This window comes from Amborella trichopoda, chromosome 1, assembly GCF_054954075.1.
Source record: "Amborella trichopoda isolate Santa Cruz 75 chromosome 1, AtrichopodaSantaCruz75HAP2 v2.0, whole genome shotgun sequence".
Classification (NCBI taxonomy): Eukaryota; Viridiplantae; Streptophyta; class Magnoliopsida; order Amborellales; family Amborellaceae; genus Amborella; species Amborella trichopoda.
In genome coordinates this window covers 41,561,147-41,625,470 of record NC_142336.1, presented here as the reverse complement: position 1 = coordinate 41,625,470, position 64,324 = coordinate 41,561,147, and the positions used below count along the sequence as shown (strand labels likewise).

General features: G+C 39.7%; 2 protein-coding genes across 2 annotated transcripts; both read left to right on the top strand.

Moving 5' to 3' along the window:
* The first annotated feature begins 3,717 nt into the window (after positions 1-3,717).
* On the top strand, positions 3,718-36,567 carry LOC18425615 (ras-related protein RIC2). The gene is made up of 2 exons (XM_006830159.4): positions 3,718-4,419; positions 35,851-36,567. The coding sequence occupies exons 1-2, from the start codon at positions 4,199-4,201 to the stop codon at positions 36,290-36,292; spliced, it is 663 nt and encodes a 220-aa protein (XP_006830222.2). The 5' UTR covers positions 3,718-4,198; the 3' UTR covers positions 36,293-36,567.
* A 10,536-nt stretch (positions 36,568-47,103) lies between these two features.
* On the top strand, positions 47,104-50,533 carry LOC18425614 (putative WRKY transcription factor 65). The gene is made up of 3 exons (XM_006830158.4): positions 47,104-47,619; positions 48,313-48,459; positions 49,708-50,533. Exons 1-3 carry the CDS (start codon positions 47,444-47,446, stop codon positions 50,228-50,230), a joined length of 846 nt encoding a protein of 281 aa, XP_006830221.2. The 5' UTR covers positions 47,104-47,443; the 3' UTR covers positions 50,231-50,533.
* Positions 50,534-64,324: the final 13,791 nt, after the last annotated feature.

The window sequence follows — 64,324 nt, the reverse complement described above, 5'->3', positions numbered from 1 at the left end:
TGTTTTCTTACTAGAATTATTACTTCCAGTTTTTAGAAGTTCTGTTTTTTTGGTTTTCATATTCATGATCTGAATGTTTGATATTACATATCCTTAAAAATGAAGTCCAAAAATCCATCTCAAAAATAGATTTATTAAGAGTAGAAATGCGGGTTTAGCAGCATAAAAACCGGATCCTTCAGATAAAACATAAAGGAAAAAGTTTATGTAGAGCCGAGACTCTAAACAATCAAATTAGAGCACACCTCATAAAAGTTCACGAGAAGAAGTTGTTTTGATGCCCAAATATCCTCAAATTGATCATCTCGCCATCAAGATGCTTGGACTCGAGAAAAAAATAGATTTCAAGTTTTGAAAATATTGCATCTTGTAACGCATTTTTGGATTGTCAATTTTTGCGATTTTCAAAATTAATAGATCTTCTTAATGTACACTAATTTTGAAGCTTTAAAATTTTTAATTAAAGATAAAAATATATATAGTTAAGGCTATAACGAAAATTTCTAGTATTGAAATCACATTGGGCTTTACTTTGATTGTTTAGAGCCTCGGCTCTATACAAACCGTACCTAGACGTGGTGCAGTTTGTATAGATCCTAGGCTCTAAACAATCAAATTAGAGCCTACCTTCAAATTGTGTCTCGAAATGTTTTTTCAATATTGGAAATCTTTGTGATAGCCTTAAAATATATTTTCATCTTTATTTACAAAAATAGGTTAGATCGACAGATCTATAAAACTTGAAAATCTTGAAAGTTGACAATCCAAAAATGCCTTACAAAATATACTATTTTCAAAACTTGAAATCCATTTTTTTCTCATGTCCATGCATGTTGATGTCGAGATGATCAATTTGAGGATATTTAGGCATCAAAACAACATCTTCTAGTGAAATTGTTGAGCTAGGCTCTAATTTGGTTGTTTAGAGCCTCCGCTTTATATAAACTTTTCCCTTTTAAGTAAGGATGTAGTTTGTACAGAGCTGATGCTCTAAACAATTAAATTAGAGCTCACCTTCAAACAGCGACGAGAAATGTGGTTTCAATGTTGGAAAGCTTTGTGATAGCCTTAAAATATATTTTCATCTTTAATTATAAAATTTAAAGCTTAAAAAATAGTGTAGATCATGCAAATATATGAAAACTTGAAAATCTTGAAAATTGACGGTCCAAAAATGCGTTATAACATGTACTATTTCCAAAACTTGAAATCCATTTTTTTCTCACATGCATGCATCTTGATGTCAAGATGATCAATTTGAAGATATTTGGGCATCAAAACAACCTCTTCCAGTAAAAATTTTGAGGTGGGCTTTAATGTGATACTTTAGAGCCTCAACTCTATATGAACTTTTCCCTTGAAAATAGTTTTGAGGTGAGAGTTTTCGATGGAGGTAGAAAATAAGAGATTTTTAAGAAATTTCCAGAGAAACCTAAAAGTAACAACCCTAGTTATTCTCCCTTATATATATATATTGACTACCTAATGGTATGTGCGTTTTATGATGGTGCATTAGAGATCAAAATTATTTTTGATGCATCCAAATTTAACTAAAATTAATATTTTAAGTCCATCAACACCTTTTTTATGGGAAAATTTTAATAAGTTATTATATCTAGCTAATTTTTACTTTATTTCCTATAACTAATTTTATTTCATAAAGTTTTTAACTTATTTGTGATTTTCTAACAATTGTTTTGATGATCAATGCGGATTTGTGCTATGCAGGAGTTCCTATAATATTTGGATTGATTTTAAAATTTGTATAGGGAGAAAGATCTAAGTAAATTAAATGAAGGCCACAGTTTTTATGGAGCCAACCTGCATATTGTAGAAATGGAGGCTTGGCAATAAATATATTTTTTAAATATAACTTAATCTTAATTTTTAGAGAATATATACTTTCTAACATGGAGATAATGAATATGACAAATAAATAAATTGAAAACTAAAAATAATAAATATATTAAAAAAAACCTTTGGACCGTTTTTAGATAGACTGTATGGATGATTTATACCTCTAGACCTCATATTGTAGAAATGTAGTCCAGCCCGCATGAAACAATTTTCCTTAAAGGAATGGAAAAAATTTGATTTGATTTCCCTTCAAAACAAAAAAAATGGAAAAAAGTTGATTTGATTGGAGGTCCCCTCGTGATTGACTTATTGTTGGAATAGTGATGAGAAAATTGTCTTAGAAAGCAAATTAAAAACGGTAAGTTAACCCCAATTAAATTATTATTATTATTATTATTATTTTTTTTTAGAATATACAAATACCCCCCAAGTAAAAGAGGTACATTTTTTTGACATAAATACCCTTTTTCGTATATAAAAATTTAATTTTGGCTGGACATTCACGTGAGTTTACATGGGCTACCAGACCGCTCTTTAATATTGCTGGACCACACTTTGGCCCTATTGCCAGACGGCATGGGCCTGTTGTTGGACCGCATAGGCATACTGTTTGACCACTCTTTAGCAATGCCGGACAGTTCTTTGTCAGTGTTGGACCGCCCCTTGTACCGCTGGACAACTATTGTTGTTTACTAGATTGACATTACACTGTCGGACCATCTTAAGAGTACACCGTACCACCTTTTTGTGGGAGAGAGGAGAGAGAGACATAGGTAAAAGTATGGGAGGATATTTTAGATTTTTTATTTTTTTATAGGTTGGAGAGTATTTGTTAAGAAAGTATATTTTGGAATAAAAAAAAAAAAACTATTTGATTGGGGGTAACTTGTATAAAAAGTCTAGCCTTCGAAATTATTTGTAATTTTCCCAATTAAAAACTCCGAACTCTTATTTATTCTCCCCATAGTGAAAATTTCTGCTCTCTTTGATGTGTCATACAAAGCTTTATCTTACCTTTATGGACAGAACTGAAAATGACTGCCCAAGAATGGTTATAAGCAGTCGCATGCGGACCACCCTTTTGGGGTAAAATAGATTTTAGTCTATTTTACCTTTTTCTTTCAACAGCTAACCCTAGACCTCTCTATTGATACTCTAGGACTGTTTACAAAGAGCTAGCTTAGGTACAGACTCACCGGATTAGTTGGAAGCTAAGGTACTAGGAAGTTCCAAAGGAAAACCTCATAATCAACTCTTAGTTTATTTTGGTAAATTTAAAGGGATTCATCATAAAGGTAAGTAGTACTACTGCCAAATCGTCGACCCATTATTAAGATTTTTATCTATTTTTGGTAGTTAAGTAGTAGGAATTGAATTTGAGAGGTAGTATTGCAACTATCAATTGATATCCAATCGAGGTTAAGCCCAATTCTTTATCAACTCTTCGTCTTCTCCTCAATTCTAATTCTATATTAAAAAATAATCAATTTCGCACCTTTAGTCTTCTCCTCAATTCTAATTTTATATTAAAAATAATCAGTTTCACTTTAGACTTGCGATGGATATACTCATGCTCATAAGTATTATTTTAAAATCAGGCAATTTCTAATTTGGTTCGTTAATATGGATGGGAATCGGCAGGGACCGAATTGGTTATAGGATGGACCGAATTGGTTATAGGATGGTATGGGTCTTAATGCGGTTCTTCTTAAACCTCACTTTATATAAATTTTTTTTAAAAGTTTATTCAATATTTTTAGGCCTTTTCTAAATCTCCACCCTATAAACCATTTATTTTCATTTTTATTTATTTATAAATATTTTTTAGATTACTTATTCGAACTAATTTCAATATGGAGCACCGATTCAGCCCTACGACACATATACGAGCAATCCGCCCTCGAGTTTTGAAACACTTTCCAAAAACTAAAGATACATTTTACCATTCACTATAATAGGGCCCTTCATGGGGAATATCCCCATAAATAGCTCACTTAAATTTGGACTTCTATAGCTCCTTTTACTAGAAAAAGACTGGACTCGCGTCTCTCATTTGTTCAACAACTGCAGCTTCTAACGCGTGCACCTCATTTTGCCCAATAATAAAAGACATGCCTCAATTTGAGCTTTCCCTTGGATTCCTACTTTAAACCTGAAAAATCTCAGACAAAACCCCTCTCTCTCTCTCTAAAAGTGTGAAAGTCGGTTTCTCTCACTGGAAAGTAAAAGAGACCCATTTGTTCAGTCATTTGCATATATGGTCTCAAATCCTCAGCCAAGGAGAGGGCTTCTGTAAGGAAACAAAGTGGGTTTCTCTCAGTAGAATCTGCAGAGGTTGGCAATGGCGGGTTACAGGGCTGAGGATGACTATGACTATCTATTCAAGGTGGTTTTGATTGGGGACTCCGGTGTGGGTAAATCCAACTTGCTCTCTAGGTTTACCAGGAATGAGTTCAGTTTGGAGTCTAAGTCCACCATCGGGGTTGAGTTCGCTACAAGAAGTTTGAATGTTGATGGAAAGGTAATCAAGGCTCAGATTTGGGACACTGCAGGACAGGAAAGGTATTTCTAGGGCACCCCATTTGTTGTTTCCTGTTCTCTTTTATTTATTTTTGCTTTTGATTTGTACTCTCGGCTTTGCGTTCGCGGTGTGGGTTTCGGATGGTTTCGTTTTTATTTTTTGTGTCATGGGGTTGGAATGTTTCTGCTAATGATGTAGCATGCTAGGGTTTCCAGGATGGGTCCTTTCTTTTAATCTTTCTTTCCCTTTTAGAATTGATGCTATGAAATACGGTTTGGGGTTTTAGGGGTTGTGATATGTAGGTACATTTGCCTTTACTGTTGTAGTCTATTTGCATTCATTTGCATGAACGTTTTTCATTTGTGCTTCTGTTTGTCTGGTTGGATTATTAGTTTTTGTTTTGCTAGTAATGAAATGTGATATTAGATCTATGTTTCTTAAGTGTTGTTCTTGCTTCTTAGTGGGTAATGTGGTTAGATTTGGTTGTTTGTTGTTCTTCATTTTTACAATGTATATTTTACATATTCATGGCTAGTAATCTTCACTGGAAAACCTTAGATCTGTGTTTATGATGTTCTTTACTCAAAGGTTTGAGTTTGGAGGATGTAGCTGACCACCTAAATTCACACACAAAAAGTGGCGTGCTAAGAGTGGGCTCTTAGGTGGGGGTCATGACAATGGAAAATAGGGTTAAACCCTGGGTCATCATTAGTCTGTTTGTTACTTCTTAATTTTTTGTAGCAAGGGCTAGTTTCCTAAATATATAAACGAATTTAGATCTTTACATTGTTAACTTTTTCCTTAAAAAATAAATAAATTTGATATTTACATTTGGGAAATGAAGATTTAGTGAATGATCCAGTTTTGGTGCATCATGGGATGCACCTCTTCTGTTTTGTCCTGTGTATTCTTCTCCATCCATATATGGATGATGCAGATCACATCCAAGAACAAGGGAGGGGGAATGGGGAACTGGAAGCCATAACTGCCCTCTTTTTACCCAATTCTGCCCTCTTTCATTTTTCTTTTATTTTTAACTCTTATTTCTGTTTGCCATAGGTTAATCCTTCTCTCCAATGGTTTCTTTTGCAATGGCTTCTCTCTCTCTCTTTCATCTTTGAATCTTTTCTTTATGCAATGAACGCCATTGTATATTTGATGTCTCCCTCCCATGCGCTCATCTCTCTCTCTCTCTCTCTCTCTTTCTCTCTCCTCTGGTTTATCTTTCTACACCAAACATGAAATGGTGTCCCTCTGTTCACAAAGGGCACAAGTTCTATTGTCCCAAAAACCCGTTTCAGTTTCTACAACCCAAAAACCAGCTACCACTCAATCACTCATATCTAACAATCAAAGTAAGCTAGAAAGGATGCATAAGAAATAGAAAACCCTAAACATTAGCAAGACAATCACTATTTTGTTGGATTCAGATTGGGTGGTGTTTTCTGGCCAAAAAGCTAGATTTCGGCTAGTTACTTGGCTGTCTGTGTCGATCTAGAGAGGCATTTCACCAAACTATCAACAATTCTTAAGGAACTGATTTCCACTATTGCCATCTCCACAATCTCTCTCTCTCTGTCCCCTTGGCGCCCGCCCGTTTTTTATTTTGAAGAGAGCAATTTCTCCCCACTTCAATTCTAGAGGGAGATGAGAAGAGAAAACTTCTACTTTGATTTTATAGAGACACATGTAGAGAGACCGGGAGACATCAACCGCTTCGATTTAATAGGGAACATGTATCAATTGAAGCATTCAAAATCTAGTTATATACATACTTTGAACAAATAAGCTAACCGCCTCTTCACTCCGGATTACAAAAAACCCATTTCCATTCCCTCTACCATGCCTCTACGTCCATGTGGTGGCCTTAAGATGCTTGCCCCATTGTCTCTGTAAACTGGAAAGTTACTGGATTCTTGAAAATTTTGACCGAATTTTCATTGGAAAAGAAGCTAGTCATTAGTGCTATTCCTGCGATATACACCACTGTATCTATTCTGACCACTGGAAATCTTAAACTCTTTGTTTTCACATTGTCGAGAATCAAAAGCTGTCTCTGAAAATTCCCTTCTAGTAGTCTCGTAAAAAACCCATGAGCAAATGCCTTGGAAGAGAGAGAAGAGAGAGGGAAACTGGGGTTCCCGGTTGGTCTCTTGGAATGTGCATGAGATTTGCATTGTCTGTTCATATGGATAGTGCAAATCTCAAGGGGTGTGCAACCCTCGACAACCAAATACTTTTCCTATAGTGAATAGTTGGGAAGATATATTACTTGGGGTTCAAGTTAGGAAAAAATAAAGTCATGCACATTCTTTAGAAGAACTTTCAGCAAGCGCCTATGCGACCAAAGGGCACTAGGCTGCACGTCTAGGCATGGGGGCCCTCTCTAGGTGCTAGTTCATGTGCAATCGCATAGGCAGCCCAAGCAAGCACCTAGGTGGCTGCCTAGCAGCTAGTCCTAGGCAGGTGGACAGGCGCCTTTTGTGCAATAAAAAGGCTGTTAAGGCCATTTTGGGTCTTTTTTTGATATTTTTGATAGAAAATATGGGTTACGTACTGGGGAATTTTTTTTTTTTTTTTATATTTCAGAATAACTCTTAAGAGTTTTAATTTTTAGAGGGATACTATTAGTTGATAACCTTTAATAATTAATAAAAATTATGTTCATCAAAATTGTATAATACATATACTAAATTTCATCATCATCCAAGCCTTATCCCAATTATTTGGGGTTGGTTACATGAATCCTGTTCCTCCATTCTTCTCTTTCAAGGGCCATACTCTCAATAAGACCAAAAGTCACTATATGTTTTTCTCATTACTTCCATCTATTTCCTTTTAGGCCTTCCCCTTAACCTTTTAGAGCCCTCCACTAGAACCAAATCATGCCTCATAACCGGTGCAGTATTAGTCTATATTGCACATGGCCTGCCCACCTAAGTCTACTTTCCCTCATCTTATCACCTATTGAAGTCACACCTAAGTTCTCTTCCATACCTAAGTTCCCTCGTATGTATTCATCCCGAATTCTATCATTTCTTGTCTTGCACTTATCCATCTCATCTCAGCTATGCTCATCCTATGGATATGTTGTTTTTTGATTGCCTAATATTCTATCCCATAAAGCATGGCTGGTCTTACAACCATCTTATAGAACTTCCACTTTAGTCTCAATGATATCCGGCGATCACATAAACTCTGGATGCACATCTCGACTTTGCCCATCCAGCTCTAATTCTATGTGCGACATCTTCTTCAATCTCTCCATTCTCCTAGATTATCGAACCTAGATATCAGAAACTATTTCTTTTAGGTATTTCTTGACCATGAATCTTCACTACTTCCTCGTTTCTACACCTATTATTACTAAACTTGCAGTTCATATATTTTGTCTTAGTCTGTCTAATAAATTCTTGTGTTGTGCATTTGTTCGTCATCATCATGGGATCGTAGCCTTTTGTTTGAATAGTCTCTAGATACAACCATTTTATAACATATGGTAGATGCTCCCATAGTGTATGTTACCATATTTGATGGCCTTTAATAATTTGTCAATAGTAGAGGGAATGAATGTTGTTCCATTGTTGATAATTTGTTCCCTCGATTTCTACTACTTAGTACAAAGTTGTAAAAATGCCATGGAGATATAAATTTGTAAAATTATTTCCAGTAAGAAAAGGCTATACAAAAGAAATCAAATTTGTTATATTTTTGAAGGGCAGTTTCTAAGGACTTCACAACCTTCATATACAGCCACACCATACCCTTGAAGAAACAAAGATCTCCTCTCGTTTCTATTTCATTGTCTTTTATATTACAACCTCTTGTATTGGACATATGGATTAAGGTTTTATACTTTTATTAGAGACTTGGAGTTTACATGACTATGTCTATGTGCATGTAATTGTGTATCATGCCCATGTGTCACTATGGAGTATGGATTGGAGAGTTGGAGACTAATACGCAATGGACTTGTTTATGTTTTTTTCACTATATTATCAATGATTTGAAGTTTTGAACATGTTTCAACATTCATGCGTATTTTTTTGCATGGAAAAAGTTAGGTGAAATACATATAGATATGCCAAAAAACAAAAACGAAACTAGCATAAATATCTGCATATATGTCCGTTTGGACAACACTTATATGCATGTTTCTAAAAAATTTTCACCTCAGGGCGCCTGCCTAGGGGCTGGGCGCTAGGCTGGCCGTCTACGCCTAGTGTTTCTTGAAACGGTGGTTGTGCAACATGTGTAGATATCATTTTACGTGCTAGGCCAGATTCATTGTGGGGAATAAAATAAATGTTCATATTTTGTCCGTAATTAGTTATTATTCCAGTATGAAGTGCTCATTCCTCTCTCTTGTGGTGTTGAAGCTATTATTCTTTTTTAGGTGTTGTTCTTTGCAAGGGTAAGATCCTCTTATTCCATAGACCTCATCTGCTTCTCCATCTTCTACTGTTCTCTTTCTTCATCCCTTGCCACTCTATGTTCCTCTCTATAATCCGTTTTCATTTCTTCACATGCATCCAACAACTCGAGTCCTAGTTCACCCATAAAACCAGGACCCAATCATCTCTATTCTTCGGCTGGTTTTTAATCATCTTATTCTCCCAATACCTTAGTTTATATAGTTCCTGAGTGGGATTGTTGGTGGTTGGGTTGATAAACTATGGTTTTGTTGGATCCCTTAAAGACCATGGTTTGGACAATTTTACTTGATTGCTTACTGCAAAATTTTTCCTTACAAGTTTTTTATTCTCTTATCGGAATTGTTTCTTGAACTTTATTTTCTCAAAAAAAAAAAAAAGAAAAGCGTTTTTTGAACTTTACTGTTTCGGCATTCTCTTTGATCCCTCGGATACCACATTGTCTTATGCGTTCAAATTCTTCTTGCACATTGCTACATGTTTTTGGCTTTAATGGAAACCAGTGGTGATCATAGATGTCCCATGAACATAATAATTTTAATCACACAAATATTTCCCACATTGCAAAAAACTATCGTGGTACGATTATTTGCCCCTTTGATGTGGTGCTACTGCTAAGTACTGTTTGAAAACTCTGCCAGTTGACTTAGGACTCATCTGAGTCAACTTAGGTGGGGCACTTGCTGAGTTTCTATTACTCGGTTGATTCATATAGATTTTTAAAAATTTCCACTTGTCTTGTGTAACTCAGCCATATCTCACCAAATCATCTTTATTGAGTCTTGCTGACTTGATGGCTTTTGATTAGTACCTATCCTATGCCTATTTGAGTTTTGAACATGGGTAGAAAGAATAGTAGAAGCTGAGGAGGCAACCATCTGATATATCAGAATGTAGGATTTGTGAGGAAGAGGAAAAGCCTTGCAATGGATTGTATTTTTCTCTGCCTTTTTTCCTTTAGGAACAAAAAATTGACGTACAGGTATCTGGGTGTTCTTTTATAAGAAGAAGATAACAATGTAGACTTATGAACATATAGTCGACAATATTATCTGTGTACTTTTTTATATGTAGAAAATTAACAAAGAATGGAGAGAGAGAGAGAGAGAGAGAGAGAGAGAGAGAGAGTGATGGGCAAGGTTCATGAGGGAATGGCTAGTTGTGGTTGAAGAGGCTGAAATATTGTTTCTTTGTGTACTGAGTCCTTAGAAGGAGATGATGGGGTTAGGTGTTGTGGATTGGATGGTGGAAGTTGTGGATTGATGTACTGAAATTGTTTCATTTATTTGCCTTTTAATTTGAACTCATTGATATAAGAAAAAATACATTGAAGTTAGAGTTGAAGGCTATAAGCATGGAAGAGTAACCGAGGCACTTATTCATCAACAATGTTGAAAAACCAGAGGACGGCCGCCTAGGTAGCACCGAAACAACTTGGGGTTGGGGGTGGCTGGAAGGGAGGGGGGGGGAGTTGGGTGGCATATATGTGAGTGTGTGGGTCCATGTGTGTATGAGAGAGAGGTCTCACATTGACCACTTGGAGGACATGTGCTCACATCAAACACATAGAGGTTACTTTCTTCATTCTCTTCTTGTCATATGTAGAGTGAGAGCATATGGGTCGATATGAGTGTCTATGTATGTGTGTGACTGACTGTGTGAGAGAGAGAGGCCTCACATCGAACAATTGGAGGGCATCTTGTATTTCCTCTTCTTCAATTGTTATATGTAAAGAGAGAGAGAGCACATCAGCTTGTGAGTGAGACATAAGGGGTTTGGGGGGGGTGGATTTACCCTCCAAACCCCTTTTCCCTCCTTACAAGGTGGAGAATTACTTTTTTTGCCCTTGGTCGAGGGCTTTTTCCTGCCCTCGGCCAAGTTGCTGCAAGGCATTGTCCCGGCGGCCGCCTTTGCTTAGGAGCAAGTACGCCCAGGGCACCTGCCTAGGCGTTTTGGCCTAGGTGGCTGGTAGATCGAATTTTTGAACAATGTTCATCAAGCAATAACCAATTAGAAAATGATTTGAATGGAATTGATGACGTGAATTACTAAAGCAATAAAGTGAATTACATCATAATGGTCCTATCCAATTATCCATCATCATCATCCGAGCCTTATCCCAACTATTTGGGGTCAGCTACACGAATCTTGTTATGCAAGTCTACTCTATTAAGTGCCATACCTACAGGAAGTATAAGTCATCATATCTCTTCTCACTTCTTCCATCTATGTCCTTTTAGACCTTCCCGTTGCCTTTTTAGAGCCTTCTACTTGAACCAAATTGCTCGTCCTAACTGGTGCTATATTTAAGTGTACGCTGCACATGGCCAACCAACATATGTCTACTTTCTCTCATATTATCGCATATTGGAGCCACCCGTAAGTTCCCTCAAATGTGTTCACTCTGAAAGCTATCTTTTTTTGTCTTGCTACTCTCCATTAAAACATCCTCATCTCAGCTACACTCACTTTATGAAAATGCTGTTCCTTAACCGCGCACCATTCTGTCCCATAAAAAATGGTTGATCTTACAACAACCCTATAGAACTTCCCTTTCAGTTTCATTGGAATGCAGTGATCACATGAAACTCTGGATGCACATCTTCACTTTGCACACCCAGCTCAAATTTTATGCACGACATCTTCTTCAATCTCTCTGTTCTCCTTGATTGTCGACCCAATATATTGAAAATGATCTCTTTAGGTATTTTTTGACCATCTATCTCAACTACTTCCTCGTATATTGTGAAAGTGGACCACCCAATCCCATTGCTTTTGGTTGTGGGCGTTCTTTGATGGTGGGGAGGAGGGCTGCCGTTGCTCCTGTACAACTAGGGGGAGCTAATGAAATGGATTTTGTGGTCAGTTTGGGGATGGTGAGTTAGTCGTTGAAAATGGGGAAGTTCATGGTGATATGGCGATAGATCATGCTATTGGTGGTGTTGAAGATGGTGATGGCGAGGGGATCCATGGGGCTTAGCAAGTTGCAGAGGAAGAGCAGAGTGTAGGTGTTGTTGATGGGTTGGTGGGTCAACTGGCTGAAAATGGTGAAGGTGTAGGTCAGGTTGTAGGGGGTATAGTTAACTGAATCGCTTATGAGGGTAGCGATTCCGTTTTGAAATCTCGATTTAGCGTTTTCCCGGGCGAAAGTTGATTCTAAAAGAAAGGAATTACGTTTCCATTTTTTGAGGAACGCGATTCCACCTAGTTTAGGAATCTCGATTCCTGGATTGCCGGAATCAAGATTCCATAGTGAGGTCATTATGATTCTTATTAGCTACATAGGAATGGGATTCTGTTGGTGAAAAACATTGATTCCAATTTTTTGGAAAATCGAATCCATGTTGTTTGGAATCAAGTTTCTATATCGCAGACATCGTGATTCCTTGTTACACAACAATGCGATTCTACTCATGCTAAACGTTGATTCAAAGCATTAAGGTATTGCGAATCCATGTTGTCAGGAAGCAATGTGCGCATAAGGAGAGCAAAAACCTTGTGATGTGTGCAGAATCATAAGTGAGCACGACATGTATGAGAGCGTGAGAGAATTTGAAGTTGTTGTACACGGCAATAAAATCAAAATTTAAAATTTGAGTAATATGTGAGCATAGGGAGAGCATAAACCTTTCGATGTGTGCTCAATCATGAGTGAGCGCGAGATGTATGAGAGCGTGAGAATTTGCAGTTGTTGCACACTACAATAAAATCAAAATTTAATATATAAGTAAGGGTTCAATTTGTATAGAGCTTAGGCTCTAAACAATCGAACTAGAGCCTACCTTCAAATAGTGTCGAGAAATATGGTTTCAATATTGGAAATCTCAGTGATAGCCGTAATATATATTTTCATCTTTATTTATAAAGTTCAAAGCTTCAAATATAGTATAGATTATCTATGAAAACTTGAAAATATTGAAATTGACGGTCCAAAAATACGTTATAAAATGCGCTATTTGCAAAACTTGAAATCCATTTTTGTCTCATGTCCTTACATCTTGATGTCGAGATGATCAATTTGAGGATATTTGGGCATCAAAACAACTTCTTCTAGTGAAAATTTTGAGGTAGGCTCAAATTTGATTGTTTAGAGCTTCGGCTCTATATAAACTTTTTCCTATAAGTAATATGTTAAATTTTTTATTTTCTTATTTACTAATTTCTGGCCTTCATTCCATGTTACTTTTTAAGAACTCTTACCAAGAATAAAGAATACTAAAAAAATATGTTACTTCAAATTTAATAATGTTTGGTAAATGGTGTGGGTACTAAACTACTAATGTAATAATGTTTAATATATGATCGGCACCGTTATTTCTTCAAGTTGAATAAGAGGATAAAAATGCTTTTCTTTAAGTAAAATAAGAAGATAATAAGGATATGAGCAAAGTGCCCTGTGTAGTGTTTTAGGATAAATTAATCATTAAATATGAGAGAAATTGACTACAAATTGAATAACTCAATTTTCAAAAGTCAAAAGAGTCAAAATTACATTTAACAAAGAAGAATTACTATGTCATGTGCTTATTTTATAATTCAAGGAAAGGAGATAAAGGGAGCTTGCTCTTGTTCTCACTCCTTCTATGCCGTAGACTAACTCCAGACCTGGTAGGCGTAATAGGGTTATCGGTAGACCGAGTCCATTTTATAGGATTGTCCACAAATATATCATAAAGGTTGACATTAGTATTTGGAGTCTTGGCTTCGAAACAAGTGGGGTTATGTGTGATTCCATATAGGTATGAAACGTGATTCCAACATGAAGGGACATCGGTTCTTGCAAATAGGAAACAAGATTCCTAATTTTTTGAATCGTGATTCTGAAATAGTGAGAATCATTTTTCTCAAATCCGAATCGTAAAGACAACGATTCCTAGATTTTGAAACTTTTGATACATGCGATTGCGCGATTCCGATTCCAAAAACGATTCGAAATCACAGACGTTTCCAACAACTATAGTAGGGGGTGAGGACCCAGTAGATAAATCAGAGGATATTGCTGCTATGTGCGATGATATTGGTATGGGTTTTGATGTGTCAATTGCCAATGTATTGGAGGTTATTACAGAAAGAGTCAAGTCTTCTAAGAAAAAAAAAGAATAGGAAGGTCCAGGGCAGAAAATGGCTGGTGGAGCAGTAGGTTATGAAGTGGTGGGAGTTAGCTGTGAGGTGGCGACCTCAACCAGATCATCGTTGAGGCTAGCGGCTCATCGAGCCAATCAGTCCAGGAATGTCATTAATACTCCTTCTGATAGGAGGAAGAATACCATCACAATTGAGGTCTCTAGTTCGACTTCTTCATCTGAATCTGATGGTGTTCCTATTCATGCCAGTTATGGCTCTTCATCTTGTTTTAATGAAAGTCATTAGCTGGAATATCCGAGGCCTTTACGAGGTATGAAGGAGGCATGAAGTTTTGATGATGGCAAGAAACTAAGAACCCAAAAGCCTGAAGTTTTGCTTCTGCAGGAGACAAAGTTGCCAAGTCCGACAGCAGTGTTTCAAAAAGCGCCAGGCGGCTGGGGGGGTCCAGGCTGCCGTAGTGCCTAGGCGGGGACCTAGAACCTGAGTGGCCCAATAGAAAGAAAAATCTCTAAGTGTTTAAATCTAACAATATAACTATAAGATATATAATCCATAATACATATTTTCATGAATGAGGAGAATTTAGATAGTCCATAATCCATATTTTGATACAATGCTAGAACCATAGAAGCATGCACACAAGAGTTAGATAGTAGAAACTGGAAACTAAAAAATAAGAAAAAAAAATACCGAAAATATACAGTATAATACTCAATAGTCAACACCAAGAGTCAAGCATCTTCATTATTCAGTCATCATCATTATCAGAAATAGGGTAAGCCTCATCATATGCATCAGATTCGAGGCCATCATCATCAGAGTCATCTCCCTCTTCAACATAATGCTCATCCTCATCTGTTTCTTCTGAATTTGCATCATCCTCCTCTTCTTCTACCTCCCTTTTACTCTATGCAGATGAGGTCATAGGAGTTTTGGCTGCTCTACCTGGTGCGTCTTCCCCATTTTCTTTCTTTTTGTGCTTCGTTATACTCAAATATTGTATATTCTCCTCCCTGGTAGCCTCAAGAACATTTTTACATAGGGCAACATCCCATTTAATACCGGCAAGGTGTTCCTTTAACCGGTAAATACCTCCATTAGTATCCTTCCACAATAATTACACCTAATACGATTTTTGTCATTCAGATTTGGGTTATGACCATACTTCCAACCCGCATCACCACTTCTAAAAGAACCTGGAGATATATTTCCATAGAACAAGGCTCATTTTCTTCCTTTTTTGGTTGTATTAAATTCAAATATTGTCTAATCTCATCCCGAATAGCTTCAATAACCTTTTTACAAGAAGCAACATTATTTTTAATACCGACGAGTTATTTCTTGAATCGGTAAATACCCCCATTGGTATCTTCTTCATAAAAATTACACCTTATGTAATTTTTATCATTTGGTTTCGAGTTACTACCATACTTCCAACCCGGATTACCTCTTCTAGCGGTACCAGAAATAGACCTATCCAAATGACAAGGATTTGTTCCTGTTTGTGTTTTACTGAACTCATATATTGGTTAATCTTCTCTCCGATAGCTTCAGGAGCATTTTTACAAGGGCAACATTCCCCCTAATACCGGCAAGATGTATGTTAAACTGATTTATGCCCCCTTTTGTATATTTTTTCACAATAATTGCATGTTATGCAATTTTTTTATAGGTTATTTCCATATTTCCGGAAGAAGACATCTCAAAATAATACAAAGCAATTTAAAAAATAAAATTTTAAACTTACTTTGATTGCTCAATCTCCGAACTTCCACCTCTGAGATATTTTCTGATGCTACAATCTTCAAAAGCACCTTCTAATAGGCTTAAAAAAACTCCAAAACTAAATCTAATCTTAATAGGTAATGCTTGGATCCATTTCTCGTAACTTTGTGAAACACTTCGATCCAATGAAAATTGCGAAATCTAATTTTTTTAGGTTTTTCTCTCTCTAAAATGGGCTCTAGTGGTTTTAGGTTTCTAATGAACCTAAAACTCACCTTTAAAAACAATGTTTTTACAAAAAAACCCAAAAAAACACCCTCAACAAAGGGCATTTCCGCTCTTGGGGGTGGTGCAGGCTCTAGACGGCTGCCCAGGGCTGGGCGGGTTTTTGAGCGCCTAGACAGAAGCCTAGGAAAATCTCACCTAATTTGGCCGCCTAGTTCTTGGCGATGCGCCCAGGCCTTCTGGACCGCATAGGTGCTTGGTGGTCCGCTTTTTAAAATAACTGTCCGACAATTAATTTGGTTAGGGAAGTTTGGGGTGTGGGTCCTGTGGCTTTTGTGGGTATTGATTCTGTGGGTGCTTGTGGTGGTTTGTGGTTGTTGTAGGACCCTACTTGTTTCCGTTGGTTTGGTGATAGCCAAATCACCATTACCCATATTTATTTATAAAAGATTAAGGGTATTATCATAAAAAGGAAAATGACTATCTTGGGAAGCAAAAAAGTGATATCTATATAAGAAACTCAATGAAGCATAATACCCATCCTTTTGAGGGTCACCACTTTGGGGGTTATGGGAATGGATCTCTAATATGGGGATGGATCTCTAGGAGAGAGAGACATGACCTCGGAGAGAGGCGGTATTCCCATGAGTTTTGGGTTGGTAAGGCTTCCACTTTTAGAGAGAGAACTCTCTCGGTTGCTCTCGAGGTTATCTTTCCAGTAGCGGTTTGCGGTGGGAAAGAAGAGAGAAATCTTCCGTGTTGCTCGGTCTGGAGAGTGGGTTTATAAGGGAAGATCGGTGATGTTCTTTGATCGATGTTTAGAGAAGTATTATCTCTTGTAACCCAAAACTGTACTCTTCATTGTGATAGTGGATTTCGACTTGCCGGGGTCGTGGATGTAGCCTTATGGGGTGAACCACGTTAATCATGTTTTGTGGTGGTGTGCCTTTTATGTTTGCTCTATTTCTTGCGATTTATAGTTGTATATATCTACTTCGCATTTAGCCAATCATGTATACGATCTTGGGTGGGATCCCGGCATTTGGGATTCTTGTTTCTGCAAGCTAGGGGTTCTTGAGAACCCTATAGTTTTTAGGTGTGTAGAAACGTTTTTGGTGGAAAGAGTTTGTATGGTAGTTTTGGAAAGTATAATGGAAGGTTTTAAATGGATGTGTTGCAATGTTTATGGTCCTAATTCTAACTCTTTGAAGGAGGAATTTTTGAATGGTTTATCTAATCTACTTTCTAATGTTAAATTACCTTTCTGAATTGGGGGTGATTTTAATATGATTAGATGGCCGGCTGAAATTTCGTCTAATACCTCCCTTCAGCAGTCAATGAGGATTTTAATAGTTTTATTTTGCGATATCAAATTATGGATCTACCTATCAATGGAGTACATTTTACATGGTCCAATAATATCGTTGATAATATTATCCAAAGCAAGATTGATCGGTTTTTGGTTTCGAATGAGTGGGAGCAGCAATTTCCATTCGTGTGTGTGGTAGTCCTTACAAAGTTATCCTCGGATCATATCCCCTTGTGCTTACATACGGATAATTGTCATAATGGACCTAAACCTTTTTGTCTTGATCTAGTTTGGCTGGAAGATGGTAATGTGGTTGAGATTATTACACATAAATTACAGAACATTGTAAAAAAATAATAATTCATATTTGATAATATTGTAATACACATCTTTATAACTACATTACCTATACGCCCTTCCACACATTGTTTCATGAGCGATGGCTAGAGAGAGAGTTTGAATTATGGGAGGTTATCTGGTCGTTTTGGTGGCCCTTTGAACGACTTGGAGCCTTTGCGCTATTGTTGCCACAGTAGACTTGCCTTGATTGGGTGGACGTACTTCTTAGGTTTGATGGTTCGTTGAGAGGGTGTCACTTGCCAAATCTTCAGGCTCATGAAGAGTAGTTGGGGGAGGGGGGCATAGGACAAGATGGCGGTAGAATAGGAGGCACACTATCAGTGTCTACATCAAAACGTGAGTCCATTTCTTTTAAAGCATCAATATCATCCTTGAGATGGTCATCTTCAGGATGAGCACCCCAATTCTTGTACTTCATCTCATAATGCGATCGTAACCTACTTAACAACCTGTCATTGTAATGGACATATATCGATGACTTTGACCGATTGTTATTGAGGCAGTTGCGTTCTGCACTATGAATGTAGCTATATGTACTTCAACATCTCCCTGTGCATGAGGAGTTGGCACTTGGGACAAAGCCTAGGCAAGTGAATATAGCTCAAGAGCTCTGCCTCCATACATGTCCCACCATGAAACAGCTGCCGTAGTACCTCTATCAGTTATGGAGGCTGGCAAAGAAAGAACCCCTATATTGCCCGCAAATCACTTAGTTGTTGTCGTATCCTCCCCCTATCGCCATGGTCATGGACCAACATGTCAAAGGCAGCATGGTAGACGAGACTTCTTTATTGCGGTGGGGTTTCACCCTTTCTCACCCCCAGGGGTAGGGGTAGACAACCAGTCTCGAGAGTAGTACTTGGGAGAAAGAAGAAATGCAAGGCAATGCAAGGGAAGAATGGAGCAGTCCCAACTATTAATGACCAAGTCACTAATTCGCTAGAACAACAGAGGGTTGTTGTATAGGGCCACTGTTATCTCGCTCAACATAGTTTCCATGTGTTCGTAAGCTTCGTCCACAATGTCTTTGTCACTCTCCGCAAATTTTATCATTTTCCTTATGGATCTAGTGAAATGCAGCATCTTCTCGTTTGTTGTCCAGAAATTATCATCCATAATCACCCTTTGAACATCACCATACTTATTGTCCGATGATCCCCATTTAAGGCCAACCCAATGTTCCCCAATACAAGAGATGTTAGGGTTACTCTAACCTCCATAAGCCTCCGCAACGTTATATAGTGATAACCAAATATTTTTCTCTTAGCTTTAAGGAGTTTGAGATCTGAAATACTCCTAAATATGAACAAACACCTAGTATGGTTCCGGATGTACTTCACCACCGTCTTCGCTTCCTTGCAAAGATTTCTAACAAATGAGAATGATGGATTTTTCCTTTTATCGACAATGTCCTTCATAAGAAGGTTCAAGGTGTGAGCCAGACAACCCGTCCAAAAAATGTGAGGATGACATTGTTGAATTATAGTACATGCACCTCTGCAATTCCTAGCATTGTCTGTAACAACTTGGACAACATTGTAGGGCCCTATATTGTCTAGTCTTCTCGACTCTTGAGCATTCTAAGCCATTTACAAAGATAGCCTTGCCACCAGACATTGCCATGATATTGATCAAGGATTCAGTTTTTGATGTTACTCTACCCATTAGAAAAAACGGAAACACCATAAATTGGCCACTCATTCTTTAATGCACTCAACTCAACATCAATCTTACTTCGCTCTTTATCCAATAAAGACGTCCTAAGCCTTTCATGTTTGGGCACTTCATAGCCCATGGGGGCGTGGTTTGTTGCATAAACCATTTCATGGTACCTAGGGCCTTCGGCAGCATGGAATGGGACACCATGAGAATAAAAAAATAGTGCAACGACACCATCAACTTCATCTCTTGCATGCGCCTCAAAAATTTGTGGGAGCTTTCCTTTACCTTTTTTTCAGTATTAGATGATTGTGACACTAGAGGGAACAATGATATATCCATTTATGCTGTTTTCCCACTCTATGAGCGTTTTTTAAATCCATGTAGTGTATAGGCTACTGATTCCTCACGTGATAGGGCCTCACGCTCATCCCTCGAGATTTTATGATGCAATAATATCCCCTTGGACCTCTCCCCACAACTAAGACCTAACAAATGGGCCCACACACGAGCATATGAGCCCGCATATGGCCCCTCGCTATAGTTGAAATTACATTTCCACTTTCTACCACCACCACCGCCTTTTGCATTTCCACCCACAATTGTCTTATATTTCCATGATGGAGTAGATGAGGACTCCTCGACCTCCTCTATCTCCCATCCTAGTTCTAGAAGAGTTGTCTAACGCAAACCTGTCACCAAGTCCATCGTTGTCCTTGGACACCATTGTTTGCTACAAATGAGATCAAACCCAAATATAAGAGAGTTAAAGTATAGAATAAAATTACCAAAAAAATAAGAAAAACATGCAATATTGAATACGACTACAAGACTGCTACATCGTTACAATTAATTACACTACCATGGTCCTCTGCCTCCACCTAAATCTATATGGATATTAGGGCCCCTCCAGGCCGGGGAATTGCCTGCCACTCCCTCACTGCTTTTAGGTACCTAGCACTTCTTGATATGGTGTTAAGTGAAGCTACTTAAGAAACATGCACAACTATCTCCCCAAATATTTATTGAATTTCTTGCTCATTTATATCTCTCGACTATATATATGTATAGAGAGATAGAGAGAGAGAGCGCGAGTGAGACAAAGAGAGGGAGTGGTTGAGAGGGATAGAGGGACATACACAGGGAGAGTCACCAAACCACCATAGACAAATATTAACAGAAAAATAGCATTCAAACTATATAGAGCATGAGTCATGAAAAAAAAATCAATAAATTTTTTTACTGAATTTCTTGCTCATCTATTTCTCTCGACCTCTCTATATATAGAAAACTAGAGAGAGTGACAGTGTGCACTAGTAAGAGAGAGTGAGGGAGTGGTTGAGAGGGAAAGAGGGGCATAGATCGAGAGCACCAATGACCAAACCACCATAGACAAATATTTACAAAAAACAAGAAACTTCAATAAAAAGGGATTAATAACAAGCAACCATATCTACTAAATTTGTGTTTATATATATATATGCACCAAAGTGAGATATTTATAAGCAAGTAGTACAAACTTTCCCATGTTACCGGCCTTTGGATTTTAGGGAAAAGTGAAAGAAAAAAGAAAAAAGAAGAGGTTAAAGAGGTGAAGAGAGCAGTCCAAAATAATGTCAAAAGAGAGTGAAGTCATGTAGCCACCCATATCAAAAAAACGATAGGCTTAGGCAACAATCACCAAAAAAAACCTAGACTAGGACCCATCAACCCAAAAAATATGCCAAGGAAAGGGAACAACATACTATTGGTTGACATTATCGCCCAAGATCTTGTTGCCGGTAGGAACAAGATCAATGATAGGGAGGTGCTCAACAAAATCAGCAGAAAAATCATGATGCACAAGGTGAAGCTGTTGCAACTCAGCTTCGTGCCGGTTCACTTGGTCCTTGACTGTCCTTCACTCATCCTCCAAGACCTCGTTGACCCACTTTGAGCTCGCAAGTTCCTCTTGCAAATCCGAATTATGAGTCAACAAGAACTCATTGAATAGAAGGCAATAGAAGGGCCTCACGTAACCTTTCCTTGGTCGATACCCCTAGTCCTACATTAGAAATGAATGAAAAGGCTTCATGCGTTGCAGATTGCTATGCTTCTCTCCGGCTAATGAGATACCACCCGTGTAGGAGTGGTTCCCAATATGTACTGTAGCCTTGTACATTCTAACATTTGGAAAGTCATAATCATTTAAAACATAATAGGGAGCTGGGCCATTATTTTTCTTGGACTCAATTTCGAGAAGTTGCTTATATGACCCAAGGCTTGGGTCTGCTCCATGATTGCATTGGACAGGTTGAGGAGGGCCCCGTACGTTTACTGAGCACTCACTGGATGCCATGCTAATGACTCTACAACCACTTAACTTTGGATCTCTGAAACCAATATATCTCTTCTTTAAGAAGAGTGGAGTGGTAATTGAACTTAGCCTCAGCTTTAAGCACAATTTCGTGGGGCATCAGGGGCCTGGAATCCTCTAGAGCATCCAAAGCATTGATGGAGAGTAGCGACGACGCCTTTTGGTCGCTAAAATTGCTAGGCTATTGGGCTTTCCAAGTTTTGAGGATCCCTTTCAAAAATTGCAGTTTCCTTTGGACCCTGAACCTAGCCCATCCGTGTACGAGGGGTTGGAAAGAATTCCATAAATTCGAAACCAACTGAAGGAAATAAGTTTCCTCTATCCACCAAGCTTCGAACCTAAAGGGCTTTGGACCTCGATGGATGGTTTCAATATCCAAGATTATGGGATGGTGATATAAGTCGATATAGGTAACATTGAGGAGTGAGTACTTGGGAAGATGAGATCCCAGTCTACCAATGTCAAGAACCGGTCAAGTTTGGAGAGAGTGGGATTAAGGGAGTGGTTGGACCAGGTGTATGGTATCCCCTTCCAAAGGGATATCGATCAATTGGTGCTGAAAGACAAAGTCAGAGAACTGCACCATAGCTGGAGAAATGGTCTGATTGGAGTTGCGATCATGGGACCACCTAGTGATGTTGAAGTCCCCCCAAAGGCACCAGATGGCAGGGGTAACAGCCGCGATGGAGTTCAATTCAACCCAAAAGGATGGTCTCAGGCCATCGGCATTAGGAACGTAGACCGTGGTACACCTCCATTGCAGGCCATCGGAGAGTCTCAAGAGTGAGACAATAATTGAGATCTGGCCTATAGAAGAGTCCAGCAAATTGTGTAGAGTAGGGTTTCAGAGAAGTTAGATGCCTCCAGAGGCACTTGCCGCTTCTAAAGCGAACCACCTACAAGGTCTAAACCCCCAGATGTTCCTAATGGCAGGGAGGTCAGGCGCAGGTTGTTTTGTTTCGATGAGGGCTAAAAGGGAGGGAGAGAGCTTAGCACATAAATCCCGGATCGCCCTGCGTTTTTGGGCTTGGCCTAGGTCATGAATATTCCACATAAACTATCTTCATTGGTCACTAGGGGGGAGGTTGATATGCCATGAACGAGGAAGATTTATAGACCTAGTCGAGGAGGCTAGTGCTAAAACCGAAGAGAGGAATTAACATGGCATATAGTGTAGAGTCATTAACGTTGCATCCAATGGGTGCACAATAAACGTATGGGGCCCTCTTCAACCTGTTCAATGCAATCATAGAGCAGACCCAAGCCTTGTGTCATATCAGCAAGTTCTCGAAATTGAGTCTGAGAAAAATAATGGCCCACCTCCCTGTTGTGTTTTAAATGAATATAACTTTCTAAATGTTAGAATGTATAAGGCTACAGTAAATATTGGTAACCACTCTTACACGGGCGGTATCTCGTTTAGCTAGAGAGCAGTAGAGCAATATGCAGTGCGTGAAGCCTTTTTATTCATTTCTAATAGAGGACTAGGGATATCGGCCGAGGAAATGAAGCCCTTTTATTCAATGAATCCCTGTTGACTTATAATTCAGATTTGCAAGAGGAACTTGCAAGCTCAAAGTGGGTCAATGGGGTCTTGGAGGATGAGCGACAGACACTCGGAGACCAGGTGAACTGGCTCGAAGCTTAGTTGCTGCAGCTTCACCATGTGCATCATGATTTTTCTGCTGATTTTGTCGAGCACCGCCCTGTCATTGATGCCATCGTTCCTACTGTCGACATGATCTTGGGCGATAATGTTGACCCATAGTATGTTGTTCCCTTTCCTTGGCACGATTTTTGGGTTGATGGGTCCTGGTCTAGGTTTTTTTGGTGATTGTTGCCTAAGCCCATCGTTGATATGGGTGGCTACATGACTTCACTCTCTTGAACACTATTTTGTATTGCTCTCTTCTCCTCTTTAACCTCTCTGTTTTTGTTTTTCCTTTTTTTTTGTTTTTTTTGTTTTTTTTCATGTTTCCTTTAAATCCAAAGGTCGCTAACCTTTCCATTGGCAAGTTTGTGTTATTGGCTTATAAATACTTCACTTTGGTGCATATATATATCAACACAAATTTAGTATATATGGTTGCTTGTTATTTACCTCTTTTTATTGGAGTTTCTTGATTATTTTTTCATGACTCATGCTCTATATAGTTTGAATGGAATTTTTTCGTAAATATTTGTCTGTGGTGACCAAACCACCATAGAAACGCAGTAAATTTTTTTTCTTAGTGACACTCTATATCTGTCCCTCTTTCCCTCTCAAGAAACGCAGTAAATTTTTTTTCTTGATTTTGTATTCATGGCTCATGCTTTATATAGTTTGAATGCTATTTTTTTTTTAATATTTGTCTATGGTGGTTTGGTGACTCTTTGTGTATGTCCCTCTTTCTCTCTCAACCACTGCCTCTCTCTCTCTATATCCCTCGTGCCATCTCGCTCTATCTCTCTATACATGTATAGAGGTTGAGAGATATAGATGAGCAAGAAATTCGATAAATATTTGTGGAGATAGCTGTGCATGTTTCTTGAGTAGCTTCGCTTAGAACTATATCGAGTTCAACATTGTTGCAATCTTTTGTAAATAGTTCGAATCCTATCCAATTAACTGTTGATGACACTCTATTTCTCTTTCTGTATCTCTCTATTTCTATCTTACTACAACTCTCTCTCTCCCACTTCCTCTCTCAATCGCTTTCGCTGACTCTTTTTCTCGTTCATTCTCTCCTCTTTCTATATATATTTAGAGGGTGAGGAGCATGAAAATTTTGGGAATTAGTTGTTTACGGTGGTTTTATGACTCTCTTATTGTCGTTCTCTCTCTCACTTTCACTCTCCATTTATGTCAGTTACTGTCTCTTGCTCACTCACTCTCACCCTCTCTCTATCTCTGTATATCTCTATCTCTATGTATATATAGACAGAGAAGCATAAAATTTTCAGTAAATATTTACCCATGGTGATTTTATGACTCTCTCCCGCTTTCTCTCTCAATTTCTGATTGTGTATAAAAATTATATAGTGATAATAATGCATATATATAGAGAGAGAAAGGAGAGATAAGCGTGGAATTTGCTAAAATGGTATATCGTGTCGTTTTGTGGTAGATTCTCGTAATATTTTTTGCGGATAATATATTGTAGGAATATTGGGAGAGGGGTAGACCGATAGAGAACCAAACGTGAGGCAGAGTGTGTGTGAGAGAGAGAGGGATAGGGAGAGGGACAGATAACCAGACTTAGGGCAGGGTGAGAGAGAGGTGCGGAAACTGTCCATTTCCTCACACTGAAAATGTGCCAATCGGCTAAAGGTTTGTCACCCATGTCATTTGTAATGTAACGGGCCACCAACCTAGTATTCTTTTCGTTAAGATGCATCAATCATTAATGGGAAATAAGAGGGTAGTGACCAAAGATAAGGCTGCATGTTAATGACCTAATAGACGGTTACCTTAAGTGGACATTTGGGTCTGCGAAAAGAGGGGTGTGAGTGGGTTGGAGAGCAAGGCGCCTCAAAAGTGTAGTGGCAAGGTTCACTCTGTATCATGTGTTCTCTCTCTCACTCTCTCTCTCTCTCTCTCTCTCTCCTTATGAGTGGAGTTGCATAGCTCTCTCCCTCTCTCCCTCTCTCTCTCTCTCTAATTCTCTCTCTCTTTCTCGAACGACTGATTTCTTAAGCTGTGAGGTATGAGTGACACCAGTACACAAGTGTGAGGCGCCCCAACAGTGCAGTAACAATGCTCTCTCTCTCACTCAATCAATTGAATGACTAAACGATCGATATCTAGAAGTGATAAGTACCTAAAAGTGGTGCGAGAGGGGTGGGCAATTCCTCGGCGTTGATGGGCCCTCAAATCCATCTAGATTTAGGTAGAGGCTGAGGACCCCGGTAGTGTAATTAATTGTAGAGGTGTAGTGGTCTTGTAGTCGTATTCAATATTGCATGTTTTTTTTATTTTTTTGGGTAATTTTATTTTATACTTGAACTCTCTTATTTTTGGGTTTTATCTCATTGGTAGTGAACAATGGTGTTCGAGGAAAATGATGAACTTGGTGACATGTTTGAGTCAGACAATGCTACTGAAGTAGAGGGGGAGAGAGGGGAGGTCGAGGAGTCATCCTCTACTCCATTATGGAGATATGTGACAATTGTGGGTGGAAATACAGAAAGGGTGGTGGTGGTAGAAACTGGAAATGTAATTTCAACTGTTCGGAAGGCCCTTATACTGGTTCATATGCTCGTGTGCGGGCCCATTTGTTGGGTCTTTGTTGTGGGGAGAGGTCCAAGGGAATATTATGGTGTCCTAAAATCTCGAGGGATAAGCATGAGGCTTTATCACGTGAGGAATCAAAAGCTTATATACAACATGGGTCTAAAAAATGCTCAAAGAGTGGGAAAGCGGCACAAATGGATGTATCATTGTTCCCTCTGGTGTCGCAATCATCTAATACTGGAAAAAGGTTAAGGGAAAGCGCTTGCAGATTTTTGAGGTGCATGCGAGAGTTGAAGTTGATGGTGCCCTTGCACGATTTTTTTATTCGCATGGTATCCCATTCCATGCTGCCAAAGTCCTAGGTTCCATGAAATGGTTTATGCAATAAACCATGCCTGCATGGGCTATGTAGCGCCCAAGTATGAAAGGCTTAGGACGTCTTTATTGGATAAAGAGTGGAGTAGGATTGATGTTGAGTTGGTTGCGTTAAAGAATGAGTGGGCAGCTTATGGTGTATCTGTTGTTTCTGATGGGTGGAGTAACATCGAAAATGAATCCTTGATCAATATCATTGTAAGGCTATGTTTGTGAATGGCTTAGATTGCTCAGGAGTTAAGAAGACTAGCCAGAACATTGTAGAAATCCTTTTGACATCCACTAACAATATTGGGCCCTACAATGTTTGTTATAGACAATGCTGTGAATTGCAGAGGTGCATGTACTATAATTCAACGATGCCATCCTCACATTTTTTGGACGGGTTGTCTGGCTCACACCTTGAGCCTTCTGATGAAGGACATTGTCGATAAGAAAAGAAAAAATCCATCATTCTCATTTGTTAGGAATCATTGCAAGGAAGCGAAGAGGGTGGTGAAGTACTTCTGGAATCATACTAGGTGTTTGTTCATATTTAGGAGTATTTTGGATCTCAAACTCCTTAAACCTAAGAAGTCAAGATTTGGTTATAACTATATAATGTTGCAGTGGCTTATGGAGGTTAGAGTAGCCCTAACATCTCTTGTACTGGGGGAGCATTGAATGTGGACCATCAGACAATGAGCATGATGAGGTTCGTAGGGTGATTATGATTGATAATTTTTGGGCAACAAATTAGAAGATATTGTGTTTCGCTAGGCCCATATGGAAAATGATAATATTTGTGGATAGTTAACAAGCCATTGTGGGCGTAGCTTACGCACGCATGGACACAATGTTGGGCGAGATAACAGTTGCCCGTTACGATGACCCTCTGTTGTTTAGCGAGTTAGATACTTGGTCATTAATCGTTGGGACTGCTCTGGTCTTCCCTTGCACTGCCTTGCATTTCTTCAGTCTCCCAAGTATTACTGTCGAGACTGATTGTCTACCCCTACGCCTGGGGGTGAGAAAAGGGTGAAAGCCCCACCACGATAAAGAAGTGTCATCTTGTGACCATACTGCCCTTGACATGTTGGTCCCAGACCATGGCAACAGGGGAAGGGTATGACAACAAATAAGCAATTTTGTGGGCATTAGAGGGGTTTTTTCTTTGCCAGCTTCCATAACTGATAGAGGTACTATGGCAGCTGTTTCATGGTGTGACTTATATGGAGGTGGAACTCATGAGCTATATTCACTTGTGGTGAAAGTTTGTCCCAAAGTGTCAATTCCTCATGCGTAGAGAGATGTTGGAGTACCTTTAGCTACATTCATAGTGTATAACGCAACTGCCTCAATGCTGATCGGTGAGAGTCATTAGTGTATGTCCATTACAATGACAGGTTGTTGAGTAGATTATGGTCGGATTATGACATGAAGTACAAGAAATAGGATGTTCATCCTGAAGATGACCATCTCGAGGATGATATTAATTCTTTACAAGAAATGGAATCACGTTTTGATTTTGACATTGACCTTGTGCCTGCCCTTCTACTGCCATCTTGTCCTATGCCACCCCCTCACCCCCCCCCCTCCTAATTACTCTTCATGAGCTTGAAGATTTGGCAAGTGACACCGCCCCAATGAGCCATCAACCCCGAGAATTACGTCCACCCAATCAAGGCACGTCTACAGTGTCAACAGTAGCGCAAAGGCTCCAAGCGGTTCAAAAGGCCACCAAAAATACTATAGAGCCTCCTGTAATTCAACCTTTCTCTCTCTCTTATAGCCATGGCTCATGGAACATTGTGGGGAAGGGCTTATGGGTAGTGTCGTTATAAGGATGTGTATTATAATATTATCAAATATGAATTTTTTTTGACAAGTTTCCGTAATTTGTGTAATAATGTCAATCACATCTTCTTCCTGCCAAACTAGATCAAGACGAAAAGGTTTAGATCCATTGTGACAATTATCCGTATGTAAGCACAAGGGGACATGATTCGAGGGTAACTTTGTAAGGGCTACCACGCGCACCAATGCAAATTGCTGCTCCCACTCATTCGAAACCAAAAACCAATCAATCTTGCTTTGGATAAGATTATCAACGTTATTATTACCATGTAAAATGTAATCCATTGATGGGTAGATCCATAATTTGGTGTCGCAAAATAAAACTGTTAAAAATCCTCAATTGATTGATTAAGGGAGGTACTAGACGAAATTTCAGCTGGCCATCTAATCATATTACAATCACCCTAATACAGAAAAGCAAATTAACTTTAGAAAGTAGATTAGATAAATCATTCAAAAATTCCTCATCCAAAGAGTTAGAATTAGGACCATAAACATTGCAACACATCCAATTAAAACCATACAATGTACTTTCCAAAACTACCCTACGAACTATTTCCACCTAAAAAGTTTCTACACACCTAAAACAAGTAGGGTCCCACAACGACCACAAACCACTACAAGCACCCACAGAATCAATACCCACAAAAGCCACCGGACACACCCCCCAAACCTCCCTAACCATTTAACTGTCATACTTGGCAGCTTTGTCTCCCGTAGCAGCAAAACTTCAGGCCTGTGGGTTCTTAGTTTCTTACCATCATCAAAACTTGACGCCTCCTTTGTACCTCGTCGAGGCCTCAAACATTCCAGCTAATGAATTTCATTAAAATGAGATGAAGAGCCATAACTGGCAGGGATAGGAATACCATCAGATTCAGATGAAGAAGTCGAACTAGAGACCTCAATTGTGGTGGCATTCTTCCCCCTATCAGGAGTATTAACAACATTCCTGGACTGATTGGCTCGACGAGCTGCTAGCCTCAACGATGATCTGGTTGGGGTCGCCGCCACCTCACAGCCAAGTCCTTATGCTGCTAGGTGGACTGCTGGTGCCTTTTGAAACGACTGCTTTTGGTAGGCTGGTGCTTCAACTCGATCAATTGAATTTTATGGAATTCAAAGTGATGCTTCTGCTGATGGGATGCTGAAACTGGGTCAAAGAAAAACTGCCTTTGATTCTTCATCGTCCCATACAGAGTCATCTATAACGTTTTGTAGTTATGTGGTCGGAAATGGTCGTTCTCCATCACCTACTGCTCCACTCGCCAATTTATGACTTGGACCTTCCTGTTTCTTTTTTTTTTGCTTAGAACCTTGACTTCTGCTGTAATTACCTCCAATACCTTGAAAATGGGTACATCACAATCCATACCAATATCATTGCACATAGCAGCTATATCCTCTGGCTTATCTACCGCCTCCTCACCCGGTACAACCTGACCTACCCCTTCACCATTTTCAGCCAGTTGACCCACCAACCCATCAACAACACCTACACTGTGCTCTTCCTCTGCAACTTGCTGAGCCCCATGGATCCCCTCGCCATCACAATCTTTAACACCGCCAATAGCATGATCTATTGCCACAACATGATGAACTTCCGGATTTTCAACAACTAACTCCCCATCTTCGAACTGACCACCAAAGCCATGGGATTGGGTGGTTCCACTTCCACCTCTTCTTCAGATTCACTGTTTTCATAGCCGGAGGAAATCGTGATGGAATCTGCCGCTGGTAGCACTTGCAAAGGCGCTACGTCCACCCCTACACCTCATCGATCACAACTATAGGGAGCCCTTGCTCCTCAGAAGGCACTCACGACCCTTTTTCAACCTTTCTATGGGCAGCCCTATGAAATGGTTGATAGCGCAATGCCATAGTTAACCACCAAGCAACAGAAAGTGCTGAAGCATGGCCTTTGTGCAACCTAAACAAAATGAGGACATCCAGATTCCCTTTCAGGGATAATATGCAGCGTGCTTCCCTCTCTGTTTTCTTATGGCTATGGTCACCAAAACCTTCTCCAAACCCAACTTTGAATCGCGCAACATGGAAAAGACTCAAGCAGCCCTTCTTCACCAATGAGCACTCTACCTCTCTTAAAAATGACCTTTTTTAAGGGTACAATCAAATCTCCAACCCGAAGCTCCTCATTACCTTTTTGAAGATTACTGGTTCCAAATTCCTTGCATTTTTGTCCTTATCCTCAATATTCTCCTTTCCCAAAAAGCTCATGCCACATTGACTTGTGGACCCCACCTCATAGCTTTGAATAGGGCAGTTACCATAATCCTTCGGTTTTGAAAAACCGTCATACGATATTTTAGCCCCTAGTTTAGGAATCCAAATCTTCTTCATAGTCAAATTTGCATGCTTAGTGCTCTTCCCATTTCGCTCAAAAAATTCTCTCCGTACACGTGTATGATCAGAAAATCTTTGAGGCCCAGTTAACAGTATAAAAAAAAAAAATCTTTGAGGCCCCACCACTATTGTTGGCTCTGACCTGTGCACAAAAGCTTCTCTTATCAGATCCTTTCCGTTGTCAGCTTTTACACCTTTCTTGGCTACAGTGCCATTCAGACTCATTAGAATCTGTGGAATATACTCCTCACAAGGCCTATGATATTCATCCTTCAACAAAACCTTTTTTACCGACATTGGCTGACATCTAACACCTTCCATCTCAACTCGGATCATAAATTCTTCACCTTGCACTGTTAATCTAATAAAATTCGGATTTGGTGATCAATTATTTCTTTTTATCTTCAATTGAGCATAGGACATATTACCATTGTTATGCACATTCCAATCGGCACAAACAAAATCTCCACAATAATTGCCTCTTACTCGCCAGACAGGAGTTTGCATTGCCTTCCTCACATCATCAGGTGATGCAAAAATAAAAACGCAGGTACCTTCCTCCAGCTTACAGACTGTTGGTTCATAGGATAGACTCCATGCCCTTTTTGCCCAGTTCCCAAGCCCAAAAATATCACTTGATGGCGGAGAGCACGAATTAACCACCATTACCTAAGATCTCTTAAGGGTCTCTTGAAAATCACATCTGATTTCAGCACCAAATGAGGACAGATGACTTTTATTTACTGATATAATTTACATCTCCAAATGATAACCATGCAAACTGTGAAGCAACACATTAAAACAGGAAAAAAAAAAAGGGCTACAACAGCAACTTTTGCACATCTTGGTAAAAAAAAGAAAAGAATCCAACAAGTCATAGCTACCACCAAACACATTTAAGGCAATCTGTGAGTAGTGATGGGGTGATAACTAAGAAGAAAAAATGCACCCCAATATTGTTGTTGCTTGAATTCCGTAAGAAATCATTCACCAATTATAAAAATTAAAAATCATTCAAAGGCAATCTCAAATTCTCAATGCCATGAATTTACAATACATTGATACCTTGGAACCTTGGATTTACAAGAAGAGTTCAATTAAAGATGCTATCCAAAGGAACTCGCTCCCAGCATACAATATACAGAAATAGTGGACTTTGGGAACCGCGAACCTAAGATGGGCATAACGCGATCCCTTTTGGTAGGGATCCCGTCCCCTTGAAGATAAATACATGCTCCGCGTATGTCATGGAACTTGCTCCTTGCCTAACGACATGTAGGGAGCTCGCTGCGCCTCTAAGGGAACTTTGACAAGTACTCGCTCCACGCTCTTGTTCCCGTTTTGGGGGCTTCGCACGTTTCCGTTCCCGGTAACTATGGGTGGAACATGTTCCCATATTTTGAGCTCCTCTTCTGTAGCTTGCTTTTGACAGAAGAGTAAGGCTCGTAAGATGACTGTGGCTCTAATGGCAAGACAGGCTTTTTGGTGAGCTAAAAATATTTTCATATGAAGCATATCCAACATGATGGCAGTAATGGATGGGTGAGAGAAACAACATATGTCATCTCTCTAAGATCTTCAGCACCTATTGCATTGCAAGCCAATGTGTTAACATCTTTGTCAGAAGTAGGAAGGATGTGACATAGATTTCTGAACAAGATTAGTTATCAAAAGAGATGCTTTCAAGAAACATAATGCATAGAGAGGCCTCGAGGTTTTGGGGTGCTAGATTGTAGGCTTGTAGCAATGTTGACTTTTCCTGCTGCTTAGAATTGCCAATTTTTACAACTAATGGTTTCTAGAGATATCTTTTGTTCTTAGAATCATAGAAACATAAGAATGATCTCGTTAGTGAGAGATTCAAGCACTTGTTTGTTGGGATACACGGGAGATGATCACAACATCACATCCTAGGTTTGAATACCATGCTGACCAAAAGAAATAAAATTACAAAGCTGCCATGTATCCCTTAATACATTAGTGGGGGGCATTGGAAGAAATAGAGCTTCCAAGTGCGTCAGATGCTATAGCTTGATTACTGGTTTACATCGATAAAAGTACCTGATGACCTTAATATAGGAGTGGTTTACATCATGAGATTCTCAGGTGTGGGGGTCATAACGATGATAAGTTACAATGTTGAGTTTTTATATCTCATAGTATGTGTGTGCATATCTATCTAATGAATGACTCTTTGTGAGCTTGTGTCCACCATAGTTGCGGGGAGCTTGGTGGGGGGTGGTGTGCGCACCTCGGAATCTCGCTTTTGCAATCCTGGAGCTAAAACCCGAGGGGAGCTTGCTCCTCCCATCAAGGGAGCTCGATCTCTATTCTATCTTATAAGGATCTCGATCCTTGACAAAAATGTATCTTGATTGCTTTGGAGGGGGAACTCCCCACTGAAAATATGCCTCAATCATGGGGGGTGGTGTCCCCACCTCGGAATCTCGCTTTTGCAATCCTGGAGCTAGAACCCTAGGGGAGCTTGCTCCTCCAATCAAGGGAGCGCGAATATCTCTATCTTATAAGGATCTCGATCCCTGATAAAAATGTATCTTGATTGCTTTGGAGGGGGAACTCCCCACTGAAAATATGCCTTAATCATGGTTTCAAGGGATCCTTTATAGTAGGGAAGTTTCAAAAGTTTTTGAATTTTGAAACCGTCTTTTATTTTGTGTTATTTTTTTTACTTTTTGTCAAATTTCTAGGAAAGAAGCACTTAAAGACAATTCCTAATTTCGGTTTTTATCATGACCGTCCAATCTTATTCTCAAAGTTTTATGGGATATGCATGCTGCAAAGTTCTCATTGTGCATGTATATATAGTGCTAAAAAGTGGACTATACGTATTTCAATTTTTTAAATCACTTTAAAAATAATATATATATAAAATAAAGCCGCTCCCAAGGGAACGAGTTTCAGTCATGGGTCCATCCTAGGCTCTCGTTCCAGCTCCGAATCCCTCACCCCACTCCTGCTTTCAACAACTATAGTGTGCTCGTCTGTCTAGTGAAGGGCTATCGACAATACTTTTTCTCCAAGAACGTTCATGTTCAAGGGAGAGGGCCTGACCTGCCCTGTTCAAATTGGGTGTCACTACACTACATTAAAGGCCACAAAATGGGAATTTATCTTTTAGGCTATGAAGTTTAATTTTGCTGTATTTTGAGTGATTAAGGAAGATGACACTAACACAATAAAAGGTCTTGCATGTATAGATGAGGTCAGAGCCATAGTTGTTGGAAGCACGAGAGATTCATAAGCGTTTTAGGTTTCAAAAGCGCAGAATTGCAAGCGGCTAGAAGATTCCTGTTGTGGGAAGTGTCATCCATACAATGCATATTGCAAGAGTTGATATTCATCCTTTATGGGAATCACAATCCAACCGAATTGAAATTGAGCCAATTGGCACCATATTGGGAATCATTAGGAAACCAAGTTTCATGAGGCAAAGTTTGAGGTTCTAGAGTAACCCTTAACAAAGAATCCCCTAGTATTGGAGTCAATGTATTGAGTAAGCTTAGCCAGGATTCCCCTAGTATTGGAATCAAGATCCTCAATGGCCTCAATGACCTAAACAAGGGTTCACTAGTATTGAAATCGATGTATTGGGTGACCTTAATCACGGTTGACCACAAGTATTGGAATGCAAGTCGAGGGTCCTTGAAACTAGATTTGAGACTGAGGTTCTAGATTGAATATAGAAAATAAAAATACTTTACTTATTGATCATAAATTTTAAAAAATGAGATGTTTATTTTGGGTTCTCGGAATTTGGGAATGATGATAAGTAGAGTTTGTAGACACTGGTAGATTTTTAGATACTGATCATATATTAACAATAAATTTTAAAGGGGAATGATTTCATGCAACGGTTGTCTAGTAATACAATGAAACAATCTTCAAAAATCATGCTAGGACCATTTGTTTGACTCCAATTTTTAAATATACACTCGTTTCATTTTAATGAACAATTACAAAAAAAAAAAAATGAAAATATACCCTTGAAAGTGGTTTTTAGCATAGTTAATTATAGGTCCTCCATTTTGATGAGATGCTTAGATCTACGCCTTAGAATTTTTTTTTTTTCTTTCCAAATATTCTAGATGGCTTTATCATGATTGGATTAACAATGTCAAAAAAGAAAAAAAATTATTTTAAATTCATAAAGGCGTAGATCTTGAAATTCACCAAATGGATTGTTTAGATTCATTGTTAGAGAGGACTCGTTTTAACTATATTTGGGGGGCAAATTGAATTTTATTTTTTTTGAGATTGATTATTGGGATGGCGAGAGAGAGTGTACAAATTTTGAGGTCATAAATAGATATCACACATGGTTTCTTAGAAATATGGTTTCATTATATTACAATGACACGGTGACATGAGATCATTCCCCAATTTTAAATAACACAATGTTTCACTAGTCCACTATGGAATTCGTGTTTGTGTTTACAAAACATACTCATACTATCTTATATATACTTGAAAATGGGATTTTGTTTTCGTATATATGCTTGAAAATGAGATTTAGTTGAATTTGGATTTCAAATAACATATCAATATTTTTAAAATTGGAAGCAAGATTCTATGTTGATATTCCAAATAACATATCAATATTTGTAAAATTGGAAGCAAGATTCTATGTTGATCAAATCATGGTTTTGTGTAGCTATGAACTATATAGTTTTTAATGTTGTGGAAACTGGATTCCAAAAAAGTAGACTTAAGAGGGCTGGCCATGTGTCACATAGATACAACATCTATAAGGAGGGGCGATTCGTTCAAGTGGAATGCTCTAAAAAAGCAAGGTGAAGGCCTAGAAAGGACATGGATGGAAGTAGTGCGAAGAGACTGAGGGTTTGATCTTTGTAGAGCTGAGTGGCAGCACATGATTTGTGTAGCTGACCCTAAATAGTAGGGATAAGGCTCATATGATGATTAATGATGGATCTGGATTAAAAAATCAGATAAAAACTCTATAAAGCTGGAAGAAAGATTTCTAACTTTAAGGAACTGGGTTTCGTGAAGATTCATTGATCAGAACGCTGAATCGTGATTCCAAAGCTGATTTGCACTTGGGGTAGTAGATTCCGGCAACTATGGTTAGGACCTAGTATTCTTGGACCTGCATGGGTAGTGATTAAATAAGTGGCTGCATGATAGTGTGAGACAAATCCTCTTGATCACTGTGTTTCATCAAGTGATCTTGGCCTTGTAAACAAATTGCAATACTATGGTCAAACTGACCATAAATGAAATCATGAATGAATGACAGAATCACCCTATACTATATTCTTGTTTTACAATTCATATCAAGTTTATTCCAATTTCTCTAATGGATGATGGCTTCTGATGCTTCTACCCAGTTGTCTTGACACATCAAATTATGAGGTCCTCTCGTATATTCTGTATTATTTTTTCTTTCTATTTTCTTTCTTACATTTGAGTTGATTGAGAAAATATACAAAATGCAGTCTAGATTAGCACATAATTGATTCTCGCACCAAATTTGTGCATGGTTTTTTGCAGGTACAGAGCCATTACTAGCGCATATTATCGAGGGGCAGTGGGGGCCTTGCTTGTGTACGATGTGACCCGACAGGCCACATTCGAGAACGTTGAGAGGTGGCTCAAAGAGCTCCGGGACCACACCGACCCCAACATTGTGGTCATGCTTATTGGTAACAAGTCAGATCTTCGCCACTTAGTGGCTGTCTCAACTGAAGATGGCAAGTCCTTTGCTGAGAGAGAGTCCCTCTATTTTATGGAGACCTCTGCCTTAGAATCTACTAATGTGGAGAATGCTTTTGCTGAGGTTTTGACCCAAATTTATCGGATTGTGAGCAAGAAAGCTGTTGATGCAAGCGAGGATGCGGGGCCCACAGCTTTGCCAAGCAAAGGGGAGAAGATAAACATTGGTGGTAAGGACGATGTATCGGCCTTGAAGAGAATCGGGTGTTGTTCGAACTAGGGTTTTCGGGTGGGTGTGTTAGGGTAGGTTATTTGATTGAGATTGTTTTGGATGTATATGATGGTTTGTCTCTCTCCGTGGAGCTGATTTTATTAGGTTGAATGAGAGAGCTGGAAGTTTTTTCTTGTGACTCTGGTTTTGATAAAGGTTGGAGGTAAGAGTTGGAGCAGGTAGAGTGTTCATTTGATGCGCTTGTAGCCCTTCCTGGTGGGGAAGTTGAATTTGATATTTGTTTTCTTTTGACAAGGTAAGAATGGGCTCTCTCTCTCTCTCTCTCTCACTCTCACTCTCACTCTCTCTCTCTCTGTATTTATTGGTTTGTGTGGGTCCACAAGCACCTTCTAGGGGATGTACTTTTCTCCACCTTTTATTTTGTCGTAATGCTTCCGGTTTCTGTTAGGAGACATGGCGTCCCTATGCTGTGTCCCACATCATTTGGAGTCGTTTAATGTTAAAATCATGAAGAATGACCACAACACAAGCCATGCATGCAAATAAAAATGAATAGTAGAGGTAGCATAGGTGATGCATTTGGTTGTTGCATTGAAGTATGCCAGCGAAGTTGGGAAGCACATGGCGATGGTGTGAGGGAGAGAGGACTGCCTGTTTATTCATTTAATTTAAAATAAATTAAATTACCAAACTTCCTCTAAATTGTAGAGAGGTAGTTTTTTAGTTTATTTATTTTAAATTATTTTTTAAATATTTTTATAGGTAATGATGGTGAAAATTATGGACATATGAAATTTGATATTAAGTTGGTGTATGAGGTGTAAAAATTAGATAAAATCAAGATACATAGACCTTTTAAGCGGGCACTACCTTTTGGGGCTTTAAAGTTATCCTCTTTCAATAAGTAAGAGAGTTAGGAACCTCTTTGTAGCACCACTAATATAGAGCATTTGGAGTTGTGGGTTGGAATAGTGTGAGTTATGAAAATGGGGATTGGGCATGAAATAGGCCCCCATAGGATTGTTTTAGTGGGACTAGAGAAGTCTTTTCCGTTTCTCTTTGCAATGTTCAGAGCGGAGAGCTTGTTATGCCAATGCTAAGCTCTAGTCATGATCTCGTACTATGTTTTAGTAACGATCTCGTCTTTGCTAGTTCCTACGGTACGGTGTCAAAACTACGGCTTCTTACTTTGGTATCTCGCTGCACTTTCTTTAGTCAGCTCGTTGCTTTCTTCCTTCTGTTTTTCACAAATAGAAAGGATAAAACAGGGCATGAGTTAACTATATGGGTGGCGATGGTGGGTCGACCTGTGGACCTTGTGGGTTGGCTTGATGGGGCTGGTTTGGACCTAGAAATTGGATCTGACAGGTTGGGTTTGGGCCTAATTGACAGATCCGATTCAGGTTTGGTCCGACTCGAACCCTATAGGGTTGGGGCGGAATCAACTTGATGTGATCCGACCTTCATTTATGTGTTAGGTACATATATTGTAACTATGTATTATAAAATAAATAACAATTTCTTTTTGAGTTTTTGTTTTTAGACCGACTCGATATGGTGGGTTGGCCTTGGGTTTAACCTATACCTAGTGGTTTGGGTCAGGATGACTAGATTGGATACGACCCAAGTCCTAATTAACTGCACTTAGAAATGGATAGTTCACCAATATAATGAAGTACATGCCCATGGAGCGAAGGGAAGCTATAGTTCACTGCACTTCGAAATGGATAGTTCACCAATATAAAGAAGTACATGCCCATGGAGCGAAGGGAAGCCATGAAGCTCAAATGATTTACATAAAGGAGAGGTATTTCATGTGAAAGAGACGGATCGTTTGTAATGAGCGAGCATTGATAACGTGCTCATGCGGGATCAGATTGTGAACTTGCACGTATAGCATGCTCATTGGAGAGCATATTGTAAACTTTAACTCCCTTCGTCCAAAGAGCTACCTGCTTAGGAGGGTTTTTATTTATTTATTTGAAATTATGGGATCCATCTGAGAATCACCGTGATTGTTTTAACTGGGAAACACTTCAAGCCTTTTTGTTTTTTCTTAAAGGGTAGTTAAGTGGTAGGAATTGAATTGGAGATGTGCACCTCTCCTTAGAGCTTTGACGAAAGGAAAATTGTTTCGTGGGGGCTAAACCACATTTCTACAATATGCGGTCTCAAGGTATAAAGCATCCGTTTTAAAGATGGATGCAAATAGGTGGTCCATCTAAAAACAATTGAAACTAACTGTCCCAATGTTTTCTTCATAAAATCATTATTTTTATTTTTTAAAATTTATTTAGTTTATGTTAATGATTTCCATATTAGATATTATTTGTCCATAACAATTGGGTCCGAAAATGCATCTCAAAAATAGATTTTTAAGAGTCGACTCGTTTCTACATGGACTCATAGAAACTTTGTCCATTACAAAGTTTGGACATCCAACATGCATGAAACGTCAAAATAAAGTAGATAAGAGTGATCGGATTTGACTGAACCAAAGTACACGTTTGCTTGTGGAAAATGGGTTGTGGAAATTATGAGCATGAAATTATTGAAGAGTGGAGATAGGAAACAAACCTGGGGCTATGCGTGTGATAGGGGTCGTTATATTGAATTCCAATAAATATCAAGCTTTAGAAATGTCAATACCTCAGATACCCAATGCCGTGTTTCCATTTTTCAAAAGGGAAGAAGAATAGATCCATAATAGTAAGGGAAGGAATCAATGCTTTAGTGATAATGTTTGACAAACATTCATCGACCACGATAAACTAACTAAATTATAAACAAATAAAATTTCCCCAGGATGACACAAGATTATCCTCTGTTTTGGTAGGTAGCATCTCTCTCTTAACTTGAAATTTTCCTTCAAATTTTGTCTAAAATTTAGAAGGAAAAACTTTTGTATAAGGTTGTAACTTTAAAAATGTACAATTAAAGATGCAGCTCAAAAATCTATTAGAAAAGATTGTTTTAATGTTGAAAAACCCTCTAATTGATCATCTCGACATCGAGATGTATTGATATTAAAAAAAAAAAAAAAATTTGAGTATTAGAAATAGTGCATCTTGCAACACATTATCTAGAACGTCCATTTTCAAGATTTTCATACTTTTATAGATCTACTTGATTTTAACCATTTTAAGAGTTTAAAATAGATTTTTAGATAATCATAAGAATGTTTTCCACCAAAATTACATGTTACGATAAAATTTGAAGGTGCGCCTTAATTGGATTGTTTAAGGTTACAACCCTAATGTTAATATGCTCATACAATATAGGAAGTCGTTTTGGTGAATGGGCTTCTTCACCTGTTTGTATGCGTCCCCCTCCATGATTCATGTTAACATAGTTTTTGAATTTAAATTTTTAGGATCCAAGATCTAAAGCATGAGGATCAAGGATACGTAAAAGATAAATACAATTTTTCAAAATCTAAGAATGATACACCACCTGTTTGAAAATTTTAGTTGAACCTTTATAGCCTCCTATCTTAAAGATGGGTGTTTGATGGTCAAGAGGATGCATGCATCATCAGATTCATAAAAATAAGCGTACATATATTAAGTGACATGCTATGTGATACAATGTTATTAGGATCGGACGGGCCACCGATTCACTAAGAGATTTGGCTGAATTAAATTGATTCAATAAGTGGTCGAAATGATTGGACTAGATTTTAAAAAATAAAATAAAAATAAAAATAAATATATTAATTTAAAAATATAAAATATAAATTTTTTTTTTACCTAATTTTATTTAGATGGTCGAACCGGTTAAAACTGAATGGTTCGACAAACCAATACTGATCAAACATTGCTTTTGACTAGTTTTCGATGACACTTGATTTTTACCTTAGACTAGCTCAACCAAAGCATCGGTTCACAATCCGACTGGTTTGATCACCAATTTAGTCCGGTCTTGATAAGTATGTTGTGACGTACCACACCCACGAGTCAATCACGATGAATATATCATGCACACGTGTGACACCCATTATCCATTCTTAGCGGCAAATGGTGAGATGCAATGTGATTCTAATATGGGATAGCCACAAGGAATTGTAGTTCATCTCCGCCGTCTATCTTGCGAACAGGCGGTGGATGTAACATGAATGCATTGTATATCAAACAAACAAGGTACAATATAATGAGTACGTATACTGTGTGCCAGTGGGAGCATTTATTCTCCTACTTCCTCAGGCATTTGACCTACCTGGGTGGAATTTTTCAATATGAAAATTTGGGAACCATCTAAGAATTACTTTCAAAAAATTTAAAATTTAAAATTTTCTAGCACTAAGATCTCACTCTCAAAAAAGACTGAACGGTCTATGTTAACCTTGAGACCTTATGTTTTTAAAGTGCATAAAGAGTGCAATCCGAGTTCCTTTTTTCTTGACGTTTGTCTATGCGTTGAAAAGGTTAAAGCTCTTAAATTTGGGGCCATATAATTTTTCTTACTCTTAAATTGAGTTTTACCCGAGAGAATAAATGCACAGTATACTTCTGCCGAAGCATAAAATCTTTTGACTCGTATAATAACATGCATCACCTAGAGAGATGTGGAGAGAGAGAGAGAGGTGATTCAATCTACCAACACACAAAAAAAAAAGAAAAAAAAAGAAAGAAAAAAAGAAGTGTGATTCATGTGAAGGAAAAGTCAAGGGTGGAAAATGATAGTTTAATGGTGGGAGATTATTATTTTCAGAGTTGCAAGAGACTGCAAGTTGATGTTCCAATCGCCACTCCATCTATCCATTCATTACGTGAAAAGCGGGGAAGAACAAGTCTCCAATCAATAAAATGAATCCTTCCATTCAAATAAATAATTAGATAGAGCCGACGCTCTAAATAATAAAATTAAAGCCTACCTCAAAAATTTCACTAGAAGAAGTTGTTTTGATGCTCAAATATTCTCAAATTGATCATCTCGACATCAAGATGCATGGTACTGAGGAAACAATGATTGCAAGTTTTGGAAATAATGTATTTTGTAACGTATTTTTGGACTGTCAATTTTCAAGATTTTCAAGTTTTCATAGATCAGTCGATCTACACTATTTTTTAAGCTTTAAACTCTATAAATAAATATGAAAATATATTTTAAGGCTATCACAAAGATTTTTAATATTGAAACCATATTTCTCGACACTATTTGAACGTAGGCTCTAATTTGATTGTTTAGAGCCTGGCTCTATATGAACTGGCACTTTTTATTTATTGGATGCGGTTTGTATAGAGCTGAGGCTCTAAACAATCAAATTAGAGCCTACCTTTAAGTAGTATCGAGAAATATGGTTTCAATACTGAAAATATTTGTGATAGCCTTAAAATATATTTTCATCTTTATTTATAAAGTTGAAAGCTTAAAAAATAGTGTATATCTCATATCTATGAAAACTTGAAAATTGACCGTCCAAAAATACATTACAAAATGCATTGTTTCCAAAACTTGCAATCTATTTTTTTCTCATGTCCATGCATCTTGATGTCGAGATGATCAATTTGCAGATATTTGGACAAAACAACCTCTGCTACCGAAAATTTTGAGGTAGGCTCAATTTGATTGTTTAGAGCCTCGGCTCTATATAAACTTTTCCCATAAATAAATCTCAACTACAAAAACAATCACTATTTTTTTAATCAAAGCCTCGGTACCTAGCTCTCGAAACCCGACAGATTGGATATTCGTATTTGCTGGTTTTTTAAACGGTTATTTAGAGACAGAATAATCGAAATTATTAGTATGGGCTTAGTAGTAAGGGTGGGGTGGCAATGGTCTAGGTAGCCTCGCCAGGCTGGCTCCACCTAAAAATTAGGGTTCGGGTCACAAAATGTGGCCCAAAGGCCGGGTCACAATGTCTAGAGGGCCACGCTTGAGCTAGGGCTAAGACGGTCACAAAATGTGGCCTGAAGGCTAGGCTTGGATTGGGCCATGAGGGACCCAATTTGGCTCTGCCCTATCCTCATTGTCTTTTCTTTTTTTTTTTTAATTTTTTTTTGTTTTATTTTATTTAGCCCAATCAAGTGGGCCGGACCGGCCTGGTGATTAGGCCTCAGGCTAGCCCAGCCTGCTGGAAGCCCTACTACCTATGGGTCCCAGCACGGCCCTATGGGGTCTAGGGCCGGGGCTGGCCCAGCCTGGTGGCAGTCCTACCTACGGGTCCTGGCCCGCTTTCTTAGCACGATATAGTTGACTGCGGCGTAGAAGGGTGGGGTTACGCGTTAACTCGATGGTGAGAATTTGATGTGTGAATGCATTGAATCCTTGTTTGAGCCAATGAAGCAATCTTCGCCCAAAAGCGTATTTGTTGGTAAATCACCAAGAGAATGTGAATTTATTCAACAATGATGGAGTCCAAAAAACCATTTAAGAGAAAATGACGTCAGTGTTACGGATTGAACTCCGATAATCCGACTTAAATATATATGTGTATGATTTTGGAAGGAATTTTTACGGGTAAATTAGCAACAATAATATATTATATGTAAAACACGTTCAAAATTTAAAGGGATAAGTTTATTTAGAGCTGAGGCTCTAAACAATCAATCAAATTTCAGCCTATCTCAAAAGTTTGTTTTTTTGATGCTCAAATATGTTCAAATTGATCATCTTGATATCAATATCAATGGACATTAGAAAAAAATGGATTTCAAATTTTAGAAATAGTGTATTTTGTAACCCATTTTTAACCGTTAATTTTCAAGATTTTCAAGTTTTCATAGATCAGTCGATCTATACTATTTTTGAAGCTTTAAACTTTATAAATAAATATAAAAATATATTTTAAGGCTATCACAAAGGTTTCTACTATTGAAACCATATTTCTCGACACTATTTGAACGACACTATTTGAACGTAGGCTCTAATTTGATTGTTTAGACCCTGGGTTCTATACCAACCGCACCCAAATTTAAATGATCACATGCTAGGTAATCACTAAAAACTTGTCAATTTTAACAAATAAGAACCATTCCGGAATTGACTAAGATTAACATAGTATACTAATTTCTATTATAATAGTATTTTGGACAATCGAACCCAAGACAGAGAAATTGAGACAGCAATTTCTATAATAGGACTTTGGACAATCGACCCCAAGACCAAGTAAAATTGAGAGAGAGAGAGTACATTATAATGTATTATAATATGGGGTAATTTTGAAGGAAAAGGTTTATATAAGGGTTGCAAACTTATACAGTAGGAGTAAGGCGCACCTGAAAAAGCTAGTCCAAAAGAGTGTTTCGAAGTTGAAAAATTTCAAATTGATCATCTCAACATCGAGATATATAGATATAAATAAAATAAGGAATTTGAAATATTAAAAATAGCACATCTTGTAATAAGTTATCTAGACCGTTTATTTTCAAAATTTTCAAGTGTTAAGAGATCTACTTGATCTACAACATTTTTATAATGTTAAATTTCACAATTATAGTTAATTTGACCATACAACATAGATTCATGAAGAGAAGGAGTGAAGTTAATAGGGGTCCAAGAATTAGGTGATGGAATTTAAAAAGATAGAAAATAAATTTATTTAAGAATAACTTGATAAAAGCAGTTATGTGGCATGAGATGACTAATAGTATTTTGAAAGTAGCAAAAGAAGTTTTAGGAGAATCTAGAGAAAAAAGGCATTTGGACCATGAAGCTTACTGATACAGTGATGAGGCTATTAACCAAAAACAATTATATTATAAAGCTTAGCAATATAATATAAATGATTAAAACTTAAAAGAATATAAAAATGCTATGAAAAAGGCAAGAAAATATTAAGGCTAAACTTAAGGCATATGATGATTTATACAAGAAGTTAGAACAAAAGATGTGTCCAAATTAACAAAAATGATAGAGAGGAAGTATAAGAATCTAAACCGTGTTAAACGCATTAAAAGTGAAGATAAGAAGGTCTTGATGAAGGATGACGAGGTTAACGACATGTATAGAATTTATTTTAAAAAATTGTTAAATGACGAACACTGTGAGAGCATAGTGCTAGGTGGAAGTTTTGACATTAATGAGGTCAGGAATTATCGATACATCCATAGTATTAGGACATCAAAAGTAAACAGAGCTTTGAGAAAGATGAAGATAGAAAAGACTTTAGTACGATATGCTATCCGAAGAGAGATTTGGAAGTGCATAGGAGAAATTGGTATATCTTTGTTGACTAAGATATTCAATAAGATGATGAGAATAAAGAAAATTCCAAATAAATAGAGACAATGTACTGTGATTCCTATTTACAAGAATAAATGAAACTTATAAAGCTATGTGAGCTATTAGAGGATCAAACTTATGAGCCACATTATGAACCTGTGAGAGAGAATTATTGAGCAACGAATAAGATATGAAATGAGTGTATGAGAAAATCAGTTCGGTTATATGTCAGGGAGGCCTACTTAAACAATAGATTGAGAAGTTTAGAGTCAAGAGAAAGGACCGCCAGATGGTTTTTATTGATTTAGAGAAAGCATACGATCGACTACCTGAAGAGTTAATTTGGTGGGTGTTGAAAAATAATGGAATTATGAAAGACATTATCATGGTGATATATATGCATGAGGAAGCACTACCTAACGTGAGGACAACTAGTGGAGAGACAAGCGAGTTTTTAGTGACAATAGGCCTACATTAGGGGTTAGCGTTGAGCCCGTATTTCTTTATTTCTGTTATGGACGGGTTAATTAAGAATCTACAGGATGAGGTACAATGGTATATGGTTCACGGATGACATAGTTTTGATTGATAAGACTAGAGACGGTGTCGATACAAAATTAGAACTTTGGATGGGTGCTATGCAATCTAAAGGTTTTAAAATTAGATGGACTAATATAGAGTATATGGAATGCAAGTTTAGTAATGATATGTATAGCAACGAGGTAGTAGTTCTGAATGATGACCAAAAAGTACATAAAATATATTATATCTAAGGATGATAATCCACGAGAATGAAGAGATTGAAGAAGATGTTGCACATAAAATTAGGGTGGGCAAAGTAAAGATGTGCTTCCAGAGTTTTACGTGGTCGTTGCATACCAGTGAAACTAAAGGGTATATTTTTTAGGGTGCTTGTAAGATCAGTTATGCTTTATAGGATGGAATGTTAGGCGGTCAAGAAATAACATATCCATAGAATGTGTATAAGTGAGATGAGAATGTTGAAATGAATGAGTGGCACGACCAAATGATAGAATTAATAATGAATACATTTGAGGGAACTTAGGGGTGTCTCCAATAGGTGATAAGATGAGGGGAAATAGACTTAGGTGAACCGGCTATATGTAGTGTTGACCCTAAACATGACCGATTAGGAGCGGCAATTTAGCTTAAGCATAAGGCCCTAAAAGGGCAAGGGAAAAGGCTAAAATAATATATATGGAAGTAGTGAGAAAAGATATGGGGCTTATAGTTTAATTGAAAACTTGATAAAGTAGAATGGTGTAACAAGATTTGCATGGACGACCCCAAATAGTAAGGATAAAACTTGAATGATGATGATGATAACATTTTATAATCACTGTTGGAATAGATTTTTAAGCCTTAATAAAATTTCAGACATTGAAACTATCGGCAAAATTGAGAGGTGCGCCTTACACATACAGCATATGATGAGCACCTTATACAAACCTCACCCAATTTTACCAGAGGTTTATTGAAAGGTTTTTTTTTGTATAATGACATATTATTGCAGCATCTTGTTTCTTCAACGTCATTTTTTTTTGAAAGTTACTACGAAAATCATGCCTCTTAAAATGTGCATTGGAAATACCGAGTCTTTTTTGAAAACTTCATGGTTTAAACCGAGTATTCATAACTTTGTCCTAAACCATGTGTTTGAAAGATGAGAAAGAGGAGGGGGACCCATGATGCCCATTTTATGCTCACTTTACGCACCATGAGAAACAAAGGGGGTGACATCATGCTACATTTTAGAGTATGTATATCTATATTGGTATACATCATTATGAATACATAATGAGATATGTATATGTATGGATATATATCTCTTAGGTATCTCTTGATTATGATAAGATTAATTAATAGTTATTCATAACCGTTGGTATTTATCTTTAATTATATATTATATATGAATCAATTACTAATGAGAGAGTTCGCAATATTATGAAAGAATCTTCTATGGGGCCTAAGGCTCAAATATACAGAAATACAGTTTCTAAAATTTTTTCATCTATTTTGAGTAGGGGTAGCAGATCCATTGCTACCCTATGACTATGAGTTTCTTTTTTTTGCCAAAAATACTGTAACTGTTGTCAATTTTTCCATCTATTTTGAGTAGGGGTAGCGGATCCATTGCTACGCTATGATTATGAGCTTCTTTTTTGCCAATAATACTGTAACTGTTGTCAATATTGTGACAATATGAACACCTAGCACGCGTCTGATGAGACACATGATTGTCATGATAAACCCTATGACTACGGGTACGGGTCGGACCGGTTGGACCCAGACCCTTACCCAAACCCAAGTAGTATTCGGGTATAAAATTTGGACCCCATACCCGAATCGAGGTTGGGTATACCCATCGGGTCCCGGTTCTAGTCGGATCTATGGTCCCTCCTCTTCCCCTAATTTTGGGGTTGGGTATACCCATCGGGTCCTGGTTCTAGTCGGATCTATGGTTCCTCCCCTCCCCCTAATTTTCCCCTAATTTTGAGGTTGGGTATACCCATGTGAGGTGCCGGTTCTAGTCGGATCTATGGTCCCTCCCCTCCCCCTAATTTTGAGAGAGAGAGGGGTGTTAATTTGGGCTAATTGGAGATTTAGAGAATAGGAGTTGGGGCGAAATGGAAATGGATCACACTTAAATTAAGGAGGAGACCGGTGTGATTATAGAAAAACACAGGCTTCATGGAAGGGAGGGTCCATGTGACCTCCAATTTATATAAGTTAAAATCCGTCCCTTTCGCTATTGATTTAAAGATTGGATATTTGGTTGCACGTCGTCTATAAACTATCGAACTGTCCATCTGTTAAATGACGGCCATACATAAATCTCCACCCTCAATCATAACACCCCCTCTCTCTCTGTACTGGTTTTCCGGCCATACCAAAGTTCTCCGGGCATTTTTCGCCTGATTTCCGGCATTCGATTTTGCCGTATAACGCGACGGTATGACGCAATTGTTCATACCTTAGGAAGAGAAACTCGTCAGCACACTTTTAGAATTCATGGAGCTTCATCAACATAAAGTGGCTTGTTTCAATTCTTTCAATGAATCAACGGAGGAGAAGACTCAAGAGCCTGAGATCCTAAGTGATTCCGGCCAGGTTCATGCCAGACAACCGGTTTCGGGGGGTTCGAAGACGGAAACAAAGGGAGCTGCTGCTTCTTCACCCAAAAGAAGGTGAACCAACAAACACCATTTCCTCCAATTTTTCAATGGGAAGCAACTTGTTGTTTTCTTCTTAATCCAAAACCAGGTGAACCATGAAACTCTTCATGATCCAATTGTTTATTGGAAATAATGATTTTGTTAATGTGAACCGAGAGATCATTTGCTCCATTTCTTTTAGAGGGCATAACCTTTTCATTCTCTATACAAAGGAAGATAAAACGCGTTTTTCTATGGCATGCATCAACCACTCTCATATTTGCCATGTAAATCAAGTTATTTGAGAGGTAAATAGCACACAATAAATGCTTTATTAAAACATGAAAATCAATTCCAATAAATTTTTTAGTATTTTACTTTTTTGAATTTTGATAGATAGATCGAGCAGATTAATACTAATGATAATCCATAGTCACATAAGCTATAAAAAAAAAAAAAAAAAACCGAAAATTATGGCTTGTTTTATACTCTTAATCCATGTTTGAAAAATCAGGCGGTCCACTCGAGCCTGGCAGGCCACGGAGCTTAGAAGGATAGGCATGGGCATTGGCCTTGGCTGAATCCTATTATTTGATTTTTCGTTATTTTCTTCTTCTTTTTTTTTTTTGCATAAACTCGTCATTCTCCTCAGTCCCGAATAGGAGTCGGGACCTTCGAGTCCCACGCGAGTCCGTTCATTGTTTGAATTATTACGGGGAAATGCAGGCGGGTTGTAGAGAAGAGAGTGATCTCAGTCCCAATTGGAGGCGATCTAGACGGTTCACGGCCAAGAGGGGAGGGAGCTCCACCGTCCGATTCATGGGCTTGGAGGAAGTACGGACAAAAGCCCATCAAAGGTTCTCCATATCCAAGGTAACACCCACCCCGATTCTCTTCCCCTCCTCTTCATTTTTACACGAAAACTATGCCACGATCGCTTTCCTTCAAATTTCATCAAAATTACCGCTTTGTCCCTGCGGCTGTCAAATTCGTCTCTCGCCAAGCCAAGCTGGTATTTTTCTAAAAATGACCATATTATCCGTAACATTCAGCTAAGTGACCAGCGCCCTCTTAAAACTTATGAAAATGACCATAATAGCCCTCCTCCATTAACATAGTCTCGTCAAATTGCTCCCAAATAATTAAATTAAGGCGCACCTAAAAAAAACAGTAGACGAAGTTGTTTCGATGTTGAAAAACTCTTAGATCTGATCATCTGGGCCTTGAAATACATGGACATAAGAAAAAAAGGAACTTCAAGCTTTGAAAATATTGCATCTAGTGTATTATCTAGACCGTCGATTTTCAAGATTTTCAAGTGTTTATAGATCGTTTTGATATACAATATTTTTGAAAAAAAAAATTTCATAATTAGAATATGAAAATAAATTTTCAATCTATTATAAAGATTTAGAGTATGAAACGATATCTTTTGATAGTATTTGAAGGCATGCCTTACTTTGATTATTTAGATCCTCAACCTTATTTAAAATACACCCTTAATAAATTTGAGCACGTATATTATGTTTACGTATATTATGTTTCCAATCTCCTGCGGGAATGTTACGTACATTTGCTCCCTCACTCAAAATACTTACTGATGTTGATTTTTTCAGTTCTAAATTTTGAGAACCACCTACAAATTACTAGACAATTATTTTAAGAGAAAAATTAAAATTTTAGATCTCGTACTTCCAAAAATGGATAAATCTCTGCTCAATGTTGATAATTTTTTTTATTGCGACCTTGAGAAATACATAGCATGTAGAAAAAATATACAATAAAGCTATTTATTTTTGGTACAAGATGGCCATAATTAGTTTTCACCATTGGATGTGAAATTCGATGACTACATTTATTCCATTGACCAAGTTGAAATTTCAAAAGAAATTTTTGCGAAACACATCCAAGCTATTAGATTTCACATCGGATGGTTTGTAATTAATTTGACTTCTTTGTATCAATGGTAAATAGTCTTATTGTATACGATCTTTTTTTTTTTTTTTTTTTTTTGTTTTTTTCAGCTTAATTTTTGGGGTGAAGACCGTTATTGTCCTTTTAGCAGGGGGAAAGGGCAATATGGCAAAATATTGACACATGTCACGTCTTTATTGGGTGCAGGGGATACTACCGTTGCAGTAGCTCAAAGGGTTGCCCCGCTCGAAAACAAGTGGAGAGGAGCAGGGTAGATCCGTCAATGTTAGTCGTCACCTACGCCTGCGAACACAACCACCCCTGGCCCCCAACCTCCTCTCGCGGACCACCAAACAACAACAACCCTAGGATTCCGTCCAAAACCCTAAAGGAAACCTCACCGGAAAATCACAAAATCTCGGACCACCCACCTGAGATTACGCCGGAGATGGAGTTTGAAGCCGGAGATGGCTTCCAAAGCCACGATCTTTGCTGGTTTCCAGGTGTAGACATGCTCCAGAGCTCTGCTTACGTGCCGGACGACGGCGGAGAAGGGGTTTTCGGTCGAGAGGTTTTGGGTGACGAGGAAGTATTCCGTCAGGAAATTAACGGTAAGGATGAGGAGTGCTTCGCGGATTTGGGGGAATTGCCTGAGTGCTCGGTGGTTTTCCGTCGGGGCTTGTTCGAGATTCAGGAAGCAGCCGCTTCGTGGTGTGGAAACACGGGGTAAAATGACGAAAATTGCCCCTTCCTTGTGTAGAAACGGCAGATTCATCCGGCCGTTTTAATGGAAATGCCGGATCACTCCAGCACCGAAGAATATTCCTGTTATGCCTCACAATTGTGACAATTCTTTTCAGAAGTCCGATTCCTACCACTCAACTACCCAAAAAAAAAAGAACAAAAAAAGACACCCAACCTGGAAAATTCCATGCAATAAATGACTATGATGAGTATTTTCTAAGAATTTCAATGGGATTGTATACAATGAGACTATTTACTTTTGATACAAAGAGGTTACAATTACTTGCAATTATCTTATAAGAAATTTGATAGTTTCGATATGTCACAAAGTTCGAAAAATTTCGTTTGAAGTTTGAGCTTGATCAATGAAATAAATACATCCATCCAATTGGACATCCAATGGTCAAATATTAATTATGACCACCATGTATCAAATGTAATGGTCTCATTAGATGCTTTTCTATGTTAATTGATGACTATTTTGCTCATTGTAATACTTTGTATAAACAAGCATGTACTCACTTGATGCTAGCCAAGAATGAGGGCGCAATTGTGAATGTGGGGGTGCCCTTTTTTCTTGGATATGTTAACGGTGGGAATAGAAGGTGGGATTAAATCCTATTCGTACTTATGCATTATGTATGGCTACTTAGTTTTAAAACTGGTGCCTGGAGGGCATGCATTCTCGATTCCCCAATTTGGATCGGCCATTTTGGGATCTTGATCAATACATCCATAAAACTAAAAATAAGAAAAGTAGAAAACTTGATGGAATCATGTGGTTCTAGAGATTCCCTAGAACCGAATCGTCCCCCACCAATTTCAGGTGGAACACGGTCCCGGTTTGAATGGTGAGGATATTTTGGTAATTTTTTCTCAGTCCAAACCTTCCCTTGTCCTCTTCTTCTTAAGAGTATCTTGCTGGCAAAGGGGGATTATAAATACAAGGGAAGGCGCATGCATCGCGGCTTTCTTAAGATAATCTTCTTTTATATTAAATATTGGGAAATAGTATTGAATAGTCCACAATAATCGGTTTTAATTAAATGTTGAGAAGGAGAAAAAAAGGTTAGATGGAGTAAATTATAGGAAGAAAGTCCAAAGCTCGTCTTAATCTCCTTGGAAATGGCATCATAGTCTTAAACGCTTCCGAATTTAATTCATAGTTTTTGCATCCAAGAGTAAATTTGGGATCTCTCCTTGCCTCTTGGCCACTTGCTTCTAGTATGGGGAAAGATTTGATGCTTTTATTTGAAAAAGAAATGTAAAAGTGGTGGAGGAAACTTCAAAAATCGCACATGCTTTTGGAAAATTTCCAATTAAACAACTCCTTGACACGCTACATGAGCAAACCACAACAAATAATCACTCTCTCTCTCTCTTTCTCTCTCTAAATTTTAGTTTATTATGGTTAAGTCAGCCGTGGAATGCGAACCAGTAAAGCAAGCAGTGTAGCAAATGTCAACTGCCTAACTAGAGGAGCCGTGGTTGATCTGGTCAAAACATTACATTTTATTTTTGATTTGACAAGTGGTGATGGTTTATGGGTCCTAAAAAACCAGATTTAGCTGTTATTTGGCTTGAAGTTAAATGTGATTTGCTTTAGAGTCAAATAGTTCTGCAAAACAATGGAGAGGACTTTGATTAAAGTCGGTCCTTGTATATAAAAAAAGTTAATAATGGTGCAATGTACAATGGAGTGATGCAGAGGGCCATAACCCACACCAGAAAGGGGTAGAGAGGTGAAGCTAGTTGAGAGAGGGAATTTAGAGTCTTATAGAGTATTGTGAGAGGTTTAGACAGTGGGCTTAGTTTAGAGAGAGAAGTCTCAATGAGAGACTAAAGAAGGTTCTAAAAGGATTGAAAAAACAAATAAGAATGCCAGAGAAGAATGAAGAGAAATGTGAGTTTTTAAAGAAGTAAAAAAGTGACCACAAGCTTTAATGAAAAAAGAAGAAGAAATTACAAAGAGAGACAAGTATAAATACAAATATAATAAGGCTTAATAATTGATGAAAAAAAGGGTTATTTATTACTAGAGAAGAAGACAAGCAAAAAAAAGGTACTAAATGAAGAGAAAGTAAATAATTGAAAGGGTAAGGAAAAATTTAGACAATAATAGAAATAAATAAGGGGGAGAGAGAAACACATAGAATTCTACGAAGTGAACTTAATAAATGATGAAAAGTAGAGAAGGGTTTATAGAAACTAGAAACATTGACTCTATTTTTGGGAATTTTGATATTTAATGATAATTCAAAGAGGCACAGAGAGAGACATAGAACCCTTTTTTTTTAAATTTATTTACTTATTTTTATAAATAGAAGTTACCTGAAAAACGACCAACATAGAAGTACAAAGAAAATAGGTGAAAAGCTTGACGAAAGGGGATGAGTACTGTGCTCAACCGCCAACATTTCGCTGAGATATCATTTTAAGGACTGCGACTTGCTGACTCCCTTGATTAGATTAGTTATCAGAATAGTTAACAACACCTCACATGCTCCTAATCGAATTACGCTCATAGTAAAAAAAGAGATTTGTTGTCCCGAATTTCGTCCGGACACGGGGTAAGACAAGTTCACCAAAGGACCATTAGAGCACAATAACTCTACTAGACTTGGTTACCCAATTATTTTGCAAACTGTAAACTCAACTTTACTTATGCTTTATTTCACACAAAGTAAATACATATTTATAGTGAAACACAACACGACTTACCGCACAATGGTTTACAAAACCATGGGCTAAATCATAGATGAAAAAAAAAAATCATACAATACCCTGATACATCAAGTACATCTACATGTCACTTATATAGTACCCTGGTATATCAAGAACATCCATATGCTACTCTTATTTACATTCACTTAAAATAAAATATAAAAGTAACAAGTACAAAGCCATAATTACATATACTCGGCTCTCATTCTTCCGCACACTAAAAAAGTAAATAGTAAAACCACTCATAAAAAGTAAATTCACTTTTCATAAAGTAAAACTACTTCAAGAAAACCATGTATGGTTTCTTTGTGAGATATTTTGAGATGATTTTCGTGACTCCTCTGGTGACTCATCTTCAATAATGCTGTTGAATTCTTTGTAATGAGTCATATAAAAATGTCCTCATGCTTGGCAATTCTTGCAATTTTTAAAATTTTTGTAAAAGTTTTATAGTAGTTGTAATGATATCAGTGGCTTTATGTTGAACGCTTCATGAATATAAAGAGTTTCGACTTTATATACTTTGAATAAACCTTGATCAGTGAAATTAATCATTTGAAAATATTTACATAAATTTGGTTAAGTGCCTCGATCTCGCCCTCTTGATCTAGGTGATCTGGTGGCACGTGTCTCAGGTTTCTGGTGAACCTAAGATTTGAGATTGCTGTCTTGGAACCTTGCTCGGGGCAAGGGTAGGTATATCAACCAATGAGAGAGAAATTTTAAGTGGGTTCGGGATATACTCGGGCTGACTCGCGTGGGTGCCCTCTTTGATAACGAAGAAGGCCCCGAGCTTCTTGAGCTGGTTCGGAATCGCTTCCCTTGACTTGTAATCCTCTTGTTTTTCTGCGCAACATTTCTATGGTTAATTTGTAAGACAAGTGGGTCAAAGGGACCTACTCTTGTCTTAGGGCAATGCACATTCACATAAAAAGACGATGAAGTGCAAGGTTCGGTGAAAAATAGAAAAGAGAAGAGAGCTCGAAGTAGGGGTGAGACTAGCATGACAACCAGAAATTACCGACTCGGAGTGGTAGCAAGACGGGCATGGTTCTCAGGACCAGCACGACGACAATACTACTCGAAACCGAGGTCACGTTGGTGATAGGCTAGGTCTACCCACAATCAAGTGAGAGGAGAAAGAGATGAAGAGGAAAGAACGAGACGACCAAGAGAAGGGGAAATCCAGACTTCAATAAGCATCGCGATAGGCAATGCAAGGAGATGACGCATCCCTTGTGGACGACGCTAGCTCCTGACGAGGCGCACGATGATAGTTTCTCCTAAGTCGCACGACAATAGGCTCGGGACGTAGGGAGAACAACGATAAGCACCGGGCATGCGGAGGAGACTCGCGGACGGCGATAGGTGTTGCCAAAGCCCTTAGCGGGTGGTGATATGTATCGTTGCTTACACTAGACACGTGGCAGGAAAAGACCCCTGCAGGTGGCAACAAACCTTGCTGTTTAGGTTCTTCACCGAGATATCAAAGCTGTGTCTGTGGGTGGTGATGGGCATTGCCATCTACAGGCCTCACTTAAAGGAAAAAATAGATAAGTAGAAGGGGAAGGAGACTCGCACATGGCACTGCCATCGCCATGCATACCCTGTGAGACCAAGGGGGAGGCATGCATGGCACTTCCACTGCTGTGCATGGCCCCTACGAGGAACTCAGGTGAAGCAGGAGAAGAGAGGGGAGAAGATAAAAAAAAGAAGAGAGAGAAAGTTTACCTCAAACTTAGGGGTACCAGTCAAAAGTTTCTCTCACCTCACTCCCTCTCTCAAGCGTGACATAACAATGGTAAGAAAGATAAACTTGTATTAAGTGAAAATTCTCTCTTGTGTGTATGCCTCTATCTCTCTTTTTTTATCGTACAATGATGGTATGTATATATAGAAGTGTGCCCCAAACATGGGTGGATGATCAAAAGTAACCCTAATTGCTGGAAATTAAGATTAAATTGAATTAAAAGAAATTAAAAAATAGGGTACAAAATGATAGATTTACCCCTTCTTAACAAGTTGTAAAATTCCAGAATAGTCCCTGTGTTGCCCTAGGACTTGCGTGATCGTGCATGGTTGATCTGGGGTCGTTTTGATGCCTGGTTGATCATACGATGATTGGTTTTTTGTAGGGCTCGACATGACGATCGATTTGATACGAACTTCGAGTCATGGATTGTGTTTTTGATATATAATCATGTGACTTAAAATTTGAGTAGATCTTGAAACTTTGGATAGATAGTGTGTTTGTTCCTTGATTTTTTTTGTGTTCTCTTCGCTGAATCACTCTGAGGATGCCACTAGGATCATGGGGCACCAAACACAGCTCGATTCCATGGCCTAATGAAGATTTTGCAAGTTTTGAATTTTGGCTGGAATCAAGGATTCCAGTGATGAAATTTACAGTCTGTTTGTCGGCTTCGTGTGTGTACAAAATCCAATCGTTAATCATGTATGAGGTTTGGTTCAGAGATGGCCCAAGACCTTACGCCCGTAATGGAATTGGTCTTGTGTCAATCGGGCTCATGAGCTGCGTGATCAGACCACTTGAGCAAGGTATGACGTTGTTGAATTTTCTGTACTTTATTCATGGATCAACAACTTCTCTCTAGTTTTTCTTCTCGCTCGGGTATCGTCACGGGGTGTGCCACATATTGAATTGCTCGTCTTGATTAGACGAACATGCTCACCAAATTTACGCACTAACCAACTTAGGACGAGTGAGATATGAACGTCAAAAGTCCATGGTCGTGACTATCGCTTTAATGACGTAGTGTTATAGGGTGGCCTCACGAGAATAACGTGTGGCTTCTCCTGTTTTACTCTTTAGTCTATAACTTCTTCCTGGAATGTCCGTTTGAGCTAAAACTTGATCCCTAGGGGTTTTCAACCGTGTTGAATCCAATGGTGGTGGTCCCACGACAATTTGAGATCCTAAAAATGTAGATTTAGTTATAGGGGTCCGTTTCAGGGTGATAGAGGCCGATTCTGCCAGAGCTGTTTCTCAATCTGCACTACCTTAGACATGTCGAAATGCGATAAAACTTGACAAGGGACTCTTGATAGACCTTATAAGGATCTTGGTCACTTCTAGGGCTGTTTTTAGACTGTCGAAAGTTCCACTACTTGCTAGGTCTTTAGTGAGCGGGGGCCCCATGTTGATGAAAAATACCTTCCAATAGCATGCCCCGCCAAATGTTGTGCTTCGATAGAATCGAGAAGTGCAATCATTTGAGAAGTTTGAGGGATCTTTGTCAAAGTCCAACCCTCGAGAGACTATCTATGGTTCTGGAGCATGAGGCCTTTGTTAGGACCTCCTCGTACAGAACTAGGCCTTTTTTGAATGCTAAATGCTACGAACCTTCGATCGGTGTTGTTTACTGATACACCAGGTTTGTTTTTGATGCTCAAGGTATCTCCTATAGGTCTCGTCTACGGGGTCTAGTTGGGGTCTTCTGACCCAACCCGAAAGTCTGGTCTCATGTAGGCTGGGGGGTTTGACAAAGACTACCCTAAAGCCTGTGGCAGGTTAGGCCATAAATTCATAAGTTTCTTACCTTCCCCATGACTCTTTGCAATTTCGGAGGGATCTTTTAGTCATTGTCTTCACCCTCAAGGACTCTTGTTGTTGTTGAACTAGGGAGATCTTATGCGGCTCTCACTCCCTGATGAGCCATGAAACTGGGGAGATCTTATGCGGCTCTCACTCCCTGATGAGCCATGAAATTGGGGAGATCTTATCCGACTCTCACTCCTTGATGAGCCATGAAACTAGAGAGATCTTATACGGCTCTCACTCCCTGATGAGCCATGAAACTGGGGAGATCTTATGAGGCTCTCACTCCCTGATGAGCCATGAAACTGGGGAGATCTTATGAGGCTCTTACTCCTTGATGAGCCATAAAACTTGGGAGTCGACTGAGGTTATGGAAGTGCGTCAACCTGCTTTGTCGGTCCAAGCACCCTTTCGCAGGTTTTCACTTAAACATGGGAAGTGGCACCGTGAGGACGGTTTTCACCAACTTATGTTATTTTTGGGATCTTTTACCCATGAATTTGTGGTCATGTCCACCCTTTTCATCCATTTTTGCTCAAAGTGCCCTCTTGGGTTTTTCATCGTGCTTGCGTTTCTTTTTCCACGAAACTTTTTTACTCATGGTTTCGTGACCATGCCCATTCGTCATTTTACTCATGGTGTTGTCCAGGTGTACACCATGCCCGTTTTTTTTGAGCAGGCGTGTTTTAAGGTCGTGCCTTCGAGACCTGTGCAAAGCCTTTTAACGTCATGCGGTGAGGATGCATACTATAGTTTAGGGTCATACAGCTAGACCGTAGTAGTAAGGAATGGCTGTTTGTAGAGGCCACAGAGTGAGTTTGGTGATGACTTTGACTCACTTGGAAGGATAACATGAAGTTGCCTATGGAGAGTAGATTGGATGGTAGGTGAAAGGTGGTGATCCACTAGCTGACGGCAAATATGGGTGCCAAGATGGCTTGCCATTTGGTGAGCATGGGTAAGACTCATTGCGGGATGATGAAAGATGGTGAAGGTGGCCCGTGCACATTAATGGGCCAGCTAGAGAAGACGTGCATGGAGATGCACGTAAAGGACGTGTGCGCCTAGAAGAAGAGGGTACGTGACTACAAAAGGGTTAGTTAGGGAAACGTGCACGAAAATGCATGTGAAAGGGGTGTGCAGTTAACGGGGGCATGTTTTAAGGTCGCACCTCCTAGACCTAGGCAAAGCAGTTTAACGTCATGCTGCCAGGATGCGCACTATGGTTTAAGGTGATATAGCTTAGACCGTGGTTATGCACTTTTAAGTCATGCAACCAGGACCGTGTAGTTTAAGGTGGTAGGCATTTCTTTGGTGGGTTTGCTTCTTTTGTACGAGGAGGGCGTTTCTCTTGGCCTGTAACTGTCCTCTGATCCTCAGATGCAAGAGCAATGCCGCTGGCTTTGGTTTGTAACCGTCCTCTTATCCTCAGATGTAAGAGCTTTGTAACTTCCTTGACAATGGGCATTCGGTTGTAACTTACAACTTTTTCTAATGCAATATAAGAAATAAATTTCCTTTGAGTTGGCTTGATGTTTCCCATCTTCATTTCTATATTTTTATTTCACACACCGCACTTTATTGCCATGTTAGGGATAATACTTCTTTAAATATCGCCCATTGATGGGGGGCTTCGCCTATTCTCCATCAAAGTTCGTCAGTATATATGCCCCACTTGGTGTAACCTGCTCGATTACGAATGGACCCTCCTACTTAGGCTCGAACTTTCCTTTGTGACACCCGTGCATGACAGTTGGTCTCTTGACGGCTATGAATAGGTCCCCACGAGCGAATGAATGAACCTTGACAGACTTGTCAAAGGCTCTCTTCATTCTTCCTTGATTGAGCTCGAGGTTCTGTTGGGCCTCTAGTATCTTTTCATCAAGGGCATCCAGCTCTTGGTAGCGGAGCCTGACCCTCTATTCCTCAGTTAATCCCTGATGTATAGTAACACAGAGTTAGGGTAATTGAATTTCGAGGTGTAGAACCACCTCACGCCCATAGACTAGGGAATAAGGGGTGGAATTTATAGCATTGAGAGTGGTAGTGCGATACGCTCATAGAGCCTCAGGCAACTTCTCGTGCCAGTTCTTCTTTGACTTTGACACCAACTTCTGGTGTACCCCGCACAAAGTCTTGTTGAACGCCTCAGCTAACCCGTTGGCTCGAAGGTAGTACTTAGTAGAGTACTTCCACTCAAAACCAAATTGGTTGACTAGGCGATCCACATGCTGGCTCTTGAACTGATGTCCATTATCAGAAATTATTCGGTCTGGGACCCCAAACTGGTAGGTGATGTGGTGCCGCATGAAGTTAGCCACAACGGTCGTTGGAACCTGTCTGGGAGGGACTGCCTCAGCCCATTTGGAAAAGTAGCCTGTCACTGCCAGGATGAAGGCATGACCCAAAGCAGAAGGAGGGTCTATGGGTCCTACAATGTCCATGCCCCACTGGGAAAAAGGCCATGATGTCACTGTAGGATGGAGAGGCACTGGGGGCTGATGAATGAGACTTGAGTGAATTTGGCACACCTGTCATCTTTTGGCGTAGTTTTGGGCATCAGCTATCATGGAAGGCTAGTAATAGCCGAGTCTGCGTACGCGCTCATAGAGCTTGGGGCCAGATTGATGCAGCCCGCAGATGCCCGAGTGTATTTCTTCGAGTACTTTGCTTGCCTCTTGGGCATTGATGCATCTAAGGAGGATTCCATCAAATGACCGACGACAGAGGACATCCCTAACGAGAAGGGTGTACTTGGTAGACATCCGTCGTACGCCGCTGCGTTCCGCCCGATCTTGAGGCAACCTCCCATGTCTTACGAAGTCCATGATAGGCTCCCTCCAATCTTCTACTTGCTCAACCTCTGCGCACATCGGGTCGAAGAATCCGGGCTCCTGCTACCTGGCCTTGGATTTTTTTCCTTGGGAAATTTCTTGCTCTGTCTCGATGACATCCCTAGCCTCGAGAAGTGCCCCGAATGGGTAAGGCGGACACTCAGGGAAGACATCCCTCTCATTGTCTGCGTCAACTCTGATTCTCAAGTCGACATGTCTCCATTCGATTACCCAAACCGGAGTTGGCCCCTTTGAAGACAATTGGGTTGTGGCGCCGAGCTTTAAGAGCGTATCAGCCTGCGAATTTAGCCTTATAGGGATATGACTCAGGGAGAAGTCATCGAACTGGGCCATGTATGTTTTGGTTGTGTTATGGTAAGACTTGAGAGGATCCTTCCTTACGTCATATATCCCCTTTAGCTACCGAATGACCAGCTCAGAATCACCGAAGATATTTAGCTGCTCTAAGTTTAGTTCCTAGGCAATCTCCAGTCTGATTATGAGGGCATGATACTCGGCTTTATTATGAGAAAACGCCTCTACAAGTGAGAAGGATAGAGGAATTGTTCCTCCATCAGGAGTTAGGAACACAACTCCGGTACCGCCTCTATCAGACTGGAATACTCCATCAAAGTACACCTCCCACGACCGAGTTAGCGCCGTACAAAAAACTTCTTCATCCGGGAGATCGCTTGACATGGGAGATTCTGAAGGGATTGGGTGAGCTGCATGGAAGTCTGCTACGACTTGATTTTTAACTGCCTTCTATGGTACATACGTGATGTTGAACTCCATCAGCAATAGTACCCACTTGGCCAAACGTTTTGATAAGCATGGCTGGGTCATAAGGAACTTGACCGGGTCTACCTTGGAGATTAACTTGACTTTCGATGGGAGGGTAATTCTTCTCAGCCCCTTGCATTCTGCGACTGAGTTAATAGAGCGCTGTCTCTTTCCCTCCATCATTATTCTGCGCTAGGAATGCCTCGAGTGACTCATCGAGGGCGGTCACGTATAGGATGAGAGGCCTTCCTAACACTGGTGTAGAGAGTACCGGTGGATTCAACAAGCACCGCAGCTTAGCACGCTTCATCCAATATGAAGGGAGTGTCCTTCTTCAGGAGGTGTGAAAAGGGACTGCATCGCTCTGAAAGGTTCGAAATGAACCTCCGAATGTAGGCGAGTTGTCCTTGGAGAGACCGTAGTTCACGAAGGGTTGTAAGTGACGGCATGTCCTAAATTGCCTTGATTTTGACTGGCTCGATCTCTAGCCCCCGGTATCTCATGATAAACCCTAAGAGTTTTCCTAAGCGTACGTCGAAGGCCCATTTCAAGGGGTTCATCGTGAGTTGGTGATGCCGCAACCGCTCAAACACCTTTTTAAGGTCTTGCACGTGAGTGGCTTTTGTTTTAGACTTTACCACCAAGTCATCCACATAGCACTCGACCTCCTTGTGAATCATGTCCTTGAAGATGGTTGTCATGGCTCACTGGTACGTGGCGCCAGCATTCTTTAGCCCAAAAGGCATCCCAGTGTAGCAAAAGACACCTTTTGGAGTTAAGAACGCAGTGGCCTCCTCATCCTCTGGCACCATCCTGATTTGGTTGTAACCGGAATAACCGTCCACAAAGGAGAAGATTTGGCAATGGGCCGTGGATTCAACCAGTATCTCAATGAACGACAGGGGGAAATCATCCTTGGGACAAGCAGTGTTCAAGTCATGAAAGTCGATGCAGACCCTGATTTGGCCATTTTTTTTCTTGAATGGGACGATATTCGCAAGCCATCTAGGGTATTTGACTTCACGTATGAATCCGGCTTGCCTGAGCTTGTTCACCTCAGCATCGATCTGCATCTCGAGGTCAGGCCTAAACCTTCTTGATTTCTGCTACATGGGTTTGATGGTGGGATCAATACCTAGGCGATGGACATCAATCTGGGGGTTTAGACCGGGCATCTCATGATAATAATGCTAGGCGAAGACACGTCCCGATTTACTTGAAGGAGGGAGATCTAGCTTTCTTTCTCTTTCAGGGACATCTTTGCTGAGATGAAGGTTGGCCTTGGGTCGGCCTCATCCCCCAGGTTAATCTCTTAAAGCTCATCAGTCGTAGCCTGCCCTCCCTCTTCCCACTCTTTGGGAGCTTCTTGGAGTTCCTCGTCGAGGGACTCACAAGGGTTTTCTTTGATCTCAAATGTGTCCACCCATGATCCTAACATCTCGGCCTCTAGGAGGGGCACAATGGGGGAGAGGACTGGTCTCTGATTGGTCAAAGTGAAGGAAGGGTCGGCTTCAAACGGGGGGTCCATGACCTCATGATTGGGCTCACTCGGTACTTGCCCCGAGCTGGGCTACGCGTCATGTACTTGGATCATGTGACAAGCCTCTTGAGAGCAAAAGCTCGAACGTGGTTTGGTTTTGGCCCGTGTTGCTAGGTCGTCGGTAGTTGTCAAGAATCCTACCGTCTGGGTTAGCAATTCTGTGAGGCGCTCTTGCGGCGACATGGTGAGGCTGGTGCCTCCGAACTCTTTGTTTAGAGTGTCGAAATCTGGGCATCATCGAGCGGTACCTGCATAAGGAATAAAGGAGGAGGAAGGAGAAGAAGAGTTAGAACGTTTCGGGCAACTTTTAATGTTGTCGCCGGAATTGGACATTTGCAGGGGGTATTTAAGGTCATGCCCCAGCTTTGACTGTTGTGGGGTGTTTTTAACGTCGTCACCCATTTTGGTCGACTCTTGAGATATTGATAACTCAGGGCCGTCTGCCTGATTGGAGATAAGATGAGGCGAGCTGCGCTTGGGATGAAGTCCCACAAGGTCGGTAGCGGAGGAAGGGGCCTGAGGAGTTCTTCATTGACTAGTGGCTGAGGAAGATGATTCCTTCGGCGGGCTGACCTAGGTACTCGCCATCTCCTTCAAGATCCCTGAGGGGGTGTTTGGATTGCCCTATCAGGTTGGTGAGTGGCCCTAGCTTGGCAAACTGCCTCATGTTTTAGGGATTTGAGCCTACTTCGCCCATGGTAGACTTCCCAGGGCTGAGAGGTCGAGGGCTCTGAAAGGTCTAGTGCATGCTCGTGAGGGGCTTATAACGGGGCTTCCTCTTGAACGGGAGCGAAGGCTTGGACGTGTCTTGAGAGAACCGCACAGACGATGTGGCCTTGCTGGACTTTCTTCGTGACTAAGGCCTTGAACCCAATGCACTCCTTGAGTTCGTGACCCCACACTTGGTGATAAGGGCACCAGAGTTTTTCTGTGCCCTGAGTAAGACGCTTAGGCTATCTGGCTGACTTGGGGGTGACAAGACCTTGCTAAAGCATTGCCTCAAAGAGGGCATGCAGAGGGCCTTGCTCAGTATTTTGCTGGGCTTGCGTCAGGGGGTCTTCTTGCACAGGCGGAAGAGGGACCTAAGGGTGTCTTGCCAGGTCGCCCTGAACCTCCTGACACTGCTGCATATTTTCTGTCAAGAGTTTATGGAAGCCAGTGTACCTGCTGACGTCATGACCTCGTATCTGGTGATATGCACACCAGAGGTTCTCGACCCCTGGAGGCAGGAACTTGGGCTGCCTTGTTAGCTTTAGGGTGGCGATCCCTTCTTTGAGCATTATAGAGAAAATGCATGAAGGATAACGAGTGCCCCGTCGTCTTCTCAGATCGTGACTATGTGAGATGCCTCAGCTGCCCCCGAATGCCTTTTTCAACTCTTTGAGCTTTATCAAGCCCTTGTTGATAAGGGCCTCGATAGTGTCGTTGGGCTTGTAGCAGTCGTGAGTGGGGTGGGCTACTCTCCTATGATAGGCGCAATACTTCTCAGTTGACTCCTGCCTCGATGACTCTACAGTGGTGCCTTTGACATCTGGATCATATTCTGTTCTAGAGCAGTGCAAGGGTTCACTCCATGTCAATGGGGTAAACCTTATTCTGATGATGGGTGGGTTCAGTAGTCGTTCCGCTTACTGTTTTTAGGAGGTGGGATCACATTGTAGGATTGCTGCTTGACCTCGGTCTGAGGCTTCTGTGCTTTAGAGAGGTCGAGAGTTTGGGGAGCCGCACCTTTGGTGTTGTCACGGTGACTGCCACGCTGATCACTACCTTTTGATTGCCCCAACTACTGGAGCAAGAGTTTGAGCCAGAGGTCGACGAGGGCTGCCGTGGTGCTTGAAAAATCCCTTGGTATGAACTGCCTTAGAGATGTGCTCTGACATGGAGGGTGGATTGGATGCCGCGACATGTAAGGCAATCTCGAGAAGCATGTTTCGTATGCAGGTCTGGGCTGCTTCCTTCTTGGTCATGGGAGTGGCGTGAAAGGTCTCCATCTCTCTTCATCGGGTGATGAACTTGTCAATCGGCTCACTTGGGTCTTGCATCAAGGTGGGGAGCTCGATAGTTTCCATGTTCCTTTGGACTTCAAAGAAGCATTGGTAGAACAACTACTCCATTTCTTGCCAAGTGTGTACCAAGTTTGATGGCAGCAGAGCATACCATTGGAAGGTTGGTCGTTCTAGAGTGCCGATGAACTGGCGAAGGAGGAGACGTCCGTCGGTTTCTGTCTCTCGACAGGCCGCTTGGAATTGGGCTGTATGCTGGTGAGGAGACGTCGTACTATTGAAAAGGGGGAGTTTCCCTTTTTGGTAGTTCGGAGGAAATGACACCTGGTCAATGTATGAAGGATACAACTTTTGATAGAGTGGTGTCTTCTGCATGCCTGGGACCTTGTTCTTGAGGCTATGGGCCACCATAGCATCTATGTCGATTTGGGAGACCCCGTGAGAAGAGGAGTTGTCTTGGGAGACCGGAAGGGGAGTCTGCCTAGGAGCTGTGTCCTCACTGGTCAGGGAATCAGACGAAGAAGGGGGCTTGGAGGCCTTTAGGCGCTCCATCTTTCTGAGGATAGCTTGCATCATTTCCTTGAACTTGTTCATTCGCTCCTCCTAACGTCGTTGGGGCTTTGTATGCTGATCTTCT

What these genes read in the sequence shown, in the direction of transcription:
- LOC18425615 (XM_006830159.4), top strand. Translation starts at nt 4,199, where the DNA reads ATGGCGGGTTACAGGGCTGAGGATGACTATGACTATCTATTCAAGGTG. An exon ending in GACACTGCAGGACAGGAAAG is followed by an intron (nt 4,420 to 35,850) that starts GTATTTCTAGGG and finishes GGTTTTTTGCAG; the next exon opens with GTACAGAGCCATTACTAGCG.
- LOC18425614 (XM_006830158.4), top strand. Translation starts at nt 47,444, where the DNA reads ATGGAGCTTCATCAACATAAAGTGGCTTGTTTCAATTCTTTCAATGAA. An exon ending in GCTTCTTCACCCAAAAGAAG is followed by an intron (nt 47,620 to 48,312) that starts GTGAACCAACAA and finishes GGGGAAATGCAG; the next exon opens with GCGGGTTGTAGAGAAGAGAG. An exon ending in AAAGGTTCTCCATATCCAAG is followed by an intron (nt 48,460 to 49,707) that starts GTAACACCCACC and finishes TATTGGGTGCAG; the next exon opens with GGGATACTACCGTTGCAGTA.